Source organism: Carya illinoinensis, chromosome 5, assembly GCF_018687715.1.
Source record: "Carya illinoinensis cultivar Pawnee chromosome 5, C.illinoinensisPawnee_v1, whole genome shotgun sequence".
Classification (NCBI taxonomy): domain Eukaryota; kingdom Viridiplantae; phylum Streptophyta; class Magnoliopsida; order Fagales; family Juglandaceae; genus Carya; species Carya illinoinensis.
This window is the reverse complement of record NC_056756.1, coordinates 38,204,208-38,272,594: the sequence shown is the minus strand read 5'-3', so window position 1 is coordinate 38,272,594 and position 68,387 is coordinate 38,204,208. Positions and strand designations below refer to the sequence as shown.

Below are 68,387 nucleotides of genomic sequence, written 5' to 3'. Positions count from 1 at the left end.
TCTGAATAAAATGCAAAGATATGCCCAACAGTCTGAATAAAATACAAAGATAGTACAACACAAATCTTCCAGTTCAGCGGGTATGCCACTTCAACACAAAATGCTCCAACAGTTAGCTACTCTGCAAAAAAGCAAGCACAAGATGGGTAAAAAAAATTAGTAACAAACTTTAAAAAAAAAATAAGGGTAAAAAAAAAATAAAAAAACCAATAGCAAATAAAATAAACACTAACCTCATCTAATTTTGTTCTTCAATATCAAGCCGTTATGATAGGTTGTCATTTATATTTCCAATATCCCTACAAAAAAATAGAACAAGAACTATACCCGAACGATGGGCAGTTGTTCTTCGTATGACTCTCAATTTTGCAAATGCTACAACGCCTTTTCTTCACTATTTGAGTTTCTTTCGGGTTCTTTGCTCTCAAGGATTTCGGTCTTCCTTTCGTTGGCACGCGTTGAGGATCTTGTATAGTTTGTGAGAAATTTGATATTACTTGTTATCTTAACATAGGGGAATCATTATGTGACATATCCCTGATTTTGAAATTTCTTTCTCCAATATCTTCCATTAAAAGCAACTCATTGTAGACCTTCTCCAAGGCAAGAGAAAGGTGGTTCATTTTAAAACTTGATTGTGAGCCAAGGTCTGTAACATCGTAAAACTGCATCATCAACTTATTTTTTCGCATTATCGGATCTTCTTCTGTCATTACATGCCCCTCAGAAACTGGTAACTCAAGTATAGCTCGACTCTTAGCATTAATTGTCCATCGCTCAACCATATAGTGATATGGCAACACATCTAATTTTGATTTCTTTGTTAGGACACATAGGATATGCCTACAAACAATATCCAGAAACTCAAACATATGACATGTACATATTGCATTCGCTTCTCCACTCTCCAAAGTCACATAATAAATGGGTTTCTCTTTGCCATTAGGTGCCACTGCATACATCTTACTTTCACTCTCTTTCTGAACTTTGGACGCTTTGTCTCGTTGGCTATTAAATAGCTCATCTTGAAAGATTTGGAATGACTTCCTTGTATACACTGACGCCACCTCTTCCTCAATTGACCAACATGTTTTTAAAACCGCCTTAGTTGATTTCGTTCTCACCAGGGGTGTAATCGGTCCGGTTCGGTCCGGTTTTAGACAAAATCTAGGACCGAACCGGTAGGTACCGGTTTTACATTTTTCAAAACCGATTACGCACCGATTATCCTCCTAAACCGGTATTCCGGTTTTACCGGTTTCTGGTCCGATTCGGTCCCGTTTTCCGGTTTTAATAAAATATATATTTATTATAAAAAAATCTGTTTATAAAAAAAAAAAAAAACTGCTATGTCAAAAAATTCTACTTAAAAAAAAAACTACTATATAAAAAGACTGCTATGCAAAAAAAAAAAAGTGCTATGTAAAAAATTTATGCTATTAGTATAGCTTTGGTATGGCTTTATATAAATTATATGTTAATATATATAATTTATATTTATCTACTAATGTCTTATGTACTTATCAAAAAAAATATAAAGAGTTTTAAGTGTATTAGGCCATTAAAATTTAATAATAATATTTGAGTGATTTTCTTTCTTTTTAGGTTCTTACTTCTTATGAATCTATGATAAAATGTTATTAATAAATAATATATATTTATAATATTACATATTTAAAGCATATGATCAATTAAATTTTCATGTTTGAGATTAAACTTTTATTTTATAAATTAAAATAACACTATCTTATATATAATTATAATTTATATTATTATATATTATATATAAAAAATTATATATAATATAAAATATATAACATATAACATTAAATAAATAAAAAAATATACACATATTAAATAGTACCGGGCCAGTCTTGTCTAAAAATGGCCGGAACCGAAACAGGACCGGTTCCGGCCGGTTTTACATTTTATGAAACTGGTTCCGGACCGGACTGGTTCAAAACCGGCACAACCGGTCCGGTTCGGGCCGGTTTTCCGGTTTTTCGGTTAAAATTTACACCCCTAGTTCTCACATCCTTCTCTTTTTCCTTAAAATAACGTGCATCTAAAACTTTCTCATACTGATGAACAAAATCACTCACTATCGTGCTAACGAACATAATCATTGAAAAATTTATTCACGCTCTCACTTCTTTGCGTGGTTGATATACCAGCACAAAACGTGGTTCGCAAGTAAGCCAGAATCCACTTATGTCGTTGGTTGTAAAGATTTTCTAGCTAATCATTGCTAACCAAACCATATTTTGTCATTATTGAACTCCATTCCTCCTCAAATTCATCACATGTTATTGTCTCATGAATACAATGACGGAACTCTTTCGAAAAGTCCGAAAACTTGTTATAAACATATACCAAATGTTTTGAAAATTTTTACAAAATATGCCACAAGCAGAATCGGTGAGTAGTATTTGGAAGTACCTCTGCAATTGCCTTCGCCATGGCTTTATCATCATCAGTAATAATAGTTAAAGGGGCACGCTCAATCATTGCTTCCTGCCATGTTCTCAATAACCATATATATGACTCAACTGTTTCATTAACTAACAACGCATAACCAAACATTATGGTTTGGTGATGGTGATTTACTCTTGAAAATGGCACAAATGGCATCTTATAAATGTTTGTGAGGTACGTTGCATCAAACGTGACAACGTCTCCAAAATATTAATATGCAGACCTTGATCTTGCATCTGCCCAAAAACAGCTTCCCATACACACATTCTCATCAATCTGCATGGAATACACAAACCCAGGTTCTTTACACTGTCGATCAAGAAAGTATGCATACAACCTTTGTGCATCCCCTTCTTCAAACAATTTTCTTCTTTTATTTTTCAAATAATTTTCAACGTCCTTACTAATACAACTTGTATTAAAATCACCACCTGATTCTTTGCTCAAGACTGACATTATCTTCCTTGTCGGTATGCCGGACTCATTCAAAGTGAGAATGAGTTTCTTTTGCACACGCGTTACCCCTCTATGTCCACGGAGCAAGCTCGTACTTCTTGGTGTCAGTAGCACATGGTTGTGTTCATGCACAAACTTGCAAACTATCTACCTTTCACCATCCTTTTTTATACACATGGTAGCTTTACAACCAATCTTTGTTTCAGCAAGTTCGGGATTTTTCTTTCTTTTTGTTTGAGACTTTCACGCCTAAATCCTTCCCGCGTACAAACATAGTGTACTCCAACTAATTTTCTGTCCTCTTTGGATAATTGCGTATGATTAGTTCTCATTGCAAAACCTTTTCGTCTTACATACGCCTTGTAAAATGCTTGGGCATCCTCAATCTCATCAAATTCCTTCCCAATGAACGGTTCAATATTTCCACTACTGGAAGTGGAAATCAAATTGATTCCATCTCCATCACCATCTCCCAAATTAACGTCATCTCCCACATCTAATCCATCTCCCATGCTCACATCACATTGCTCTTCCACAGTTTCATCCTGAATAGTTTCATTTATAAAGTCTTGTAGACAGTTTCTACTCGTCACTATTTCAACGTCATCACTATCTGAACTCCACCCAAAATCCTTCGTCTCAATATAAAATAATGTTATCAATAAAATATCAATTAACATATCCAATAAAATGCTTTTTAATAGACAAATGAATAATATCTCAGCCAATAAAATGCTTTTTAACAAATCCAATAAAATACTTTTTAATAGACAAATAAATAATATCTCAGCCAATAAAATGATTTTTAACATATCTAATAATATTTCACCACATGAGAATCCAATTATTTCAAATTATTTTAATGCACAAATTTTATTCTAGATTATGGAAACCATATTCCTTCAAAAGAAAATTGTAGCATAGCAAACAATAGAAATCCAAGCAAATTTAATACCATCGTATTGACTATGCCGAACGTGCAAATAATGGTAAATCGAAGCCAAGCCAAAACCCTACAAAAAAAAATAAGGCAAAGATCATTACAAATAGGGAAAATCCTCCCACTGAAAATTATGAAAATAATATAAAAAAATAAAACCCTAATCCTCATGAAAATAATAGAGAAAAATCAAATCGGGACCTCAAAAAATCTGAACAGAAATTTCATGGGCTCAACAAATCCGAATAGGAATTTCAAAAAAAAAAAAAAAAAAAAAACTTGTTAGCAGGAATTTCATGGGCTAAGAAAATCCTAATTCAGAAACTCAAAAACTCTAAATAAACATAGTTAAACAAATAATAAAAAAAATGATGAAAAAATAATACTCACTAGTGAAAAATAATATGAAAATACGGCTTCAAAAAGATCTTGATGCTTCGATATAATGCGTGATGCTGCTTCCAATAAGAGAGAAAGAGTGTTCTTCGGTCACCAGAGGGATTTTTGGAGAGAGAGAGAGAGAGAGAGAGAGAGAGAGAGAGTAGGCGGCAGGTGCTAAACATTAATGAGGAGTTATGTTCCTCTACTTTGCACTTTATTTGGATTTTTAAGACATGCATACGTGTCATGTTTTCATTCGTTTCCGTTGATTACACATAAACAAATGTTCTGGTCAGAATCGTTTCTCATAAAGAAAATAATACAAACGTCTAAGGAGGGTATTTTTCACTATCAATATACAGAATATTAGTAGGAATAATTTCAAAATAAATGCTACAAATATAGTATTTGTAGCCGCCCATTGCGCTACTGAGTACGCGAATCAATTTTGGGATCGATCAATTTTTTTGACACTCCAATCTTTGTGAGATTTCAAAGAGTTTGCAATGTCGTATGAAATTGGAGAGATTTGCCCAACAAAATTCTCTCCATAGATAGAAGAGATAACCAACTGGGAGTTTTCAACTAATGAGATAAACGGAAATTTTAGGTGCTCCACCATTTTGAAAGCCAACTTTGCCGCTATAGCTTCTGTAATCACCAGGGTAGTGGTAGGATTTTCCTCAATCTATATTTTAATAACCTCTTCTTTTGTATTTCTACTCACTGTTGAAGCTGTTGAAAATGAATTTCTGACAGCAGCATCGAAAGAAATACAATTTTGATTTTAGAGTGGTTTTTGCCATTGTTTCTCAATCGAAGTGTTGTTCTTTTCTTGCCAAGCATATAGATTTTCTTAATATGAGTAGTTCATCTGTTGCGCTGCTTTGGAGAGAGAGAGAGAGAGAGAGAGAGAGAGAGAGAGAGAGAGAGAGTTCCGTTTGATTATAAACTAGATCATTCCGGAGCCGCCAAATAAAATCCAAAATCAAAATTATAAAAATTTTGAAAGGTTGTTCTTGTTAAGAATTAAGGCCGAGCTTTAGTTTGGGATTTAAAATGAAGTGAAACCAATCATTCATTGTGTTTATTGCCAAAGAAGAAAGATTTAGAAGCCATCTACTTTGACTCCACAAAATTCTAGTAATAGGACACTCAATAAAGAGATGTAGAACGGTTTCTTCTTTTTTCATCACAAAGAGGGCAATTAATGGAGGGAATACTTGGGATAAAATTTTTTAATTACTCTCTTGTTGGACGGATGTCCCAAAAGATTTTCCATAAAAATAGCTTATGTTGGTCATGAATTCTAAGTTTCCATATCTCTTTCCATGGGATATTTCTATGGGATATTATTTATGGCTGTTTGGATGGTGTTTGCAAGATTGGAGGCAAGGTAATGGGCAGATTTGATAGAGAATCTCCCATTTTGAGTTTTTGTCTAGATTCTTATCTTTGTATTGAATGCGGTAAAGGAATTTTTAGAATTTCTTTGATGCTATCTTGTTGGAAAAATGATAGCAATTTTGAAAGAATCCAAAATTTTTTAGCCTGATTAATCAGATCTGAAACCTTGAGAGTTGGTAAGAGATCGGCTAAAAGGTTTAGAGGAAGAGGTTTGAAATTTTCTAGTGTCGATATCCAGGGATCAAGCCAAGCTCTCACAGACAAATTATTTGTAATTTTGAAGCACATACATTTTTCCAACAAGGGTCTTGTTTTTAGAATTCTTTTCCAAAGGCTTGAGTCAATGACCTTTGTGACAACATTTGCAAAGATACTCATTTTCAGATATTTCTTTGTGTAATATCCATTTTTTACGTATATTTTTATTGAATAATTATTTTATTTATTATAGTTTATGGCTCTCTTGTTTTAAATTTAATGTGTTAATCGTTAGATTTATTTTATGACTTTTAAGATGTGAAGTTTATTTTTACTTGCTTACTTGCTATTAATAATTTCTTTGCATTTAAATTACTCTCTAGTTTAGATTATTTTATTGTTGAGTTTTAAATATTTTATTTTATTAATAGTAAGTTGTAGTGTCCTTATTTAGCTTTTATTTATTTTTTATTGTGCCTTTTTATTTTTTAGATCTTTATTTTCGGTTTGTGCTTAGTTTAGTGGGTTTTTCTTCTGTTTTTGGGCCCAAGCCAATTCAATTCCAGGCCCAACCTGTTACACTTGAAACCCAACCCCAATGGCTTCGTTTTTTACCGTGTGCCCTTAGGTCTTCTTCTATTTTCTTCTCTCCTATTTCCTGCATCGTCCACTTCCTTTCTCTTCTTCTTCATTTTTGTTCTTCTCCCTTTCAGCTGACAGCATCTTTCCTTCCTCTTTCATTTTGTTTTCTTTTTCTTCTCTATTTCTTTTGCGTACTTTTTCTCCTGTTACGCCAACTGCTCTTCTTCTTCCGTAGGATTTTTCGTTCGTCTTCAACTATGCGCCAGAGCCTTTCCTCCATTTTTTGTCCGGCAACAGCTTGCATTTTTTTTCTTGTTTCAGTTTTTCCACTTCCTATAAACCGAACCATATTTCCCTTATCTTGCTTTTATTTTATTTCATCTGTTTTCTCTCTATTTTTACATGTAAATCCGAGAGTCATGCTCTGTTTTCTTGGCCATTTTTGTGCTTAGTTTTCCTCTATTTTCCTATAATATTTTCATGGGTTCATGCTTGAGATTTATTCCCTTGCATTTTCACTTTGTTTGGAGCTTTTCTTTACTCTGTTTTGCCTTTGTCGTGCCCCTATTTTTGAACTTTGTCCATGAGCCTCATTTTCTATTTTGGTGATTTGTGTTCCAGTCTTGAGTCTCACATTTTCTAGCCTAATCTAATCTTCTAATTTTATCCTAGTAAATCAGCCTTTTGTTTCCCAAAAATATTACTCAAAATCATCTTAATTTTGAAACCCATTTTAGTCCAAAAAATTGTGAATTTTTAGTGGTTTATTTTTGAACTAGCTTTTGGGAGTTAAATCGGTGCGTGATCTTTCAAAAATATTGCCTTTAAAGCACTGTAAGTATTTTTCAAATAACGTTTAAGATTTAAATAGATTTTTACATTAACAAATATTCTGTGAATTGGTTGATTGTGCCAAACTGAGTCTGAGGAGTCGAGGGTTGGTTGGAATAGAGAACATGATTGTTTGTGTGATTGGATGATGTCGGGATTTGTTGGATATTTTTGTGTCTTTTCGTATACATTGCATGGTGCATGCATGTTCATGTTTGTAAAATGAAAACTAAGTTTTCGCATATTGCATGTATGTTCATGTGTTGGAAATGAAAACTAGATTTTCATGTGTTAAATAGATTTTTGGATGCGTGTGTATAACGACTCTAAGGTGAGATGAGACATTATCTTTGTGGAGTTTCTCTGATCACTTATAAATGGAATATATTGAGTGACGTATCATGCGTTGTCGTTGGGTGACAACGGGATCAGACGGGATGATAACGCTTTCATGCCGACTTCGTGGCCCCTATGCTGGCCGGGGCTAAACGATACTTGGCTACGAATGCGCTGGGTGTAGAATTAGGTATCGCTCGTTATGAAATCACATGTATAGTCGTTACTCATGGTGTGGCAAAGTGAGTCAAGGTGTGCAGATGATCTATAGGGAAGATCGTGGTGCATATGGTTAAAAAAAATGGATAATTGGTCTTTTCTGGAAAAATGACGATATTTGGTTAAAGGATATGAGAAACATTTTCTGAAAAAAATTATGGAATTTAGGTTGGGCCATTTTTTGGAAAAATGACAGGTGTTTTAATAGATTGGATTTTTGGGCCAAATGAGATTTTTGGCATACGTGGAAAATTACTTATTTTTAAAAAATGATAATTTTCGGATCTCATGCATCTGTCATCATGTGCATGCATATTGTTGTTGCTTGAATGTTTTTTTTTTATCTTTTGGGATGTTTGGATTATTACTTACCTGCGGTATTACTTTTTTGTACCATAGATTTTGATGCAGATGATGAGGAGGTTGAGCCTAACTAGGCGGCTCCGCCAGAGGAATGATTGGTGCATTTTACTTGTATATCTTGGGAATTGTTTTCCCGCTTTTGAAATTATGTATTTTGGTTTTTATGATGTTCTTATTAGATAATTGTAATACTTTTTATACACTTGTGTTTAAATGGATTTCTGTTTAAACAATTATTGTACATAGTTGATTGACTTAATTATCCGCTACGTTCTTTTTGTTGTATACTTTTTGCATGTACACGCAGTTGGCACTTGGCGATAGGATGCGTGAACTGTATTGTCATCATCTTAACGCCTCAATTCTCGCATTTCAGTACATAGGAGTTGGGGGCATCACACTTTGTATGCCAGATACTAGAATTTGGTTGACTCATATCCCATCATGTCTTAACTAACAAAGCTACATTCATTTTTGCCATCTATCTTAATCCCAAACTGCCATCTTTTTTTGGTTCACAAATAGTTTTTCATGATTTCAGATAAAACTTGTGTTTTTGATCTTTCGAAATTTCCCATTAGAAATTTTTGAAGCTGGTATTCAGAGACTTATAGATTGATTTTGAAAGCATGTGTGTTGACATTTTGACATGTGGATGGAGTTTGCTACAATTCTAATGAGTATAGTTATACTAGCTTGAGAGAGCATTTTTTTATTTCCAATCTTCTAGTCTTTTATTTATTTTTCCCAGCATCTCTTTGTAGTCCTCTTTTTTGGATTGACTAAAGGTCGTTAGAATCCCCAGATATTTCATTTTCCAAGTCGATTATTTGTATGTCAGATTCTCCAAAATTGCCCTTTATGTTGCATGACTAGTGTTTTGAGTAATGTAGATTGAGAATTTACTCTGGTTTATGTGTTGGCCTGACCAAACTTGATATTTCTCTAAAACATTTTTAATGGCCTTGTTGCCCAGATGACTAACACAAGAAGGGAGGTGAATTGAGTTATATTTAAAAAAATAATAATGATAAATCAAATATATAATATAAAATATAAAAAAAATACGAAACAACAATAAATATAAAGAGTAAGGATAAGAGAGAAGCAAACTCAGTATGTTAACAAGGTTTGGCCCCACTGCCTACGTCCTCACTTCAAGCTACCCCTTGAAAATCTCTAAATTTACTATTCAACCTCATTCAGATGGAGATAGAAACCTATTACACCTTTGAACAACACCGCTACAAAGAATCCGTGTAGAACACCATCTACACTTGCAATTACTTTACACGTGGTGATTTAACTATTCGCTATGTAGAACACTTTCTACACGCACAAGGGTTATACACACCCTTTTACTGATACAAGAGCTGATAGTGGGTAAGTTATCAAAAAACACTCATCAATGAGTGAAATAAGAACAATACAGAACAAACTATATCTCTCAAAATGAATAAGGGTTAAGACTCAATATTTAGAGAAGAGAGAATGAAAACTTTTGAATGAATGTTGTATACTCTTGGTATTGTAAATGTGAAGCTGTCAAATGATCTATTTATAGGCATATGAGACTTCATATTCAAATTTAAAAAAATTCACATGTCAAAGACAACATCATCCACTTTTCAAAAAATTCAAACCTAATCTTTTTATTTTTTGCATATGATAAAAAGAGCATACTTTACTTTTCAAAAATTTCAAACCTAATCTTTTTACTTTTTGCATATGACAAAAAGAGCACACTTTACTTTTCAAAATTTTCAAACAAAAACATATACATTTTGCATAAGTAAAAAAAAAACATCAATCACTTTTGAAAATATTCAAATAAAACATGCACATGTGAAAGTTAACAATCAATCATCTTCAATATTTTCAAAGTTTAAACCTTTAATCATGTAATACACATGTGAAAGATGACAATCAATCATCTTTCAAAATTTTCAAAATATTCATGCACATATGGAAAATGTATTTTAATGGTTTATGATAAAATATTAGTTTTGAGCCTTAATCCTAATTTTGAATTTTTAAGAGATTTACAACATTACTCTATGACTTTAATGTGAACTTGTTCCCTTCTTGCTTATGCTTAGTTCCTTGATGTGCTTGACTCAATTGTGTAGACAATTTGAGTTTGAGATTTCTTTATTCTTTGAATTCATTTGTTATCATCAAAATCCATGTGTTGATATATAATTACACAAAACTTGAAACATTGGGTTCAATAGGCCTTGATCGAATTTTCTTTTGCTTTTTCAAAGATAATTAAATTATATGCAAAAAGAAGATAAGAAACTTGAGGACAATCTCTACTAATTTTGATACATTCCAATTACCTTGAAGCTTCTGATTGAGCTAATAGCCTTGAGAGGACCTCCTTACATAAGATGAAGAGAAATGGCAAAATGGGATCGCCTTGCCAAAGGCCATTTTGAGTTTCGAAAAGCCGTCTTAGGGATCTATTAATGAGAATAGAGAATGAAACCGTCAAAATGCATTTCTTGATTAGATTTATCTAGGTTGAGTTAAAGCTCAAGGCTTTTATAACAGTAAAAAGAAAGTTCCATTCGATGAAATCGAAAGTTTTTTCCATATCGAGTTTTAAAGCCACCTGACCCTTCCTCTCCTTGTGATGCTTTAGATGATGGAACATCTCATAGACGATTATGGAATTTTTTTTAATATTTCGGCATGGCACAAAAACTATTTGAAAAAAGGAAATAATGCATGGAAGGGTTTTCTTTAAGCAGTTTGCGAGGATTTTTGTGATGACTTTGTAAATAATATTGGTCAGACTTATTGGTCGGTAATGTTGAGGGGAAGTTGGGTTTACTATGTTGGAATGATAGCAATGTGGGTATAGTTCATTGGTTTTAGAAGTTTCCCACTTCTAAAAAAAAAATTTTGGATAGCTGCAACCACTTCCCTCTTGATAATGTGCCAATAATGTTTGTAAAAAAGAACTATCATTCCATCCGGACCTGAAACTTTATGGTTTGGGATTTTCTTGAGAACTCCATAAATCTTAATCTCCAAAGGCAAAACAATTAGGAAATCATTTTCATCGCTTGTGATATGATTCTTGAAAAGATCCTCAAGATTCTCTTGGTAAATAGGAGTTGTGGAAGCGTAAATAGATTTAAAATAGTTTATGAAAGTAGATTCAATAATATCCTAATCCATTGTCCAGTTACCTGGACTCAGCTTGACGGAATCTATCCCGTTACTTCTTCGGCAAATTGTTGTTGACAAATAGTAGAACTTTGTATTCATATCTATTGTGGTGAAATAGTTTATTCTTAACTTTTGCCTCCAAAGAATTTCCTCATGCTTCAGCTATTCTTGAAGTTTAAGATGAAGGAATTTCTCTCTTTGTAAACTCTAAGGGTTTGGTGGAAAACTCTGAAGTTGGCTTAGCTTCATCTCAGTTTGCTGGATGTTAGACTGTATTCTCCCAAAATAGATTTTGTTCCAATACTTGAGTGCTTTTTTTGTTTCCTTGATCTTGCTACAGAGGACAAAGGCAAGATTCCCATTGAATTATTGGTGCTATGTATCTTGGATTATAACATTGCTAAGTGATTTACGAGTCTAGAATTCCTCAAATTTAAAGGGATATGCATTCTTCCTTATCTTCATAGTATTGAGTAAGAGAAGATTATGGTATGAGATTGGGGAAATTAAGTGCTGAACAGAGGCATCCGAGAAGAGCATACACCATTGTGCATTTGCTATTCCATGGTCCAAACATTCTCTGATCATCGCTCTTTTATGACAATTATTTATCTAAGTGAAAATAGGTCCTGAGAAGCCAATATCAATAAGGTTGTGAGAACCCATTAGGCATTTTAAGCCACCTATAGATGATGAAGTGACTGGCAGCCCCCCAGCTTTATCTTTTTGACATAATAGGTCATTGAAATTGCCAAAACAAGGCCATGGGCCTAGAAAGGAGCGGTGAGTCAAAACTAGAAGAGTCCAGAAGTTTGCTTTGTGTTGCCATTAAGCTAGGATATAGATAAAGATAGCTAGCCAAGGGTGATTAGGGGGATCAGAGTAGATCAAAATAGAAATAGTATTAGCATTGGTATGAACCAGTTCAACATCCACACCTAGTCGCCATAATAACAAAAGACCTTCATTTTTTTCCAAGGCGGGGACATTTACAAAATAGTAGAAACCTAGTCTATTTACAATAGTAGGAGTGTTTACATTAGACACCATGGTTTTCAACAAAAAAATAATATTTGGATTATACTTGTTTATAAAGATCCTTAAGCTTTTGATTGTTTTAGGGCGGGCTAATCCTCTGCAATTCCATACCAAAGACTTCATGAGAAATTTGGAGGCATGGTTGAGCCCGCCTCGTCAGCTTTCTTGAGTTTTCCGAACAATGATGTCTTTGGTGTTGTCTTGCTATAAGGTTTGGATCTTACAGTTTCTTTGAATTTTTTTACTTTCTTCGGGAGCTTTGAATTGATAGATAAGAGCATGAGAGCTGGCCACCTCTTTCTCTTCATTATAGATTTTTTGAGCAATAGTTGCTGATTGCGGGTTAAGTTCCTCTGATATTTTCTGTAATTTTAGTGTCAGTGGAAGAACATCTTCAACACAAGGAGAAGCGGTCCTTTTCAATGGAACTTCAATTTTTTATAGAAGAATTAGAGTTACCTAACTCTTTGATGGTCTTTGTAATGCATAATGGGCTTGAAATCCTTCTGGGCTAGATGATTTATACTTGGCCACATATTTTATGATGGGACCAGGCTTCTTTGTAGGAAGAGTTTCAGATTAAGTGTGAGGGCCCAAGTTGGGCATGATGAGTTGAACCGCTTGGTATGAAATAATGAGGAGCAAATTTAGGTCCTTTTGTTTTGTTTTGTTTTTGTTTTTTGTTTTTTTTTTTTTGGTTTTTTTTTTTTTTTTTTGTGGGGTTATAAGCATTGAAAGGAGGATCGTATTTCCATTTGCTTTGCTGAGCTTGAGCATTTATCTGGGATTGACCAGCAGGTGGGCCTTGAAATTCATTGGGCTTTCCTAAAGTATCCAGTTTACTATAGTCAAATGATTCGATGGGTCCTGTTGAGATGGCCTTGCCTTTTTCTACTGTATTGCTTTTAAATCCAAAATCGCCACTTGAATCTTCATCCATTGAGAGGACCAAGCCTTTGTATTTAAAGCAGGGGAAAAGTTAAAATTTTACAGTGCTGGATTGAATAGGGTTTCTCTTATAGTTGGTAGGACATTAATCTCTAAAAGAATACAGTAGTCTATAGTGGCTGGGTTCATTGCATCCTTCGAATCACTGGGTATTTGGCTTCCAATTGCTCATCATGTGTGGTTGAGGAGATATTTGGAAGCACCACTTGAGGGCCAACCTTCTTCTCCGAAGACATGCTCCGATAGGTGAGGTTGCTGTTTTCCTTTCTAGTTAATTCTTATTCTTTCTGGGTCTTGAATCGATAATCATGAGGATTTGTGCTTCAGAGAAGATCTTAAGAGGCCTTAACTCTAATCGATTACTATATAGATTTTACAGCTTCAAAATTGACCAGAATATCTTCTTGAGGAAATTGCCAAGATTTTCCCCATCTGCCCCAAATGAAAGGATTTCCTAATACAGAGGGTTTTTCCTTCCAATTGAATAGTTTTTCCTTTTTCATCCAATGCTTATGTAATAGTAGCTTTCCCTTTATCCAACAAAGGAAGAAAAGAACCACTCGATCTATCAAGAGAAATTAGGATTAAAGACATGGGCAACATTAGGGCCAAATTACTAATTAACATACTCCCCTCAATCTTAGAAACTAACTGGGTTCATCCTCAGCAATATTGCCTAAAGGTAGCCTAGGAACAATAGATTAACCTTGCTGTGGTGGTTGAACCATCATGAAAATTGGGGATTCCACACAAAGGCAGGGGCCAAAAGGCAGGTGGTTAGGGATGAAGTTCAGGTAAGTGCAAAGAAATTGGTAGTGACCAATTCCGTTACAATCATAATAGAAATTAGAAAGACGTTCGTATTTAAACGAGACCCAAGTGTCGCTGTAGTCTCTAGGTTCCCAGAATCCTTGTTTCAAAGGTTGGTTAATATCTAACTCAACCTTTATTCGGATGAATTTCTTACAAGCCAGTCCAAACATTGCATCTACATCCACTCCTAAATAATTATTGAGAGCTCTCCCAATTTTAAAGGCATTTTTTTTGTTTTGGTTATATGTTTTCTGGTCAAACCATGTATTTAAACATAAAAGATGGATGTATTGAGACTCATCTCTTGCCATGTGAAACATGCAGGACAACTTTTGAAAATAAGGAGATGCCGCTTGAAATTCCATAGAATTTAGTTCAATATTCTCTGTTTATCACTGAAACATGAAGAGAAAAAGGTTTACATCAAGATCTGCAATGTGAAACTTATGGACAAATTTTCAAGCTACCTTGAAAGAAGCATCTAATGAAATCCTATTGAGAGGTCAAGTTGCAACTATTCTACCAATGAGTATTAACTCTGTGCTTTCATTTGCTAGTTTATTTTTTGGAGAAAGATGTAAATCCTCCTAGGATAGTGCTTCAGCCTGGTTAATCAACTTTTCCATATCTATATAGGAGCGAGAGTTCTGGATAGCGTTTTGTTTATTTTGAAAAGAAATAGGAAGAATGTTAAGAAAAAAGGGGAAGGATGACAGGATAAGGTGTTTAGTTTTTTATGGAAATGTGGTAGTAGGGATGATAGTTGTGTTGAGATGATGTAAACCGAGCTCTCTCCCCCTAGATGAGTTAATCTATGCAGCTTCTAGTAATGAATCCATATATATAGTGAATATTCATTACTTGTAGGGGTGTTCAACCGGATCCGGATATCCGGTCATAACCGGATCCGGATCCGAGTTCTAAAAACCGGGTGGTTATCCGCCCGGATTAATCCGAATTCCAATCTGGGCGGATAACCGGATTCTATCCTGATTATAACCGGATATCCGGTTTTTTGCAATATTTTGCCTTAAAAACCGGATATCCAAATTATAACCGGGTTTAATCTGGGTTTTTTTTTTTATTTTTTTCCTCTCTTTTTTCAAATACTTTAAAACTCCAAAAAAATATATATAGCTCTTTAAAAAAAAAAATATGATATCTTATTTCAATTGCCCAATTTGTTTTAAAAAATAATTTAAAAACTTTTTGTAAGTTTTTAAAAAAAAAAGTAAATTAAAGAACAAAATAAATAAAAATGCAAAATAGATAATATTTTTGTTTACATCTCAATGCAAAACATAAATTTACAAAGAATAAAATAAATAATAATACATCACAACTAATTAAACTAATACAATGCTGCTACTATTTCAAAAAATAAAAAATTCAATGCTACTACTCTTCACATCTTGAAAGTTGAATATGGAATTGAGGAAGCTGCACAAGGGACATTGACTAGCACAAGGGGCATACTAGCATTCTCCAACAACCTGATTGCAGGAAATATAGCCATTAAAAAAACATGACTCAAGATTCTTTATAAATATGCCAATTCAAGCTTTTTTTTTTTTTATATTCCTAAATATGATTCAAGATTCTTTATACTCGTTGAATACAAAGATGAATAAGTATTTTTTACTCATAAAAAAAAAAAAGTATTTAGCATTTGAAATGGAATGAAATATGTCAATGAGACATGAAACTACATACTTACAATGCTGCATTGCATGATTGCTTCATCATAGTGCTTGAGCTTTATTTGACATGCTGCCATGTTAAGGTGACATGGATTCTTAACAGCTAAAGCCATGTCCCTGTGATTCCCAAATAATTGGAACCTAAAGTCATCACCCATATATGCAATGGCCTAAAACAAAGAAAAACCACCAGAACTTGCTTAGAAACAAAGAAAAATCATGAACAAATTTAGATGCCAAAACGAAATTATATCCAAGGAACATTAGTGGGTAACCATTTCATATTGTTGCATAGCCTCATCTAGTTTTTCCTCCTTAAATAAAGCATTTCCATCCATCTTTCTTCGATCTGCTGAACCAATCCTCTCCTCCACAGTCATGTCAGCACAAGCTTTGCCCTGTTTTTTCGTTGTTAAGCTCAAATTTATTAATGATCAAATAAGGTGTTGCCCAAGTTCACAGTGCATATATATGAGAAACATCAATTAAGAAAACAAGAAAAAATTGAAGTCCTGAAATCGAGAAAATGAGATTTCTCCTGTTGAATCCAAGATTTCAAGTTTTGTGTAATTATATATTTATACATGGATTTTGATGATAACAAATTAATTTAAAGAATAAAGAAGTCTCAAGCTCAAGTTGTCTACACAATGGAGTCAAACACATCAAGGAAACAAGCATGAGCAAGAAGGGAACAAGTTCACATTAAAATTATAGAGTAATGTTGTAAATCTCTTCAAAATTCGAAATTAGGATTAATGCTCAAAATTAATATTTTATCATAAAGCATTAAAATACATTTTCCATATGTGCATGAATATTTTTGAAAATTAAATTTGAAAATTTTGAAAAATGATTGATTGTCATCTTTTGCATGTGCATGCCTTGATTAAAGGGTTGAACTTTGAAAATATTAAAGATGATTGATTGTCATATTTCATATGTGCATGTTTTATTTGAATATTTTCAAAAGTGATTGATGCTTTTTTAGACTTATATAAAAGGTAGATGATTTTGTTTGAAAAATTTGAAAAGTAAAGTGTGCTCATTTTGTCATATACAAAAAGTAAAAGATTAGGTTTGAATTTTTTGAAAAGGAAAGTGTGCTCATTTTGTCATATGCCAAAAGTAAAAGATTAGGTTTGATTTTTTTTGAAAAAGTGAATGATGTTGTCTTTGACAATTGAAAAAGAAGAACCTTTTATTTGAATTTTTTGAAAAAGTGAATGATGTTGTCTTTGACATGTGAATCTTTTTAAATTTGAATATGAAGTCTCATATGCCTATAAATAGATCATTTGAGAGCTTCACATTTATAACACCAAGAGCATACAACATTCATTCAAAGCTTTCATTCTCTCTTCTCTAAGCATTGAGCCTTAATCCTTGTTCATTTTGAGAGATATAGTTTGCGCTGTATTGTTCTTATTTCACTCATTGAGGAGTGTTTTCTGATAATCTACCCACTATCAGCTCTTGTATCAGAAAAAGGGTGTGTATAACCCTTGTGTGTGTAGAAAGTATTCTACACGGGGAATAGTTGAATCACCACGTGTAAGGTGATTGCAAGTGTAGATGGTGTTCTACACGGATCCTTTGTAGCGGTGTTGTTCAAAGGTGTAATAGGTTTCTATCTCCACCTGAAGGAGGTTGAATAGTGAATTTGGGAATCCTCAAGGGGTAGCTTGAGGCGAGGACGTAGGCAGTGGGGCCGAACCTCGTTAACATACTGAGTTTGCTTCTCTCTTACCCTTACTCTTTATATTTATTATTATTTCATATTTTGTTTATATTTTATATTATATATTTGATTTATAATTGTTATTTTTTTAATACAACTCAATTCACTCCCCCTCTTGTGTTAGTCATCTGGGCAACATCCCCAATGAAATGTATTACGCATCAGCATAGTACCGAGGTCAAGCCCATAGAATTGAAGATAAACAAGTACTTTGGAAGTCAGTTAAGACCAACTTACTTCTCAAATCCAATGAGCTCAACTTCATATATTATGTCTACCATAGGTGGAACATTTGGGAAAGAAAAACTTCCTTCTTTCCCAAATTTCATGCTGGATAAACCAATAGCCAAGCCAATCATTTCATTCTTCTCTGTGGCAGAATAAATATGTCAACATTCTATAGAATGTCCAACAGAGTATAAAACCATGTAAATACCTGGCTGTCACTTTGAATAAATATGTCAACATTCTAATGCTTTAGAGCATAAAAAAAGAACCAAGCAGCTAGTTAGAGAGGTATGTAGCTAAACTTGAGAAACCAAACAGCCCACGCCAAGGAAGAAGGAACTGCTATATTTTCAAACAGCGAAAACCCCTCCCATGTTTACATTTCCTACCTTATATTGGGCTTAATCGAAGAGACTCCAAAGACTAACAATATAGAATGTATGAATAAGTGATCCACGAAAACCCCTCTCGCAAGCAGGTAGAATAATGCTAACAACACAGACAATGTTGGGGTCACCTTTATCGTGGGAGCACATCACTAATCAGGTACTTAAACCAAAAAAAAAAAAACAACTGAGAGAGAGGCAGAGATAAATCAAACACAAACCTAAACAAAAGCGAAAATCAAACACAAACCCAGAAAAAAAATCTAACTAAACTAAGAGAGAGGCAGAGACAGAGAAACCAAAAGCATGAAAAAGGAAATCCAACCAAACCGAGAAAAAAAATCTCATACAAACCCAAAAAAAAAAAAAATCCAATACAGACCTAAGCGAAAATCCAATACAAACCCAGGAAAAAAAAAACCAACCAAACCGAGAGAGAAATAGAGAGAGAGAGAGAGAGAGAGAGAGAGATTAACATACCGTAGGCTTCGAGAGAGTTGAGAGATGGCAATGAGAGACAGCACGGCTAGGGTTGAGAGAAGACTGAAGTGAGGAGTTTAGCAATCCGTTCGACAGAGTTGAGAGGAAAAGAAATCAAAAGACTAAAACGGTGTCGTTTTCGGCAAAATAATAAAACCAACCGGATGTATAACCCGGTTACGGATTACCGGGTTATAAAACCGGATCCGTAACTGGATCCGTGTTTTATAAAACCGCCTGGTGTAATCCGGGCGGATAACTGCCCGGATCTGGATTTCCAGACTGGACCGAAAAAAAATCCGGTCCGGATGCACACCCATAATTACTTGACATGATAAAAAAAAAATAAAAAAAACGAATTCCCACAGCTACCAATGTTTAGACAAATTCTACTTATCATTCTCATATAATATATTACACATAATTTTTTTATTTTTTTATTTTTCCAAATATATGGTATATAGATAAAAAGTAGAAGAAATCTATTAGTTTGGGAAGAATAAAATCAAACAAATTTAAAAAAATAAAAATAAAAATAATATATAATGAGTGAAAATAATAATTAGCAAATCTCACGTCTAAATCCATGATACGACTAGCTCACTTATAATATTTTTCGTTGTGCAAAGACAAATCTGATTATTTTACGAGTTTTATTACATCTTCTATATATAAAAAGTGTGTATGAAACAAAAAATCTTGTTTTAACGGTTTTTCTTATTTTTCCGTTAAAGTTAACACCGTTTGTTTTAACGGTTTGGCACATAAAATGAAGACATAAATGTTGAGAGAGATAGCATTCAATGTTGTTATATGATTTATTAATCTCAATAATTATAATACTTAATAGTTTATATAATAATAAGTAATTAAAAATTAGTTATTATATTTTTCTCTTTCTCCTTAACATATACATGTGTATTAGGTGCATAAGACGTGAATCCCTAAGTATAATATACGTATATTATACGTTTCATTAACTCAGATTATTGAGTATTCCAAATTTAAAAATCTCATATAATATATAATACAAGTGTGTTTAATCAAAGTGTTTTTTTTTTCCCATGGTAGTAGGACGTAGCTTCCGCTAAGTCATATTCCATACGTGAGCTTGCTATGATAGGCACGTGACAAAGGTCGTGATCCTTGAGCTAATTAAGAAAGAGTAAATTCGGCCAACAATTTCAAAATATATTTTATGATTTATATATATGCTATATATAGAAAATATTATACCACAAATTTTATAAAAAGATTATGTTTTAACTTTATGTTATCCCTGATCGACTCAACCAACAGCAAAATAAGAATTTCAATATTGTCTCTATTGATTGTCTACAGGATGACATAAATTGATGAATTATAATACAAATATCAAACGACACATATTTTGAACTACCGTTTGTGTTAGACTTTTATTAAATTTTTCGTATACATCTTTACTAAAATTATAGATGTTATAAACATGTATTAGATTATATGATATTTTGAATTAATTTTTTTATTTTCTCTAATATGCCTTAAATTATTAAGTGACATCAATAATTTTTATAAAATATATATTATTTTTTACAAATAATCATTTCATAAAATTAGACAAACGTGCTTTGCACGTTACTCTCACCTAGTATAAATAAAATTGTGTATTAATCTGTATACTAATATTAATTCTTTCATATTTAAAATTTAAATTACAACTCTTTTTAATAAAATTTATTTTTTAATTAATTATATTAAATTAGTATACATATTAATACGTAGTTATACTTATAATTAAATTTTTTTTCATTTATATATATACCGTCAGCCTGTACACATTGATTTTTCAAAGTTATTTACTGTCAAATAAATGACAGTAACACATGCAGATGCACTGTAATAAAATTTTTAAAGAAAATTGCACATAAAAATATATCCGAATAATTATTATTGGAAGATCGACGATGAGTATAAACAAACGGTCTGATTCCTGAGATCACGCCAGTGCCGCGCAGCATCGATGATCACGCCAAGTCACCCCAACCCCAAGATCTCACCATCTTCTCAAAAAGTTTCAAACCCACCGAACAGTCAGTCCGCCCAACCCCTTACTCCTATAAGAACACGGCGTGCGCATGGCCTTCCTCCCAACATCTGTCCGCACCCCATCCGTAAGGTTGTTCAACACGCACTCTTCCCCTCTACATTTGCCCCGAGTATCTGCACACAAGTCCGTCGTACCTGTCCACCGCAGTGCTTTCAGACCGAAAGAGCTATCTGTGGTTGGCGAGAAGAAGAATTTGGGTAGTTCTAGAGCGAAGGCCTCAATGGCGGCGGCGACGACAGCTGAGAATAAGAAGAAGGTCGAGGTGTTTGATACGGAGGAGGATCTTGCTGTGTCTCTGGCCAAGTACACGGCCGATCTCTCCGATAAGTTCTCTAAAGAAAGAGGGGCTTTTTCCGTCGTCTTGTCTGGTGGGTCTCTCATCAAGTCCCTCAGGTAACTAAATAAAGGTTTTGTTTTTTGTAATGTTTTGACTTTATTTTCATCGTGCCTTTTTTGGGGGGGAGATACCCAGATGACCTCTTTAGTAGATGGTAAACTTTAAGGAAATGAAAAGAACATGGAGATTTAGATTTATGACTAAAATCATCTATTTCTATCCGTGCTTGATCGCTCGTGTGGACAATCTGATTTTAATTTTGGTTACGTTTTTAATGATCTAGAGAAGGTGGGGAAGGAAGAGAAAATAGAAAACTTAATTATGGGTTTATTCATAATTATGAAACAAACGAAATTGATGCAAGAGTTTCCATACTCTGAGTTCTGTCTAATGTTTTTATTTGGTTAAGGTGAGTTTCTGTTGTTCGATTATATTGAAGTGTTCAATTTACAATCAAAAGGATATCTCCTTTTCCAATGCAGTGTTAACGATCAGTCGTATGGGCTTCTTGATGATATGAAAAGTAGTTTTGGTAATTACTTGACATTTGGATTTCAGGAAATTACTGGAACCTCCATACATTGATAGGATTGAATGGTCGAAATGGCATGTATTTTGGGTTGATGAACGAGTAGTGCCAAAGGATCATGAAGACAGCAACTATAAGCTTGCTTATGATGGGTTTCTTTCTAAGGTATGATTACTGAATATTTCCTGTTTTCATTTTTACTAAAACTTGCCGTAGGAATTGCATATACAGTTTCTACTGTTATGTGTTACACCTTAATGCTCTATTTTGAATGTTACTCTCAAGTGTATTGGAGAATTATCTCACTGGTTTGGAGCTTGTAGAAGTGCGATCTATCAATCCTAATGGCCGCAGCACTTTTTGAAAGAATTGCAAGGACAATTGTAAGGTCAAAAGAGAACATTTGGTTCTGATGGTTAGTGAATATGGATCCCATTCACCATCTTTTTATACTCAGTCAGGGATATTACACTCTATTGAGTTGAATCGCAATTAGTTTAGGTGCTGGAAAAAAAATTGGGTGTTTTTGAATGGCAAGTGATGTTTTACGCCTTTTTTGACAAATTTATAAATTTATAATTCAAGATCGTTGTTTTTTATCTATGTGAAAAGCTTAGTTTGGGTCATATGTACTTAAGAGGCAGTCTTGTGTTCTTTAATTCACTTATTATCATGAATTTTCATTCTTCTGTCAATGGCTATTCCACTTGTGATGCGTTTAAGCCTGTTAAACTTTTCCTTGACAGATACCAATTCTCCCTGGTAATGTCTATGCAATCAACGATGCGCTGTCTGCTGAGGGTGCAGCTGATGATTATGAGACCTGTCTCAAACATTTGATCAATATAAATGTGGTAGATCTATCAGCAGCTAGTGGTTTTCCAAAGTTTGATCTCATGCTGCTGGGCATGGGTCCAGATGGACATGTCGCTTCTTTATTCCCCGGGCATCCTCTCCTCAAAGAAAATGAAAAGTGGGTCACCTTTATTAAGGACTCGCCAAAACCACCGCCAGAGAGAATTACTTTTACCTTCCCTGTGATCAACTCGTCTGCATATATTGCCCTTGTGGTGGCAGGTGCTGGCAAAGCTGGAGCAGTGCAAACAGCATTGAAAGAGGGTCAAAATTCGGATAAGCTTCCTGTCCAAGAGGTTTCACCTGAAGGGGAGTTGACTTGGTTTTTGGACAAGGGTGCAGCTTCAAAGCTGTAGGAGTCCTGATGTCCAAATCCGAATGAGGTCATCCATGTAGTGTGCTGGTCTGTTTATCTTGTACTGTGGTGTATTTGTTGCAATAAAAGAAGGGTTTGAATAATATCCGGTTTTATATATGATTTGCTATTACTTCTTCCGTTCTTCCTTCTTGTCTTCTAGAAGTCTTTTATATTTGCCATTTTATCTTGGGTCAGCTTGGAATACAACATTACAGCAGAGAACATATAACATTCTGCACATATCTTTAAACATGAATCCAATTTTCATACCATGTCTTCAACACTGGAAGTGAGTTGTTTTTCCTAATGCTATTGGTTTAAAATTATTTTCTTTGTCAGAGGATAGTTGCCTAGAGACTATAATTAATTACTGTTTAGTATTTTGTGGTCACCACTTCACTGGGTGAGTGGTCTCTTCGGCATTAGCTTTCGATACACTGGGTGACATAACAATAAATTATCCTCCTCATGGTTTTGATTTAAGGTCTACTGTTGAGAATTAGGCCAATGTTGAGAGGTTTGGAATTTTACTCGGTTTTTAGATTGATCTCTAATATTAGGCGAATGCTTGTCATCCTTGTGATCATTTGGGGGCTTGATCTTTTGATATTGCCAACTTATTACAGTATTTGCATCGGATTTTTTTAAATGAAATTCCCTTCCTCTCATAGATGTTGGTCAGTCAATGACACTTTTATGTTGGCCAAGCATATCTAGGTGTCTCGGGATAAATGAACTTACCTTGATCCCATATCTTTTCCCCATCAACTTCACCGAATGCCGACCGCCAAATGCCAAATATCGAGAGTTCCCTACCACACACAACAGTCAAAGTTACTAATATGCTATGGTTTGCAGCTTCAACAAGCTCTGCACTGTCGTTGTTTTTTGGGTCACTTTTGCCATCTGCAATTTCCTTTACCATGTTAAAAACCCTTAATTGGACAGGTTTAGGCATTTACGATGTATCTTGGTTTGTTGTTTGCAGTAGGAACTACTTCCATCCTCTATTATCTCTGTGCTCTATTAACATAAGATCACTTGTCATTTGTCAAGAAGGAAAACAAAGAACAAAAAAAGATAGCATCTTTCAGATCACTCCACTCTCTCTAGACCTACTTCCCTATGTTGGTGGCTCCCACCCGAAGCTTGTGTTATCAATTTAACACGTTCCTGATGCATTAATAATCAGCTTATTCCTTTAAATTTATTGCGACATGAATGCTTTTTCAGTCTTAAAAACTATCTTAAAATTTAATGTTTTATTTTGATTTTTTAATCAGTGGTAATTATGCCAAACTTTTATTAAGTGGGTAGATTACAGATTTTTTTTGAGTTTGAAGGATGATTACCAAAATGGATAACTTTGAAAGCGATTTAAATTGGGTGGTAGAGTGGTAGTTTGAGAGGAGTTTGTTTATTTCTCTCTCTCTCTCTCTCCCTCAAAATTATTACTAACCACTCTAAAGTTTTAAAATCTCCCTTCAAGCTGAAATGGGGGATATCCTCGCCTTGTCCTGCCCTGTTTGGAAAGCAATTCCTCCTTAACTTATTTCATCTCATTATTACACCTTTTTCAAATCCTCATACACTTTTTCAAATCAGCACTGCTACAGGTACAAGGCCATGCGTACCCGTTGCGGAATCGGCTGATGCCACGTCAGCCGATATATTAAAAAAAAAAAAAAGAAGAAGAAGAAGAAGAAGAAAGCGGAAATCGATTTCGTTTTAGGAAGAAACCAGAAGTTAGGTCCAGAACCCTTAATATTCTTTCGCCCATTTCTTTCTGTTTTCAGAAACCAGAACCTGTCGCTGTCGCCGTCGACTCCGGCCCACACTAACGTCGCCGTCGCTGTCGCCGTCGACTCCGGAAACCCAGAACCTCCGATATATTCCACGAGCGCCGAAACCCATTTTGAGACCACACTAACGTCGCCGTCGACTCCGGCCCACACTAACGTTGCCGTCGACTCCGGAAACCCAGAACCTCTGATATACTCCACGAGCGCCGAACATGTTACACTAAAGTTTGTTTGTTTGCAAGAACAATGTAGGTACCGATTTTCTGTTTTCCCACCGAAGATCCCTCTTGAAATTGGGTGTATCTAGTTCCCTGGGTTTGCTTATTCAAGTGGAGTATTAAACTATTTACCAACAAAAAAAATTCCAGTTTGGTTGGGGCATTCTGGGTGTATCAAAAGCTGTGTAAAGAGACAGTAAGAGAGAGGCAAAGAGATGGGTTAGGTTGAATATAGAGCTGGCCTTAGCCTTCTGGGTCTGGTTTGTTATTTTCTTTTTTCTTTTTCATTTTTTTTCAACTTGGAGGGCTTTCGTTCATGATCTCTATGGTGGCAACGCTTCTGTCGCAGTTGAGCTTCAATCCTGGATATCCATAACCATCGGGTCCTTTCTCTCCCCAGAAAGGAAAACCAATATCGTTGATGTTTCCGCAGTTGAACCGCGAGTCGCGGCAGCTCGAGAACAAATCTTTGTAGCATAGAGATAGAGGAATCATGGCCAAAACCATGAATAAGAAAGATAAAGAAACAAGGGAAGAAGACGACGAGAGAAGCCAGCTGGAATCCATTTTCTGAGAGAAAAAAGTTGGTAGAAAAGTAGGATTGATGAGTAGAGATCGAATACAAAAGCAGAGATATGGTCAGTTGAGAGTGGGAAGCAAAGGGAGAGTAAAGAATCAACAATCCACAAAGAAAAAGTGTGCTGCTCCTTTAATACGACTGAAAAATCGAGGGAAGGTTCCAACCCCGTGCGACGCACCGTTTCATTAAAAATGTCACATGGAACTCGTGTATGCAGCGGGTACCCCAAGCCGTGTGCAAATAGCATTTTTCTTTTCAAATTTCTATATAAAATATAATAAAAAATTTAAAATTTTCAAATCCCAACACACTCATAATATTTAAAACTAATATTCTAATAATATTTTATTCAACTCAACTCAACTCAACATTCAAACCCAACCGAATCATATATGTAATATCCAGTTGCTCAAAATAAAATTGTGGGCTGGTATAAGTTAGGATTGAAAATGCTTGAGCCCACAAACCCAAAACCCAATAAGCCAATCGAGGAAGCCTTATTCTCGGCCCAATAATAGGGCAGCCCGTGGGCTGACACGTTAGATACAAATGAAGGGAAAAATATTTGTTTCAAATTTTTGTCCAAACTTGGTGGCGTGATAACTTCAAAAAGTGGGAGAGGGCGTTAGAACATTTATTACTATTTATGTAGATTTTTCGTATAATATTAAATACTTAATAATTATTTTATGATTCCATTTATTTTTTGTCTTAAAGGATTTATTGTTGCTCGGAGCTACCCACCCATCCCTCACCCTCACCGAATGACGTGCATAGCCACCACGCACCGCCACGCCTCCCTTTCCAAATCAACCGTTCCATCCCTATATTCTCTTCCACATACTCTAAGAGCATCCTTAATGTATTATCTAAACATTAAAAAATATCTTCAAATAACTAATAGGACGTAAAAAACCATCGCATTGGATTAGCCAAATCCTAGCTATAGCAAATCCAAAACTAAAATCAAATTTGATAGATAGTGTAGACATATCAAATGCTTATTTTATTAATTTTTTTATAACACACTCTTTTTTCTCCATCTACATCTATAAACTGCCGTTACTTTTTATAATAATTTCGAATCAATGCACACCATAGTATAAAAATAAAATACAAAAATGAAAGTAGAGTCAATGCACACCAGAGTAAAAATAGCATTAAATATGTTTAAATAGATGTCTATGGTTAGCATTAAATAACTATTGAAAATATGATTTTTTAACCAATAATTTAATTACAATATGATTAATAATTAATAATTAACATAAAATATAATTACAATATGATAAAACAAAATAAATTAATAATTTAAAATAAATAAATATTTTTTTAATTATTAATTACTCATTACAATATAATAAATAGATAATTCAATATAAAAATTTGATGTGAATAGTTAAAAGTTAAATTCATCTTATATTTATCAGAAAAATTCTTTAACTTTAGCTATCCCATTGGGGATGCTTAAGCTCCTTATGAACGGTAGTTTAATATTTGGAAAATGATAGGATTATTAGTATTTTACTACCTATTTACTACTCATTTTGTATTTGATATTTTATTTGAGTTTTGCTACATACAAACACAGTTGCGCACTAATCTGTATACCAACACTGATTTATTCATACTTAAAATTTAAATTAACACTACTTTCAATAAAATCTATTTTTTGACCAATCACATCACATTAGTACACAGATTAATGCATAATTGTGCTTGCAACTATACTTTTCCTTTTTATTTTACTTAATGGTTAAAGAAGCAACTATTAGTAAAATTATATATTTTTAAAATTTTTTCTTAATGGCTAAAGATGTTAAAAAAATACTTAAAAGAAAATAATAATAATAATAAATTCATAATACCTTATAAGTAGTAAATGGGTAGTGATAAAGTAGTAAGCTTATCACTACCCTTAATATTTTGTCACGTAGGTGTTTAGAAGCTTGATGTGCTGTTGTTAAGGGCAGATTTGGTAAATATGTCCCAATTCAAAATTCTCATCTCAACTCAAAATTATCATATAATCATTATAATTTTTTTAAATTTTCACATAAAATATAATATACAATTCCACTTTTTCAAATTCTAAAACAATAATAACACTTAAAAATAATATTTTAAATTTTTATCTCAATTCAAAATTTTTATCTTATTTACCAAATCTATCCAATGAATTCTTTTCCATTTTTTGAAAGCTACTGGTGTTTCCTTTTGTTGGGAAGTAACTTTTGTCCACCTTCCCTGTACAAAAAGAATGCAGAAGGTGTAGGTAGCATCGGAGATTTTTAATAGCTGCCTCAAGGCATTAGGACTCAAAAGGAATCTTTCGATTGCGGGAGTTTTTGGCAGTACATATGAATAATAGATTACTCCAACGACCATTCTCACGACTGCCAACCCTGAAAGTAGTTTGCATTTCATTTCATCTTTTTTTTTTTTTTAAACATTACTCAAATACACTTTTAAATTAATTATTATAATTTTTTAAACTAATTATTGTAACTTTTTCAAACTTTTGAACAAAAAATAATATAATTTTTTTCAAATTTCAAAACACAAATTATATTCAAACAATATTTTAATTTTATAATATTTTTTATTCAATTTTTTCCTCTCATTTTTCAAAATTTCATAAAAAATTAACTCAAACTATCTCACTTCCACACAAACTATCTTACTACTTTTCACAAAATTCTCGTCTCATATCATTTTCTAAGCTTCCTGGATGTTTGGTAATATTTTTCATCTCATCTCATCACATTTCATTTCCTTCCCAAACATCACTTAAATACAAACAATTCAAACTAATCATTACAACTTTCTTAAACTTTCAAACAAAATACAAAAAATAATTCAACTTTTTCAAATCTCAAAACAAATATAATATTAAAAAATATTCTTCTTAAAATATTTTAGCTTTTTAATTTTTTTATTCAAAATTTTTTCTCTATTTTTTCAAAACCCCATAAAACATAATAATTCAAACCATTTTACTGCTATTCATAAACTATTTCACTACTACTCACAGATTTATCATCTCTCGTCAAAGTCGAGCCCCACGCTTGCACTTAATGCGGCCGAATCCATCTCACGCCAAAGCCAAACTCCATGTTTGTACTTCACACGGTCGAGCTCATCTCCCGCCAAAGCCGAACCCCGTGCTTTAACTCATGTAGTCGAGCTTATCACCCGCTAGTGTCTTACTTATCTTGCTAAGCTGAGCCTCACGCTCTCATTTAACGCGGTTGAGCCTATCTCCCTCCAAAGCTAAACTCCATGTTCGCATTTCATGCAGTCGAGCTCATCTCCCACCTAAGCTCACCTTGAAAATCTTTATCACTTAACGCAAGTGAAATGGATAACCAGGAACTCGCTCCCGAAATTTATTTCTCTACGGACTTTGGTAGGTTATCTCAAGGTCTTCTTTTTTGGAGAAAATTGCTTTTAAGAATCGCAAGCAACTAGCATGGATAAAATATACTAGGTTCATAATGTTTTCTAGGCCCAACCGAATGTGGGAGGTCTCATTAAGAGGGAAGAAAGAGAGAGGGAAGAAGGGGACATAGAGCTGAAGGGAGGACAAGGTATCAGGAGGAAAATGGGTGAAGTGACATAAAGGAAAATGGATGAGACATAAAGGAAAGAGAGAGTAGAAGATAAATGGGAGGGAACCAGACGATTTCATGGACTTTTGGCCTTCTTGGACTTCTCATTCGTCTTCGTCAACCTCACAAGAGAGACTCCAACGACGAGTGCTCCATTAGAAAATAGAGCCCTAATTTCTATTACATAGCAAGAATGAGAGACCATGAGAGACTGTAAAACAAGTATATTGTAGTAGAATCTCCCCTCCCAGAACCTCCGTGGACATAGGCCCAATGTCGAACCACATAACTTTGTGTGTCTCCTTCTATTTATTTTCTCTTCATTTATTACTCATTGACATGGATGTACGCACGGATACCATACAGCTATACAGACAAAAGGGGGGCTCCACATCACACCAATCGAGGCTCAAATCTTCATAGTGGGCCATGAATGACTATTTCTCTCCTTCTGGCTTATTGTGTTGTTTTTAGTCATTAACAAATTAAGTAATAATTACATGAAAAAGTTAAAAATTTAAAATTAAAAGATGTTTGTATTTGAATGGTGTTTAGATGTTGAGTTGAGATGAGAAGGGTTGAAACCATCTTTTGGGCCTTAGAGTTAGGAAACTCAACAATAAAATTTCTATACATGGCTGAACTATTGGAACACCTCTCATGCATCCTGACTGGGAGGGAGGCCATTCCCCGTATCGGGTCTAACCACACGGGCCTAGCCCGCAAGGCATTGATGGGTTTTGGGATAGCTTGGCAGTAGGGGATCAGTATGAAAGGATAGGACGGACCGGGCCCTAAAGGGGAGATCGGCCTATGAGCCTAGAAAGGAGTGGTGATATGTCACACACGAAATATGAACCACTCAATCAAAAGAGCTAACATCTCTACTAGCCGACAAGCCATGTACGCAGGGATAGGAATGGGCACTACCCCAGATTACTGACGATTGGGCAGGCATGAAGAGTGGGAGCACCAGATCAAGACCACATTGCATTTAATGAAGGACGAGGTGAACACGCCACGACCTGGGGACAGGTTTGCTGGAGTGGCCACGATCAGGCATGGCAAGCTTGTCATGTTGTAGGAAGCTGGTAGATGACACGACCTGGGTACAGTGTGGCAGAGCCATGATAAACTAGGGACTCTATTGCTACCAGCGGCTGGTTAACTGAATATTCAAAGAACAAATTGGCCAAAGCATAGAAGTATACATGAACGACCTACATATCAAGAGTAAGAGGCCCAAGCAACATTTATCTGATCTCCGGGAGTCTTTCATGGTACTGTGACACTACAAGATGAAACTCAACCCACTAAAGTGTGCATTTGGAGTAGAGTTGGGCATTTTTTTAGGCATCATGGTCTTTGAACAGGGAATTGAAGCCAACCCAGAGAAAGTTGAGGCAATAATTAAGATGCCCCCTTTTGTAACTTTTATGAAGTGCAAAGACTTGCAGGGCGAGTGGCGACCTTGAACCGCTTCATCACCCGATTGATCAACCAATGTCTTCCTTTCTTCAAAGTTCTAAGGAAAACATGAGAGTGAGATGTCAACTACGATTGAGTGTTCAGAGAACGAAAAGAATACCTGGCTCACTCGTTGCTTCTCAACCAGACCAAACTAGGCAAAAACTTGATTGTGTACTTGGCTGTATTGCCACATGTCATGTTCATAGTCCTGATCCACGATGGAGAGGAAGGATAGCGACTCATCTACTATACAACTTGGGCATTTTGTGGAGTCGAAGCAAGATACCCACGAACGGAGATGCTAGCATTCGCATTGGTGGTCGTTGCCATGAGGCTAAGGCCATATTTTTAAGCCCATTCGATTAAAGTGCTCACCGATGCCCTTCTTAAAAAGATGTTGTAGAAGTCCGACGCGCTCGGTCGGTTGATGAATTAGGCAATTGAACTGATCGAGTTAGATAAAGAGTAACTTCCACGCACGACAATTAAGGGTAGGTGCTAGTGGATTTCATGGTCGAATTTACCAATTTCTAGGAGGAAGTACTAGTCGCACCTCGGGGAAAGCCCTTGTAGGTCTACATCAATGGCTCATCCTACTCTTGCATATAATCCCCTTAGCCACTTGAGACCCTTCTTCTAGCCATTTCCCCATGCCTTGTCTTGAACAGCTCTAATGCCTTAATATGAGACACGATCGCTCCCTAGTAGGCACGACTAGCTGCTCGGCTGGATTCCATTGAGTTAGGATGGTGTTGGTTGCAACCAACTTTGTTTCCATAGAGCAGAGCTGGACCTCACGTTGCTGCATAAGGGCTTTCTGGTGTCGGACCTATCGAGTCAACTCGAAATGTTTTTACAGCAGCTATGAGTGTCGCTTGGCCTTTGAGTTGCATTTCTTAAATAGCTCATCCCTTTCTTCCTAGAGCTCCAACGCTAACTCCTCCTCTGGTCTCTGCAAGTCCCGCTGAACCCTGCGCGCTTGTCCATAAGACACTTACACTCTGACTGGACTTGGTAAAGCTCCTCCTTAGTCCTGCCCAATTCGCTCTCCAAAATGGCCTTCTTGTCTCGGACCTCCTTTCCTTTCTCCAGAAAGAGCCTGTTACGCTCCCTCAATGTGTCTGAGTCCTCTACTAGGGCATCGCATTCAAAGGTTACCCACCTCCTCCACTTCCTAGTTTGCCTTGCGAACCTCCATGTGGGCAACAAGTGCCAGAGAGGGAAGTGCCCTTTTCCTCCTCAAGCTCTCCACACTCTTCCACAATCATACCAACTAGTTAGTCTACAACCTACATCACAAGCAATAATAAGAGAAGGGAAGTTTCAGAGCATTGAACAAAGTGCAAACAAAAGATGCTTGGGCAAAGAGGGGCCTTAACCTTTAAGCCTCCCGGTCAATCGCTTAAGCCCGAGCCCTCTCGAAGCCCAGACTTGTCGTTTGGGGCCTCTCTATCCCAACATATGAGGGTGGTCTAATGCCCCCTAACTACCATGAAGGCCTAAACGTGTTCAGGACAGATTAGAAAGAGGGCCCGCGTCACGGTCCTCTATACTTCACCCACGACATTGGCTCCCGTTGGCTCGAGAATTGGCTCCACCAACACCAGCTCCTCAAAGTCAGTAGGCCACGAGGAGGGTTCTGCAGTTGTCATGGGAACCTTAGTTTGCATGGGCTCTTCTTTGATCTTGGAGGTGGCCTCTACTCAAGGAAAGTTCAACTCACCCATGGGGGGAGATAGCAGCACCATTTCATCTGAAGCCAAGTAGGAACCAATGCCTAGCTTTGAAGAGTGGTTGAGGGAAGGTAATGGGATAGACACGTGGTCATCGCTCAACTCCACAACAAAAGAAGAACTTGGACTGGCCTCCTCTCGATCAATCAGTCGAGAATCGGTTAGGGAAGCTGGAGCTTCCGACACAACGGTCAGAGGAATGGGGTCCTCCGATGGGAGTGATTTTTCAAAGGAAGGGAATGACTCGACCTCCAATGTGGGCCCACAGGGTGTGGGTTTGATGAAGGCATTGAAGAAGGCCATCTGAAGGTCGTCGTCACTTTCCTCCTTATCAACAGCATAACTCGAGGTCAACAGAGCCACGAGTAGTACAAATGGAGGGTGTTGCACCTCCTGTGTAGGGGCCATTCGAGAGGAGGGCATTAGGATCCCAGAGTGGTTGGACGACCAGTCAGCCCCTAGGACAAGACGAGACCGAGAACCCCCAGCTTGACTCTTGGAAGCCTTGCCAACTACGTTGCCCCTCAGGACATGGCAGAAATGGGAACCCCGGCCTTGCTCATGGAAGCCACACCAACAATGTCACAACTTGCCCAACGCTACTTCTCCTTATAGCCGGCCACGAGAGGGTTGGAGTGGTGTTTTTGACCCCAGGGTGAATGAGAACTCTTTAAAAAATCCCGACCCAACACATACGAATGGTTAGAGAGGACAGGATCCCCATGATGTTGGCTTCAGTTAACACCACGTCTCTCTCGGTGTTGATGGGGTGGGCTACCACCCAAGCTTGCATAGCCGCCAGCTTGGCCTCCTCCCTATTGTTCAATGTAATGGATAGACTCTTGTTTTTGGGCACATACTACTAGATAGCCTGGACTGGGAATTCCTGGTGAACCTCTTCCCTCTTAAGATACTCCATCCCGAGCCAGAGATGAAAAAGAACCGCCGAGACCAGTCTTTGATATGGGAGTGTCGTTTCTCCAGGCTAGAGATGCGCTTCTTGGAGGAACGCACTTAGAAGCTACACAAGCTCTCGTTGAGGCACAGCACCCGGTACACTGATAGAAACTCTTGGGCTGTCAGATTAGGATACTCCTTAGAACTGGAGCTGAGCACCCTTCAGAAAATCACAAAACTTGCAACCAAAAGCCACCACTCATTCAGGTGGAGTTGCCCCGAAGCCAACCCCAAAAAGTTAAGGACGTCACGAATGGGGCAACAAAAGTCTTAAATCGTTCGCAAACATCAAAGGATAGAGGGCCACCCAAGATGCCATGCCATCTAAATCTACCATAGCATCGCGACGCTCGGGAATCTCCAGGATCGTCGATTTTGGTATGTTGTAATCCATCCTTAGCGCTCGAAGGTCAGCCGTGAAGACTGAGGACTCCCAGCTCTACCAAGCGAAGTATAAGCGTCGAGCATCGGAAGTTTTTAGAACACTAGCGTTGGTTTCTCTATATGCATATTTAAAATTCTATCTTTTAAAGATTGATTTTACATATCAAGAAAATCTTTCACATGGATTATGCATCTTTGAACCAAATAAAAATAAAATATTATTATTTTTTTCTTAAAATTATTATTTTTTTATAGATTTTACAATTAGCATCATGTATTCAAAAATACCAATTTCATACATCTAAATATTACTAATTTCATATATCAAAATGATCAATTTTATCAATAAATATTAATATGTACTAAAAACACTTTGTATCATTAACTTAATATAAATTTCATATATCAAAATTATCTTAATACAAATTTCATAAAGTTGATTTTAATGTGTATGAGAGAGAAAAAACATTAAAAATAATGTTTGGAGAGTGAAAAGTGATTCTTCAAATTTGAAGAATCACTATTTATAGCCGCAAAAATTTAGAGATGCATAAACCAATGTAGATAAATTTAAAAACATAATATTCAAATTTGAAGATGAAGATAAAGATGAATAAGTCAATGCTAGTGCTCATAGTCATTGAAGATAAGGGAAAGGAAATGGCAAAAGAGACAATGGGTAAAGGAAAACCAAGTAAACAGAGATAGGCCCGAAGGAAAATGTAGACGGACTACAGGTAGGAGTAGTAGAAAGTGAAAGAATGAGGGACCTTAAATAGAAAAAGGGCGTGATGGTTGACATTCTATAGAGAATGAAATGACCTCGAGCAGTTTGCAGACAAAGAAATGACCTCGAGAGTCATGCAAAGTGGCGTCATGGAATCCGATCGACGTGAACCCTCGAAAGTGTAAAGGACAAGTGATGGGCATGTGGGAAGCACAGCCCAATACGCCCTACCTCCTGCTCAGAATTGTTAGATAACGAAAATGTGAGAGGAACCTGAGGTGCCTTTAGGCTATCAATGAAGAAACAGAAAAGTCGCAGGATGTTAGATGTGCGCTAGGGGAAACTGATCCGAGAAAGGTGGAAGGAAATATTTTGAATTCTCACCACACGTGTGTGGTGGAAATTTGTAGAGTACTATAAGGGAGGCCATTCCTTGTGTTGGGCCGAACCACATAGGCCCAGCCCATGAGGCAAAGATGGGTTTTGAGATAGCCAGGTAGTAGGGGATCGATATGAAATGTTAGGATGGGCCAGGCTCGAAAGGCGTGATCAACTTAGAAGGCCTAGAAAGGAGCGGTGATGTATCACACATGAAATGTGAAACACTCAGTTAGAAGGCCTGACATCTTTACTAGCCGAGAAGCCATGTACACAGGGACAGGAATGGCCACTAACCCAGGTTATCGAAAGCTGGGCAAGCCTAGGGAATGGGTGCACCAGATTAAGACCACGCCGCATTTAATGAAGGATGGGGTGATCGTGCAATGACCTGGGGACAGGTTCGTCGAAGTGGCCACAGGCATGGTAGGCTTGTAGCGTGGCAGGAAGCTAGTAGATGGCACGACTTGGGTATAGTGTGGTAGAGCCATCGTCGACCTAGCAGGGGACCACCACCACCAGGGATATATACCCCTCAGGAGTTTGTGGCTCTATGATTTTTTCTGTTTTTAAATTCCTAACAAACCGGTATTAACTTAAGTATTGGATGGGTTTCTCACCATCCCAAACCCTCACTTCCCGCATTCTTTTAAGCTCTGAACAAAAGAAAACTGTAGAGTTCCTTGAGCTACAAAACACGACATTAACGCTTACCTACATGCATGGTTTTGTGCGAGAGTTATCTTTCTCTTTTCCGAGCGAAGAAGGTGGACTTGGGTTTCCAAACATGTAGTCAAGTCCTAATAAAAATATACGCCTTAAAGCTAAAGCAATCAATGCTTGCCCCCGAGAAGAAAAGAATATTTTATAAACAGAGACTAGGGTACTTACTTACTCTACTTAACTATCAAATTTTGAAATGGGATCCGCTAATTATCACGAGATGTTCATCGATATTCGAGGTAAAACCCAACAGCAAAACAAGGTGATAATTCACACACAAAAAACATGTGAACAAATTTCAAAGTGGAAAGACCTCAACTACATGTTTTTCTGATTCATTCTGCAGAATTGCTCCTTTCTAATTGTCTGCGTCTGCAAGAACAAAAAAAGAGAGAAACCACTCTGATGATGGTCAATGATCAGCTCTGATAGCATGCATGCTTCCTTTCCGCAAATACAAAGGAAAATCATCCTTCTGATTAGAATAACAGGAAGATCAACTCGATGATTTATCTGCAGCACTCAGCTGGTGCCGTCTTGTCACTGTTGACTGTACATACCATTGAAGAAAGAGCTCACTTTGGACCTCATTTATTCTGTTGAATCCCTTTCATGATTGTGGCAGCCGATGCAAAAAAGGGTCTCTCAAAACTGTAGGCCATGCCATATATGCAAAGGGCCACCATCATCTTGGCCCCCACAGAAGATGGTCTCCTTTTTTTTTTTTTTTTTTTTGGGTTTTGCCTTTCAAAAGATGATATTTATTCTTGGATGTCATAAAAAAGTAACCACCAAGTGATGACCCTTTATTGCTGTGGTTGTTATTTTTGTGTTTATGTGATCATTACATCCTGCAACTTGCAGCAAAATGCACATTTTTGCATGCTTTCCTTTTTGTAGGGTTATTATCTTATTATCTCCATGCTTTATTTGAGAGAGGGAGATGATCATGGCCGACCTTATGAATTCTCTCATGCTTATATGCATGCCTAATGCCTTCCACCACAATCATGAAGAAAATTATAAATGCGTAAACATGATTATGCTTCGAAGATTTTCAGATGTTTGCAATAATTAATTTTAAATAAAATATTATCTAAAATATATTATATCAATAAATAAAATAATAATAATGTTATCAGAGCAGCTGCTGCAGCTTTGTGAAAAGATTTCTCGTTCCTGCCATCACTATGTATACTTTAGCTGCATGTGAATATTTCCCTTCCACTTCTTTTCTTTTCTTGTTTACTTTTCTTTTTCTTCCTTCTAAAGGCTCTGCGCCTCATTTTATTGACTCAGTCTGCTTGTGATGCCATTTCTTTTCCACAAGCGAGTGAAAGATCAATGTTTGTTAAGATCAATTGGAAAGTTTCAAAACAGCACAAAATCAGGACTTAGCATGGGTGCAGATCATCCAATTGAAACTGCATGAAATTATTCAGGAAATTCATGAGATCTGCTGTCTCAACTCTCCAAAATGATTCTAATGTAGAGTTGTTTACCCTTCCTGGGAAGCCCATGGGGCCACAAAAAAAATGAAAGAAATACTTTTGGTCTTTTTTTTTTTAATTATCAATTTGAGCACCTTTTGACCGCAATCAGATATAAGGGCTTTGCTAGATACAGTCGGTAAATGCAGTCGGTATGCAGTCGGCTATATAGAATGAATAAAAAAAAATTATAAAAAAATTATTTTATATTCAGGGGATCTACATGAATAAAAAAAAGTTATAAAAATAATTTTTTTTTTCATGTAGATCCCGTATTAATTCATTTTTTTCTCCACGACTGCACGCCGACTGTATTTCCCGACTGTAAAAAATATTTCTCCAGATATAAATACATGTAGTAGGACAAATCTAAGATGTTTTTAAGACAAAAGGAACGGCAAGGTATATGGGCTCCGGCTTCCTTCCCCATATCTTAAATGAGCAGTGATTAGTTGACTGGACCATTTAACTGCAAATGAACCATATTTGCTCCGAAAGTTCAAATTGGCACTGTTCTAGATAATCATTTGAACGACCTTTATCTGTTATTGTAATTCATGGACGCAATCCAAGCTAAATCTTGAACCTGAAGCCTTTCTTTATTTGATTATTTTGACCAGAAAAATAAGAGATGACTACCAAAATGAATCTACCAATGAAAACATTGAAAAGGGTGAAAATGAAAGGAAGAAACTCTTTTTTTTTTCTTCTCAGAGTTGATAGGGTTAATGATGAAGAAAGGATAACTTGAAGTAGCAGTATCAGTATAATAATGAAGTAGCAGGTTCAAGTAATTACTCATGAAAGGGGTTAAGACCAAGAGTTTGGCAATCAAGAGTCTTCTTAGACATCTAAAAAAATGCATAATTCTCAAGGTTTCCTGCTAATGTTTGGTGTGTGGGACAGCCCCTACCAGATTTCTCAAATCCCAAAGGGAAGAATTAGGTTGAGGTATAATCTAAGAGAACAAAGACTGAAAACAAAAAGAAAAAAGAAGAGGAAACCATTAGCAGGAAGTTTGGTACATATGAAAAATGTTGTCTTGCATTTCTAAAATATCCATGTTCATGTTCAAATTCAGAAGTATCATGTTCCATATGACTTTGTGTTATTTAATTATGTTAGTTAAAGGCAATAATATTAATTTTTGTTAAAAATTTGTCATTTCCCATTGTCGAGATTGGAATATTGATCGTTTAAATGAAAAATTAGTTAAAATACATCACATCAATTAATGAGATCGGATTCAGATCGATAAAATCTTAAGAGAAAATTATAATTTTTTTTTATAATTATATATATTCACACTTGAAATAGGGTTTTATTAATAAATGGTTGCTGTGATCCACATTAGATATTTAAATTCATGAAACCTAACCATTAAAATAAAAAATAAAAAATAAAAGTCCAAACCACAATAATTCAACCCATTGTGCCTGCCTACCTCACATGATTGAATTAACAGATAAACCCACCAAATAAGCCAGTGGCAACGACGTCGTTTCGAGAAGATTCCCATGAAGCCCGAGGCTTTTAGCCCTAATTACAAATGTGCCAGTGGTTAGTGTGGGCTTAAGAGTCTGAGGCTCTTTTATAGGGATCTAGAGAGAGAGGGAGAGAGACAAAAAGAGAAAGGCTTCCATTGGAAGAAAGAAAGAGAAAGCACTTCGGGGGGGATTGGGTCTCACTTTGTGTGCTGTAAATACCTTCCGAATTTCTTCACAAGAAAGAGGAGAACAAGAAGAAGAAGAAGGCATCTTCTGGATTTGCACGTCCACTCCTTCTTCCATGTTCAGCACCAACCACCACCACCACCACCACAACAGTCCCACCTTTTCAGGCGGCGGCGGCTGGCTCTGGTTGATGGCGCGGATGTTCGCGACCGATGCGGTGGTGGTATTCATGGCGCTTGCCGGAGTCGCCGTGCTCGCGGCTGTAGTTTTCACTGTGCGTATTTAAAATAATGCGCAGTCAAAGCAAGATTTTTTTTTTGGTTTTTGTTGTCCACAGAAGGGATACCTCCTATAGCTGCGAAATCCTAGAGGAAAAGGTGCAGAACAAGGAAAAAAAAAAACTTGTAGGAATTTAAGTGTTAAATAGATGAAAGCTCTAAGACGAAGTCACACTTCTTCGGCGGCGTCTTCGAATTCCAACTCTAATTCCTCTCCTTCGTCGTCGTGGATTCATTTGCGTTCGGTTCTATTCATTGTTGCTTCTTCCTCACCAGCTTCTTGTTCTTCCTCTGATCGGTGAGTCCTCTCTCTCTCTTTCTCTCTCTCTAACTCTTAGCTTATGTAATATCTTTAATTGACCTCAGATTTCTGTAGACTTCACTAATTCGGTACAGATCTCGATCCCCGCATACCCCAAATCGTGTTTTCAGTACCAATCTTTAGCTCAATCTACTTTCTAAAGCCGCCGCGGGGGATTTTTTTTTGTTTTGGGGGGGGGGGGGGGGGGGGGGGGGGAAGGGGGGGGTTTGGGGATTTCCCGTTTGAATTGATCTTCTAGGTCACTTAGTTGACCCATATGGTCCTGTTTAACCTTGTTTTTTAATGTTAAATTTGCTTATTTTTTTTGTTCCCATCTTCTTGGCTTGGGATGATATTAATTGGATTGTTGCCAAATGGATTTTTTATGTTACTTTGTTTCTCACAAACAGCGCCTTTTTTTAAAAAAATTATTATAATAATTATCTTTTGCTTCCATATATAAAATATGTAGTGCCTTATAATGTGCATTGGGTTCTTGGGGGGGTCTAAGATGATTAAAAAAGTTCAGGAATCAATGTGATAATTAATCATCATAATCTGTATGAAAATGGGTTCTTTCCTGTCTGGTTGTACCTTGTATCTCGGGCTTTTACGAAATGATCCAACCGAAAACTGATGGATTATATGGTCATCTGGAGTCAGGCATCCCTCCCCCGCCCACCAATAGTATCCATACTGAATATATATGTTTTTATTATTAATTTTATTCATTGGCATGCTAAACTAATATTCTGATTTAGCCATTTCCTTGAATTTGGGATTTGAGGCCCCTGAGGGACGTCTCATTGGAGTTCCAATGAGCTAGTTATTTACCAAAATAGTTGAACTTGAACCTGAAGGATAAGTTAACATTTACATTCTTTGTGCCATAACATGAAAGATTGATTTGAGCAACTTGGATACACTGGGGATTTCGCTCCCAAGTTCATTCCCCTATATTCCCTTATAGACACCTGGAAAAATAAAAATAGAAAATGATATTTCCTTCATGTTTTCATTCATATCCTTTTGACACTTTATATGTAGAACTAGCCTAATTTATTGATTGCTGGAAACCTTTGTCTTCATGGTAATACTTCCTTTTTTTTTTTTTTTTTTTTTTTTTTTAAATTCTTTTCTACAATAACTAATATTTCTCGATCTTTCAATTTCAGGGGTCATCTCAAGTCACCGTGGTCACGAAGGAAAAGAAAACATGCCCTTTCACCTCATCGATGGAGAAGTTTATTTACGCCAGATGGGAAGCTCAGTGATGGCGGAGTTAAGTTTTTGAAAAAAGTTCGCAGTGGAGTGAGTTACCATCCTTATCATTTATTCTATATATTTTTTTGATGCAGTGGAAGCTGTAGGGATAACAGCTTAGTGGCATTAAACCATAAATAGAACTGGGATTCACAGGAAAATAGAGAAAATTATTTTAAAGATTCAAGAATGATCAAAAGGTCTTAGTGCATGTTGGGAATTGCGGTGGAAAATATAGCTTATAACTTTAGGACTTATAACTTATAACTTAAGTAATAAGTTCTACTATTAAAAAGTTATTTATTGTTTGGTAACCATATGTTTAAAACACTTTCAAACATGTTACTTTTGTTTGGAAACAAATTAAAAAAGTACTTTCTGATGTAGAAATGACGATTATTTGAATTTTTAAAGATTATGATCATATTCTTAAAAGTTTGAAAGTTGTAATTATCTTAAAGTTGTATGGATATTTTCGTCCATTGACAGTTTTTTTAAAATTCGAATTACGTTCTGCATTATCCGGAAAAGTACTTTTAAGAAAAGTATCAAAATGATGTTTTTCCTAAAACATACTTTTTAGCTTATTTGAGATTAAAAGTGCTTTAATATGTAACACCAAACGACCTAATTTTTTCATTAAAGAGCTTTTAACAATATTTAAGCACTTTTTAAGACTCCTAACGCAACCCCAAACAGGCCCTTAAACATGCCTTTATATATGTTACATTGAAAAACCTAGCCCTAATAACATGTAATATCTCAAATTATATGTAGATAGGTGGTGAATGAGATCCCACATTGCTTGGGAAGGAAAAGTTCAGGCCCTTTATAAAGACTCAAATGGGTTCCAATTGTAATATTGACAGAGGTCCTTTTGGAGTATGAGCTCAAGTGTGGCTTGGACTTTCCTTGAGTCATTACATAAAAAGCTAAAAGCATGAAAAGAATAAAAAATTTCGTAATTCTGCTGCCCCAGCAGTTGAAGTAGCAGTCAAACGGAAATAGACCACCCATGTTTGTCGGGCACTCTGGTTGATTGATATAGACCAAATATTGACTGCAACAATATGTCTCACTCCAGTCTATTGGGACATTGATTGAACTTTTACAGTGCTCTCTGTCCAACCTTTAAACTGCTATTGGGCCAAGATTTTGTGCTGTTTGACCTCCCTTCTTCTGTAACACTTTTTTCTTCTTCCTTTTTTTTTTTTTTTTTTTTTTTTTTTTTTTTTTTTTAATTTTTAATTTTTATTCAATTTAGAGAGGTACTTATGCTACATCCTTTTCTGCACTCATGAAGTATAATTTTCATATTATCTGCAGGGTGTCAATCCAAGTATTAGGGCAGATGTTTGGCCTTTCCTTCTAGGAGTGTAAGCATGTTCAAACTTTCTCTCTCTCTCTCTCTCTGTTCATGTGCATGTGGAGAAAAATTACTATTTTAGTCTCCTGTGTTGGGTGATAGAACTTGTTATTTTTTTTCTTTTTTTTGCTTATGGAAAACTATATTACTAATATTATTATCTCCTATATTGAGTGACAGACCTTGTTAAAAAATTCTATTATTAAACATCACTAAGTCTATTACTCAGGCTGAAATTTGGTCTTGATTCTTGGCATACTTGACGAGGATTTGGATGGCCTCTTACTCATTGAGTCTAGATGACTAAGGGATTGGCTGATGCATAAATTTCTGACCTGCCAAGTGCATGAGGCTTTGGAATCTGTATGAGCCTATCTGCATTCATCCCTCTCAATCATTAGTTTTCTCCCTTTGTCATCCGCAGCCATCCCTTGTATCTTTTCCTATTTCTAATTAGGTGTTACTCTTGTATATGTCCTATGTATTTCAGCTATGTGTTTTGTATCTTTTTAGTGAAATCTTGGTTTCTCATAAAAAAAATTCCACAGCTATCCTTTTGTCCTTGGTTTTGTTTCCTTGGTGGTGCCTGATTTGAAGCAACTAGGTTGTGAAAGGTTACATTTAGAATGATGCTTAGCAAAACTGTATTTTACATTTCATATAGATAATCGGTTGGATAGGGTTTTTTGGAGATTCCGTGACTATTTTACATATTGATGTAAATTGCATCGCCCATTGGGAATTAGTCTCAATTGGACAATCAAAGTAAATCTGTATTATTGATAACAGAGCTAGCCATGCTACATAAAAAATGAACAAGTTTCTAAAAGTTTGAAGTCCGACAGATGGTCAGATTTTTTTCCTTTAGCCTTAAAAATTCTTTCCAAAACAATTGTTCCAGTGCTGGAAATTATTGCATCATACAGCTCATTTCCTTGATCATGTTAATTTCACTACAGCATGTAATGTCTCATCGTTTGACCACCTTCTTCACTCTGTGGTCAACATATTTAGATGTGCTATGCTGGTTAACCCGACTTTATATTTGCATTTCCTTCCAAATCTGGAGGGTGGTGGCATACCTCTGTATGCTGATTGAATTTCTTTGTTTCAACAGCTATGATTTGAACAGTTCCAAAGAAAAAAGAGATAATATAAGAACTCAGAAAAGGTATGTCCACCAACTTTGTTCTGAAAGTTCAATTTAATAATTGCAACCACTATATTCACCTAGGATGATTTGAGGTTGCGCTTGTGTGCGAGTGTTTATTTTACCTCTCCTAGGTTTCTGACCTTCCCAGTGGGCCAATCTCTGGATGCAGAAAGGAATATGAGAAACTTCGCAGACAATGCCGTCGACTTCTAAAACATAGTAAAGATAGTGTTAATTTGAATGAATTTGGAAGAATAAGCTGTGATGGGTACAGCGGGAGTCTCGCCCAGGACACAGATTCTCCTAGTTCCGAAGATGTGGTTAGTGCGAGGGAGTCCCTTTCTAGTGAGGAAAGGAGCTCAGATGTAGAATTCTCCGACAACCACCCTAGTGCATTATTGGGAGGAGATGATAGTGCAAGACGAAATACAAATGCTGATGCCTCCACACTTGACACTGATTCATTGGACTCGGACTCCTCTGAAGAACCTGAAGTCAGTCAAACTTTCCCCTCCATAGAAGGAACGGAAGAGAATGATCCTGACATGACTTGCAAGGAGGATTCTTCTCCCTCAAGGACAGAGGTCTCGACAAAATATCGCAATGATGAAGATTTTGCCTCTTGGCAGCGGATCATCCGCCTTGATGCTGTACGTGCTAATTCGGAATGGATTCCATACTCCCCATGTCAAGCTGCAATTTCAGAGGTTAGGGCACGCCGTTCTGCTGAGGCAGTGGGGTTGAAGGATTATGATCACCTGGAACCCGGCAGGATCTTCCATGCTGCCCGACTTGTTGCTATTCTTGAAGCATATGCACTCTATGATCCTGAAATTGGTTACTGCCAGGGCATGAGTGATCTTCTTTCTCCAATAATTTCAGTCATTGCGGAGGATCACGAGGCATTTTGGTGTTTTGTGGGATTCATGAGGAAGGCTCGGCATAATTTTAGGCTTGACGAGGTGGGAATCCGGAGGCAACTCAATACCGTTTCAAGGATAATCAAGTCCAAGGACTCTCACCTTTACAGACACTTGGAGAAGCTCCAGGCTGAGGATTGTTTTTTTGTTTATAGAATGGTGGTGGTACTTTTTAGGAGAGAATTAACATTCGAACAGACCATTTGTCTCTGGGAGGTAATGTGGGCAGACCAGGCAGCCATTCGAGCTGGGATTAGCAAGTCTGCGTGGGGCAGGATAAGGCAGCGAGCCCCACCAACAGATGATTTGTTACTTTATGCAATTGCAGCTTCGGTATTGCAACGGAGGAAATTGATTATTGAGAAGTATAGCAGCATGGAGGAGATTTTAAGGGAGTGTAATAGCATGGCCGGGCATCTTGATGTGTGGAAGCTTCTAGATGACGCTCACGCCTTGGTGGTGACCCTCCATGACAAGATAGAGACATCCTTCTGACAGCTGCAGAATTTTTGACTAATTTAAGAGGTTGCAGTTCTTTCCATGGATCTTGGTTCTTTTAAAGGATCTGAAGTAATTTTAGGCACTGCACATGAAACAAGCACCTGAGGTGCTGCTGTATGTGGCCGGTGTTGTGAAGTTATATTGCTTGTTCTGATACTTTCCTCTCTCAATGTCCTTTGCATTAGGTTAAATATAGATTAATCATTTTGATATGTGACATTGCATTCACCACTTTTTCTCTGTAACAACACTACAACAGTCCTAAAAAAGGAAATCACAGCAGGCAGCCAAGGGGTCTGGAAAATCAATCAGAATACCATCTTGGATGAAGAATTATTGAAGGGTCCTATCTTTTATTAATATTAATGTGTTATCATTATTATTACCCATCATCGTTGTCGTCATCATCATCTTCTTAACTAACTTTTATAGTGTGCAATGTTGAATCAATCTTGGGGCCATCTCTCTAGTTGTGCGCTTTCATAGTTGGTCCTAAAATTCAAACTCAAAGCTGGACGTAGAGAAAGATGAGTGTTTTCTGAGAAACAACTTGACTCGAGCCATATGTGGGTCTAGGGAGGGGGAGCTAAAAAAAGGAAGAAACTCTTCCCAGTGAGAGACGTTAGCAATTGAATGGGCATTGAAGCAGATTGAACAAAGCCAATCTGGAATTCTCCCTAGTGTTTGAATAACAAAGGTCGAGAGGCTGCAAGGTACCAAGTAACCATCTCCCTCTGGGCCAAGAGTTGGAGCCGATAATTGTGATCTCTCAAGGCAGAAGAAAAGAAAAAGATCATAATAATTTAGATGCAGCAGCACATGATGGTCCATGGAGATTTCAAAGTTTCCATTCTCCTCTCCCGCTCACCTAGAACCTATTGAAGCATTAGCGCAGCCAGGGAGAGAAAACTTGGTCATACGGTGGAAGCTTGTGGGAAGCATGTGGTAGTAGGTAGATGGTTGGCGCTAGATCGAGCTTCACCCCTGGCAATTTAAAGAAACGAGAGAGAAAGATATGGAAGAGAACTTTTGGGACCCGAAACTAACAAGCTTAGTAAGTAGTTGGGCATAGAGATGGAGGATGAGTACAGAGATAAAGCAGAGAGCTTCTCCCTCTCGTTTTATATGCCATACAAAGACACAAAAACCATGGCATGCAATGCCACAGGCTGTAAAATTAAAGTAGCAGCAAAAACTACAGAATTGAAGGTATGAAAACAGCTATCTTGTTTATCATCCAAGAAAAAACTACAATGGTTCTGAAATCATTGACATAAATAGGATGGAAAGACAAACTACTACAGTTACTGCTGGATAGTGGATTCTGAACTGACTAACATCTCAAAGAAACTATGAATCACGAGAAGAAATTCTCCTTTTTTATTATTATTCAAGAGTGACAAATGACTCGCCCTTCAAAAGGGCATACTGTAAGGTGCAATGGACTATCTACTCTTTCTTGGAGAACTGTCGGACTGCGTAGGCTAAACCCAATAACAGGAGCGGAACAAGAAACTGCAAAATGTTAAGCACAAAATCGGAAGTCTTATCGGGGTTGTAAGGAGCTTGCTTGGGTGGTATGTAAGTACGTTTTTTTGGAACAGTGGATGCATCGATGTCACCAATGGCGTATTTTGCCATCAATTCTTTAGCAGACTCACTGTGACCCACATCTTCATAATCATTTGTTGCATCCTTCCCTGCAATATTGCAGACAAAATTCGTCCTTCATATGGAATTCATTGAGGCTCGTGGTCATTATCTTCCATAAGAAAGTTAACAGAATAGCCTTACCTGTTGCACCCAATAGGACTTCAGAACCTCCAGGATGATCATCCATGAATGCAGATACATCATAAACCTAAAATTGAAATAAACAAAAAAAAAAAAAAAACTTTTTTCAATAAACAAACATCAAAATACAGTAACTGCCTACAAAAAAACCATGCTTTCACTTCTGGTGGATTTTCCTTTGAGACTTCAGTCCCAAACCCATCTCCTGGCTTCAGGTTAAATCATTGCACATCGACGTTTAACTTGCTGAGCATATATATGTAAAATGCTTTCATGCAAGCAGATGGTATCACGTTTAGTTTGAAAATATGTACCACAGACTCAACAAAAAGGAAAGCCATTGCCTGGCTGGTAAAAACTTTTAGAAAGCAGTTCTCATCACAAGGGATGCTCTCTGATCAAGGCCATCCCCACGATGAAAATAAATAAATAAAATTTAAATGCACATTATGCTTGCCTTCCCCCCCCCCCCCCCCCCCCCCCCCCCCCCTCCTTTTTTTTGATAAATATGGTTGCCTTTCCCCCTTATGGTCACTTACCAGCGTTTGCACTATCTATTGATCCAATGTCAGGCATATAGCACAAACTTGACAGATGTTGATCATAGATAGATCAAGATAAAGCTTTGGCCCAGAAACTATAGGTAAGCTTCTTAACCATATATAGCATACCTGAAACAACTAGTACATACAAGGCAGCACACGAAAAAAGATGAACCAGAAGAAAAGGGAAAGGCAAGAGTAGACCTTAGCCCAGAAGAGTGATACAGTCTGGCCTTGCTAATGAGCAAAATAGAACTAGATAAACTGTAGATCAGTTCAAAGGTATTGTACTGCATTATAAGCATTCTATAAAACATGATGGAAAATTCATGGTCACTCGACTTGGCAAAGAAAGGCGTTTGTGTTTCTACCCAGAAATGCAAAGGACAGAAAGCACATGATTCGGGCAAGGAGAAATAGGCTACGGTCATGCAGTAAACTAGAAAACCTTCTATGTCTGCATGGGCACGAAAGTACATCCCGAAAACCATCTATGTCTACATAGGCATCAAAGTCTCATTTATTCATTTTACTGCATTTATCATAGTCTAAGCGATTTTAAAATGACCCAGAAAACAAAAAGGTCCCTTTCTTTTCATACTGTACATACCTCCTATAACATTTCACAAGTATTGCAGAAAATACCTTTTTGTTTGATAAAAAAAAAAAAATATTGCAAAAATATTAGTCAAGGTAATAATAAATGAGTTTTACTATATATAAGTCGATATCTTAACACATTTTTTTTTTAATATAAGTATTAATACATCACTTATAATGGGATTCATTATAATTTAAAAAAAAAAAAACTAAAATACCAATAATTTTTTAGCATAGCTGATGTGAAAAGGGCGTGTGTTAGCTATGTAAAAAATAAGGCTTATAAATAAATTTTCTCATAATAAATTTGTTAGATTTCCTATAACATATGAACAACAACTTTGTTAGATTTGGAACTTGAACTGTCTAATTTTAAGATAAGTCTAACATCCAAATATCAAACTCTCAAATCATTGAACTCATCTCAACTCAAAACTTCTTTACATATAGAACCACAACTTTTTTCAACTTAACACCTCTTTACATATTGGATCCACAAACTTTTTCAACTTTCCATAAATACATTTAAATTTATCTTAACATCCAAACACGTCTATACTCATCTTAGGTGGGCCCTACAAACTCACTCCACAATCTCAACTCACTATTATTCAGAAATAACTCAACTCAACTCAACATCCAAACCAGTAAAACAAATTCCATTCATGGAACCACACATAATATACCTGTTCGTACAGTCCTTTAAAAAATTCCAACAACAAAAAGCAATCAATATTCTGTTTTCGTTCAATCTCCTCAGTTTTCTCAACAACCAAACAGAAGCTAGTGAATGAATAAAAAAATAGATTGTGGGGGGAAACAAATTAGAAAGAAGTAAACCAAGAAAGATCTGACCTTCCCAGATATAATGAGCCAACAATCTTTGGTCTCGTTGTGCGTCACCACTTCATCAAAATGGTAAACTTTTGGTTTCGAAGCCATTTTTCACTGATACCTGCCACACAAACACCAAATCTTAAAAATGCATACATATTCACAAACCAAAGCTATAAATCATCCATGACAGAGGTACCAAAAAACCCATCAAAATTTAAGCAGAAAAAACTGATGATTTATCAACGACAGTGAAGAAGGAAGTGGCAAAGATTTGAACTGGGATAAAGGAAAGTAGAGTATCGTTCTTACCGACCGGAGAGGCTGCTTTCAGAGAAAAATGTAGCCGCAGTCCTCACTAGATTGTAGTCAAGGTCTGCCACCATTCCGGGTAACATTAAATTTATAATCAAAGATCTCGAAGGACACAATAATGCCATTTATGTTTGAATTAGATACAGACTTCTCTAACGAAGGACGGGTAGGACCGATAGGTGGTAAGAATCTGTTGAGATATGGTAGGTAGAAAATTCGTGGGTAGTTGTATCAACGGGGAAAACGATTCAACTTGGTTTGACCGGTGGTTTATTCAAGCGAGTTTCAAGTTTTGTCACTATTAAGTTGCATTTGATGTTTATCAACAATCATCCATTTTGTACTTTGTGTTTAGTACTCTTAAATACAGTTATATAGTCTGTAAATGTAATATAATTATTTAAAAAAATAAAATTAATTATTAAAAAATTATTATTTTTATATGAATATCATATTTATTTATTTTTTTTAAAATGATTATATAATATCTATACACTTCACGACTGTAAATATCATTTATTTTTATATTTACTAACAATTCATTTTTTATCGAATGGGTTTGAGTTTGCTCACAAATTACTTCAATTTGATAAAATAGTTTATTTATATTCTATATACGTATATTAATGATCATGCTCGTAAGGACTCAAGTAATAATTCTCTTCTCTCTTTATTTTTTTAATTTTCTACTATAAATCGATCATATTTCTCAATTTTAATTCGTTATTTTTGTATCCATTTGTGGATTGAGATTAAAAAAAAATTATCAATATTAAATATTGCATGTTGAATAAAATTAGATTTCGATAATATATAAATTAATCTGATCTAACTCATTTAATTAAACGAATTAAATCCTCAACCAAAATTGTAAGATCTACTTAAGTATTAGGATATAATCACCTTTGGTTGGGGTGCTATATTTTTTGAGTAGTGTTACATGTATTTATATTTTTACTTATAAGACTTATTTTATTAATTTTCTTTTAAATTATATTAATAATATGCATGTGGAGAAGTAAATTTTTTGTAAATTTTTCTTAAATACATTTAACATTTTCCATATATTTTATAATATTTCTTGTCCTTTTGTTGAGTCTCATACTTTAGGGTTTGAAAGAACTTTGATGTATGCGTGTAAGACTTCCTTTTGTTTTCTAAACAATGTGTAAAGTTACTATCAAATAATGGGGACTTGTGTTTTGTGTGTATGGTTCAGCTTGTTGATTTTGACCGATTATTTTTCCTTTTGCCAAGTATTTTGATGGAGTAATTTATCAAATTAGGGCTTTTCTTAATTTTATAGCTTTAGACAATGGCTACAATTCGGAAAAAGATAAACATAATATATTAATTTCACTGCATTTTAAGTTAGGATCTATAATACCCACGTAAAATATTTAATTAATAGAAGCAACATATTGTATTTATCTCTTTTCGAATTATAAAAAATATTCATATCAAAACATTATAAAAAATATTAATCCGATTGATCAAAAGTAAGCATGTTTCACGGTTGTTGTGGGTCCTGTATTTATTAAAAAATTAATTTTTTTCATGTGTATTCCGTATTTATAATTTTTTTTCAAAATGATTATATAGCATTTGTGTACTCTAACTGTAATTATCATATATCTTCTAGTAAAATCATCCACTTGAACACCTTTCTTCCAAGCACAATGCTAAAGACCACTGCACATGAGTCTTTTGTTGGTTGAGGGTGGTGGTTGGTTTGGTGAGAGAGCCCACGAGAAAGGCCAACAAGACAACTTTCAAGCAAGGGATCACCCAAAACTCACTGATTTTGAGGAAAAAGAAAAAGTAAGCGACTTGGTTTGGCTGCTTTGGAAGTTGAGATAAACATGAAAAGTAAGCATTAGTGTGTGCCCTGCTGAACCAAAATTTATGTGCTTATCGGCTACTTGGTTGCATCTTTTTATGCATGAGCAAGTATGGGCTGCAAATGAACTCAACAACTCATGAATAGTTCAAACCTGGTTAGTATATACTTGGTTTGAACTTGATTCATTTAATAAATAAAATATTCATAAACACTAATATTAGTTTAAATATTAAACGAATAAAAGCCATATAAACTTGGTTTGACTTGATTTAGGTTCATAAATAAAACTCGTATAAGCTTAATTTGGCTTATTTCATCTTGTTTTGAAGCTCGTATCATGTGATATATATTTATATATACATGTGTTATATTTATTACATATTAGTTGTATTCTATATATTTAATTATATATTAGTAATGTTTTTTATAAGTTATCTTATTTAATATCTTTATTGTTCCCAAAATATTTATATGATAACAAATTATTCGCTTTTATTTAGGATGTTGCAATCATGTTCAAAAGAATTACAATATTATAAAAAAAGAAATTTTAGCTATCGTATTATGTATTTCAAAATTTTAAGATCATTTGTTAAATTAAGACATTTTACTTAGAATTGATTGCAAATCAATTAGGGAAGTTCCCCAAAGTTGTATACAAAGTTGGAAACATTACCTTCATCAATTAGGCCATCTTACAACCAATTTTCAACATTATGTTCATCAAAATTACCCACCTATTCAAATTATTTTATATATTTAGTTAATTATGTATTATATAATATAACATTAGTGTTATGTATCAATCTTTTTTTTTTTTTATATACATTATAGCCTATTAGGGGTTACAGTATGTGATACAATCCATGAATCTAACATGAAAACAACAAGAAATTAGTGGGTCTAGATTTGATATAAATGGATTCATGTAAAAATGGATTAGTACATTAAGTCGCGATTAATAAATAGGTCAATAACGAGTCAACCCACTTAACATGAAATCAACTTATAATAACCTGTTATTTAAATAAGTCTTATTAAGATCTGAAGGTCTAACCTGTTTGACTTAACGGGTTGTATTCAAGTTAATCTATATAATCGAATGTTCATAACTTGACATAGCCTTCGAACACGAATGGCCATCCCGATGAAGTCTATTGATATAGTTAGTGGGTGTAATTAGCTCGGTCTGGTTCAAGGAAGTCATGGACCGAAAATTTCGGTCCACTCTTTTTGCCGGATTGGACCGAACCGATTACATCTATAAACCAGAACAAACTGTTAGGTATCAGTCTGTGAACATTTTTTTCCTCTTTTCTCTATTTTGGAAAATAAATTCATACAAAAAATTAATTAAATTAGTAAAATTAATTTTTTTTTGGATTCATTTGAAGATGGAGGTTTTGAACTCCAGACTTCCATTTGAAGGCTGAGGGTAATGCAATCAAGCCACAAGCCTTTGGCTAATAAAATTAAAATTAAATAAGTTCTTATAGAGGTGTAACGGGTCTGGTTCAGTCCGGTTTTGGATAAAATCTAGGACCGAACCGTTATGTACCGGTTTTTTATTTTCAAAAACCGATTATGCATTGGTTACCCCCCTAAACTGATACGTCCGGTTTTACCAATTTCGGTTCAGTTGGGTCGGATTTTTCAATTTTAATATATTAAATATATTAGTATTACTAATGTATTTATCAAAAAAAATATATTAAAAATTTATTAGGCAATAAAATATATTTAATATATATATTTTATGTTTAAAACATATAATCAAATAAATATTCATGTTTAAGATTAAAATATTATGTTATAAATTATAATATATAATTTTATACATAATTATATATTATATATTATATATATTATATATAATATTAAAAATTAATAAAATATATATATAATATGTGAACCGGTCTGGTTCGGTATTGAAAAACATTAAATCGATTCCGGACTGAATTTGATTGGTTTTTAAAATGAAAGAACCGATTCTAAACTGAACCAGTCGAAAATCGGACCGAACCAACCGGTCAGGGCCGGGCTGGTTTTCCAGTTTTTTGGTTTATTCTTACATCCCTAAGTTCTTTAATGTAGCTTTTTAATATAGATTATGTAACTAACTCATTACAAAAAATTAATTATAATTATATTTGTAATGTTAACAGTTATTAACTTAGTACTTTAGTATTCATAATGACCTATATTAAAATTTTAATATTTTATACATAGTTAATGAATATTAAATAATCTCATTGTCCATGGATTTTTCATGCATACTTGCAACTTATCTATCTTTAAAAAAATCACCTAATTACTTTAATTAGATCTTAGTAGTAGAGTATGTATCTACGTGTAAGAATATATATATTATCATATGATATATTAGTTAATTAATAACATATATTATTTTACATTTTATATGGTCAATGGGGATAGTTTGATAGATTAGATTAAAATTACGTAATTAATTTATACAACTACTATATAAAATAATATATTATATGTTGAACCTAAGGTTTCAAGTTTCATGTGATTATAAATCTACACATGGATTTTTATGATAACAAATGAATTCAAAGAATAAAGGAGTTTCAAATTCAGGTTGTTCACACAATGGAATCAAGCACATCAAAGAACCAATCATGAGCAAGAAGGAAACAAATTCACATTAAAATCATAGAGTAATGTTGTAAATCTCTTAAAATTTGAAATTAGGATTAATGCTCAAAATTAATATTTTATCATAAAGCATTAAAATACATTTTCCACATGTGCATGAATATTTTTAAAAATTAACTTTGAAAATATTAAAGATAATTGATTGTCATCTTTCACATGTGCATGTTTTATTTGAATTTTTTCAAAAGTGATTGATACTTTTTTAAACTTATACAAAAGGTAGATGATTTTGTTTAAAAATTTTGAAAAGTAAAGTGTGCTCATTTTGTCATATACAAAAAGTAAAAGATTAGGTTTGAATTTTTTGAAAAGGAAAGTGTGCTCATTTTGTCATATGCCAAAAGTAAAAGATTAGGTTTGATTTTTTTGAAAAAGTGAATGATGTTGTCTTTGACATGTGAATCTTTTTAAATTTGACTATGAAGTCTCATATGCCTATAAATAGATCATTTGAGAGCTTCACATATACAACACCAAGAGCATACAACATTCATTCAAAACTTTCATTCTCTCTTCTCTAAGCATTGAGCCTTAATCTTTGTTCATTTTGAGAGATATAGTTTGCGCTGTATTGTTCTTATTTCACTCATTGAGGAGTGTTTTCTGATAACCTACTCACAATCAGCTTTTGTATCAGAAAAATGGTGTGTATAACCCTTGTGCGTGTAGAAAGTATTCTACACGGGAAATAGTTGAATCACCACGTATAAGATGATTGCAAGTGTAGAGGGTGTTCTACATGGATCCTTTGTAGCAGTGTTGTTCAAAGGTGTAATAGGTTTCTATCTCCACCTGAAGGAGGTTGAATAGTAAATTTGGGAATCCTGAAGGGGTAGCTTGAGACGAGGACGTAGGCAGTAGGGCCGAACCTCGTTAACATACTGAGTTTGCTTCTCTCTTACCCTTACTCTTTATATTTATTGTTATTTCATATTTTGTTTATATTTTATATTATATATTTGATTTATAATTGTTATTTTTTTAATATAACTCAATTCACCCCTCCTCTTGTGTTAGTCATCTGGCAACAATTGGTATCAGAGTTAAGAGCTCTATTATAAGATTAACTATCTTTTGAGTTAAGATCTTATGGCTAACATTGCAGTTTCATTTGGTGAAGGTCAATCTAGCAGTCGGCCTCCACTCTTTTATGGAGATAATTACTTATTCTGGAAAGTTAGAATGAATCTATGTCTAGTATGCACACTCGTTTTACTAACATCATAAACAGCTTGACAGCTCTTGGCAATGTTTATTTCAAGGTGGAGATAGTAAGAAAAATTCTCAACTCTTTACCAAAACGTTGGAAATCAAAAGTTACAGCGATTCTTGAAGCTAAAGACCTCAAGAAGCTCGAAGTCAATGAACTCATCGGGTCACTTATCACCCATGAGTACACATTAAAAAGATGAGAAGAAGAAGGAAAGCCAAAGAAGAGCTTAGCACTTAAAGCTGTTCCTCATGAAAGTGAAAGTGATGAAGATGAGGAAAATGACGATAAAGATGAAGAAGTTGCGATGATAACAAGAAGAATTCAGATGTTCTTGAAGAAAAATAGAACTCCTCTGAGAAAATCCTTTAAAAAGTTTTCCAAGAAAGATTCAGGTAAAAATGACACTTTAATTTGTTATAAATGCAATAAACCTGGTCATATCAAGCCAGATTGTCCTCTGCTAAAAAAGATCGAAACAAGGGCAAGAAAGCAATGAAAGCTACATGGGATGATGATTCAAGTAGCTCAGATAGTGAAGCAAGCAATGAAGAATCAGCAAATCTTTGCTTATGGCTAAAGATGACATTGAGGTAACAAATCTTGATAATATTGAAAATCCTTCATATGAAGAATTGCAAAATGTTTTAGAAGAGGTTTTGAGGAATTTGAAAAATTGGGTATCAAATATACTGATTTGAAAAAGAAAAATTTTTCTTTAACAAATGAAATTGATATTTTAAGAAAAGAAAATATCATTTTAAAAGATGAAAATCTTGAATTGAATAAGAAGAAAACCGATTTAGAAAATATTATTGAAAACTTTACGAATGGAAAAAGAAATTTTGAAAAACTTCTTGATAGTCAAATATGTGTTTTTGACAAGGCAGGCTTGTGATATATGCCAAAACAAAAATACAAACCTTATAAAAATTTCTTTGATAATCCTTCTATATCAAAGACCAATAATCAAAATTCTTTTCATAAAAATAATTTTATCAAAAAAAGATATTATTATAATCATTCAAGTTTTTCATATATGTCACATACTATTTGCAATTTCTGTAATAGAAATGGTCATAATTATCATACTTGTCCTATTAGAAGAAATCATACAATGACTGTTAGGGCCATATGGGTACCTAAAAATCTTATTTCTTCTAATACTAATAAATAAAGGACCCAAAGAACTTAGATACCAAGAAAAATCATTTTAGTTGTTTTTATAGGTATGCATGAAGTCTTCCACAAGCAAAAACAAATGGTTTTTAGATAGTGGATGTTCAAGACACATGACGGGAGACAAGACTAAATTCTTTGATCTTAGATTTAAAGAAGAAGGACACGTGACATTTGGAGACAACTCGAAAGGGAAGATCGTGGGAATAGGTAAAATTGGTAATGAATCTTCTCTCATAATTGAAGATGTTCTACTTGTTGAAGGTGTAAAACATAATCTTTTGAGCATAAGTCAATTATGTGATAAAAGATTTACAGTTACTTTCAAAATGGATAAATGCATTATTTTGAATGATCATGATTGTAATATTTGTTTTATTGCTTTTAGAAGTAACAATGTTTATACAATCAATTTTGAAGAAATTACCCCACAAGATACAATTTGTTTTTCAGCTCAAAATGAAACTAGTTGGTTATGGCATAGAAGACTAGGTCATGCCAACATGAAACTTATTTCCAAACTTTCAAAAAATGATCTTGTGAGAGGTTTACCAAAAACATATTTTCTTAAAGACAAAATTTGTGATGCATGTCAATTTGATAAACAAACAAAAACTTCTTTTAAAACTAAGAAACATATTTTCACTACTAGTGTAACAGCCTGCTAGAAATTCAATTAAGGAATTTCTATTGATTTTAGGAACCTCGTAAAAACTCTGTAAGTTAGCTTATTGTAATATCCGCTCCTTCTTTCTTCTTCTCCTTTATGAGCCTCGATCCACGTGTCAAACTTCGGTGTAGGTGCTGAGCCTCGTTCTACGTGTCGAGAGTCAGTCTATCTGACGAGTCTCGATCTACGTGTTAAAATTTATTCTACGTACTGTATCTCGATGGCGTGTTCTGAAAGTTATCTTACGGATTTCAAAGTAAGATAAATATTTTAATGCTTATGAATATTTTAAATATCTATAGAAAATATCTATAGAAGATATTTTCAGTATTATTTGATAAGCTTGTTTTAATGTAGCACAATTATAATATTTTAATGAGCTTTGAAAATATTATAATTGTGGATAATATCTTATATTAAATATTTTAGTTGTTTTAAAATATTAAGAGGTTTAACTTTACGTTGAAAACTCTTATTTAAATTAAATGGTTTTATCCTCTTTGAGTAATTAACGATACTTCACATTTTAAATAATGATGAAGAAATATTATTTTATAAACTTTAGTTTATAAAATAATATTCTATCTTAATTTCTCTCAGTGTTTTATTTAAGTGTTTTATTTTAAATAAAACACTTACGCATTTTCAATCAGTGTTTAAACCCATCGTTAGATCCTTTTGAGGATCCCAAAACGTAGGACTGAGATTAAATACCCAAGCCTCTTTCTTTTCTTCCTCACTTTTTCTCTTTTTCTTTTCTTTCTTTCTCTCTTTTCTCTCTCCTCCCTTTCCTCTTCATGGCCGACGTACGTGTGTTGGTTTGCTCCTCCATGTCCGTTCGGTTGAAGCTTCAGCCGGCGTCACCTCCAGCCGCCGTGCCTCACCTCCCTTACCGGCGTGTTCCTCCCTCACCGGCGAACACAACCGCACTGGTGGTGAGCTACACCGGTCACCGATTCTCTCTCCTCCTCCCTTCAAAGAAATGGGTCTTAATGCTTTTTCCTCCTCTTTGGACCACCATACACGGCCGAAACGGCCACCAAGCACCACCATTGGAACCACCATGTCAAGGGCTTCCTCCCCATGTCCTTCTTTCTCCCTAACTCTCCCTCTTTCTCCGATGGGTCTCCATGGCCTTAGTTTCGGTTGCACCGCCGTGCACCACCGTATATGGCCACCCATGGTGTTTCACCACCACCACTTTGTTCCTCTCATCACCACGAACTTCTCCAAGAAATTCTATGGCCAACGGAGCTATGTAGAGCTCTCACTCTCCCTCACTCTCCAAGGCCGAAACTAGCTTCAAACGGCCGATCCGCCGCCGTGAGCCACTGTATGGCCACCACCTCGCCACCACAGCTCTACCACATGTTCATCTACCTTTCCCTAGCTTTCCATAAAGTTCTATGGCTTTCATCCACCTCAAGCAAACACCCACCATTCGGATTCACTGTTCACGGCATGATGCCGCCGTGCTCCGCCACGTTTGACCACCACGAGGCCACCATGATCCTTTCCAAGGCCACGCCTAGCTATTCTCAAGCCTGAACCACCACTTTACATGGTGGACAGCCACCGTACGCGGTGTTACCGCCACATACGCTCTTCCGACGCTTAATCATGACGAGCAGCGAATGACGCACGGGTTAGCCCGTCGATGGTATAACCCTCTATCTCTAGTTATTTATGTTTAAAGTAGTTGATTGGTTTCATTTTTGAAATTCTTGGAGATGTTTTAATTTAAGGTAAAAATTTGTGATATAAGTGTTTGGATCTTTTTACAAAAAAGTTTGGTGTTGATTATTAGTTTTTTTTCTAAATGGATGTTTTAAGTATGGTTTTGAACTTAGGATTGGAAGATGTTTGTTGCAAAATTTTGGTTTAAGCGTGAGTTTTGAAGTTGGAAGGAATTGCAACAAAAATCAAGAGAAATGACCTATGGATGTTTCGGCCATAGTGTGTTTTTCATAGTTGTGTTTTGTTTTAAATTTTTCTGAATTGATATTTAAGTTTAGGACAAAATTTACATGAGGAATGTAAATTGTGGAAACTTTTAGAATTAGTATGCAAAATCCTTAAGTTATGGGTAAAACGGTCATTTTCCCACATGTAGAGAGTAAAATGAAAATTTTATTCTTTAGGTTAGTATTTTCCATATTTCAAATTATTAGTGATTTAGTTCTAACTTTTAGAATCACTAATTACAGTTCCTCGTGATCGCACTTGAAGTTTTATAAGAAACGCGGAGATCGAGGTAAGTTAGCTTTTAACTTACTAGCAGTCTATTGTGTATATGTGCTAAGTAAAGGAACTACAGTATATGTATGTGTGTTATCATATATGTCATGCCATGCCAAGTTATCACGTAATTGTCTATTGTACAGAATTTATTCTGTCATCAATTTTTATCTGTTATATAATATATTCTGTTATGTATTACTGTACATTACAAGTACGTCATGTTAAGTATGCCATCTATTACATGTATGTCAAGTCATGTAATATTCACTGTTGCAAGTATGTCATGTTAAATATGTTGTCTATTATATGTTATGCAATGTTACGAAATGTTTCTATCTCAAGTTGGTCATGTATTTCAAGTTATGTTCAAGTTACGTTATGTTACGTCAGGGTTTCAGTCTTTTCGTATTTCAGTCACGTTTCATCTTGATTACTTATGTATAGGGTCACAACAATTATGACGCATACACTACGTGAGACACAACAATTGTGACACGTAGAATATACATGGGGCCACAACAACTGTGGAGTATGTATTTAAGCAGTTTATGATTATGCATTTATACTTTTACTGTCATCCATGCATTATTAGCTTGTGTGGAAGTTTTTTGTTAACTTACTGAGATTTGTAATCAAATCTCCGTTTGGTAGTCTCAACTACCATTTCCCCCGAATGGTAGATCTTGTTACAGGACCTGAAGGAGAATCAGGAGCTGATCAACTAGACACAGTTGACTAAGCGACGGTGCGACATAAATGTTAATATAGTAATTAACGTAAATTACTACTTGTACGATTGAGTTGTATCACTAGTACTTTTTGGATCATAACCATTTTGGACTAGTGTTGTGATCTTAGTTGTTCAATAGATTTTTATGTACGAAGTATGTTTTAAGCATTTGGGATATTTTCAATTTGGTGCATAGTATTGCTAAAGAAAAAAATTATCCGCTGCGAATATTGCATATTGTTAGATGCATGTTAGAAATATTGCATCTTATATGTCATGAACGGGGGCAGGTAACCTTGTGTTGCATGTCTCGACGCTTCAAATGTCCGTCCGATCCCAAACGGAATTTGGGGGCATCACAACTAGACTATTGCAACTGATACACATGGATCTTTTTGGACCAAATAGAGTTGGAAGTCTAGGAGGAAAATATTATGCATTTGTTATTGTTGATGATTTCTCTAGATATACTTGGGTCATCTTTCTTGCTCATAAAGATGAGGCACATAATGCCTTTACCAAGTTATACAAGAGAATTCAAAATGAAAATGGTTATACTATTTTAAGTATCCGAAGTGATAGGGGAAAAGAGTTTGTTAATAAAAATATTGAAACATTTTGTGATGAAAATGGTTTTGTGCATAATTTTTCTGCTCCTCGAACTCCTCAACAAAATGGGGTAGTAGAGAGGAAAAATAGATCTCTTCAAGAGATGGCAAGAACAATGCTCAATGAGAACAACTTGCCTAGTTATTTTTGGGTCGAAGCGGTAAGTACTGCATGTTATGTTATAAATAGAGTTATGCTAAGGTCTAAATTAGATAAAACCCCCTATGAGTTTTGGAATGAGAAAAAGTCCAACATCAGTTACTTTCATATATTTGGATGCAAATGTTTTATTTTGAATGACATGGATAATTTAGGCAAGTTTGATGCAAAATCTGATGAATGTATCTTTCTCGGGTATTCTACTAATAGTAAAACTTATAGAGTATTCAATAAAAAGACTTTGACTGTACAAGAATCTATGCGTGTAGTATTTGATGAATCTAATTCTCCACTCTCCAATAAATCTACTGATGAAGAAACAGGAGGTATAAATAACACGGAAAGTCTCAATCTCAACAAAGAGAAAATAATAGAGGAAGTTCAACATGGAGCCATAAGGAAAGATCATCAAAATTTAATACAAGATGCAACCAAACAGTGGAAATTTGTGAAAGATCATCTAGTAGAACAAATTTTGGGAAAACCTCCACAAGGTGTAAGTACTCGATCATCTCTTAGAAATATTTGCAATCATACTGCTTTTCTATCTCAAATTGAACCCAAAAATATTGATGACGCACTTCTTGATAAATCTTAGATTCTGGCTATGCAAGAAGAGTTGAATCAATTTGAAAGAAATGATGTTTGGACACTTGTTCCTACACCCAAAAATCATACTATTATTAGAACAAAATGGATTTTTAGAAACAAGAAAGATGAGTCCGGAGTTATTACTAGAAATAAGGCTTGACTTGTAGCCCAAGATTTTAATCAAGAAGAAGGAATCGATTATGATGAGACATATGCACCTATCGCAAGATTAGAAACTATTCGAATGTTACTTGCATATGCTTGTTATAAAGATTTCAAACTTTTTCAAATGGATGTTAAAAGTGCTTTCTTAAATGGTTTTATAAATGAAGAGGTATATGTTGAGCAACTTCCAGGTTTTGAAAATCATATTTCGCTAAATCATGTTTTCAAACTCACGAAAGTACTATATGGACTTAAACAAGCTCCTAGAGCTTAGTACAAGAGACTCAGTGGTTTCTTGATTGAAAAAGGTTTTTCAAGAGGAAAAATTGACACAACCCTTTTCATTAAATATGAAAATGATGATATTCTTTTGATTCAGATTTATGTTGATGATATAATATTCGGTGCTACTAATGAAAATATGTGTCAAGTTTTTGCTAAGACTATGCAGGAAGAGTTTGAGATGAGCATGATGGGAGAACTTACATTCTTTCTCGGATTACAAATTAAGCAAGCAAAAAGTTGGACATTCATCAATCAATCAAAATATATTAAGGAATTACTGAAGAAGTTTGGGATGGAAAATACTAAGGAAATTAGAACACCAATGAGCCCATCAACTAAACTTGATAAAGATGAATCCGATAAGCCAGTTGACTCGAAGATATATCGAGATATGATTAGTAGCTTATTATATTTAACAGCCAGTAGACCAGATATTATGTTTAGTGTATGCTTATGTACACGCTTTCAATCATCTCCAAAAGAATCACATTTAATTGCAGTTAAGCGCATTCTTACATATCTTAGTGGTATAATTAACCTAGGGTTATGGTACCCTAAGCACACATCTTTCGATCTAATCAGTTACACAGATGCAGATTATGCTGGCTGTAAAATAGATCGAAAAAGCACTAGTGGAGCATGTCATTTCTTAGGTCATGCACTAGTTTCCTGGTTTAATAAAAAATAAAATTCTGTTGCACTATCTACTGATGAGGCAGAATATGTTGCTGCGAGTAGTTGTTGTGCTCAAGTTCTCTACATGAAGTAACAACTTGAAGATTTTAAACTCATGTATAATCACATTCCAATCAAATGTGATAATACAAGTGCTATAAATCTTTCAAAGAACCCAATACAACATTCTAGAACTAAGCATATTGAAATAAGGTATCATTTTCTTCGAGATCATGTGCAAAAAGGCGATATAATATTAGAGTTCACAAACACACACGATCAGTTAGCAGTTATTTTCACAAAACCTTTACCAGAAGATAGATTATGTATGATCAAAAGAGAAATAGGTATGATGCATGTTATGAATATCTCTTAAAAGATAGACCAGAGTCAATAAAAATAGAAATAGATTTTTTAAATACTTTTACATAAACTTGAGATTCTTAGCCTCATGTTTGAGACACTCATTCTCTTCATACAATATCATGTCATTCTTATCCATGGGAACCAGCAAGCGGAATGAAGAATCTAATAAAGATTTCAACTGTTTATTCTTCTGCCGAATGATTACTTCCCTTGTGTGAGACTCTTGAACAATTCGTTGAAGTATAACAATTTGTTCTTTGAGCTTTTCAACTTCGTGATTTTTGGCTTGTAGCCGCTGAGAAAAAGCAACAATAGAGGAAGAATAGCGAGTTCCAAGACTCACCAAGTCATAAATAGTATCAGAATCTGACTTATTATTAGTCAGATTATTATTGTCTTGTCACAACATGACACCAATGGCAGCTGCAGAAAGAACAGGAGGTTGAGATGCAAAATGCCTCATGGATGGATCTAGAGAAATGTTAGAAGAATGAGCCATTGAGAAAAGAATAGAAGGCTTAAAACGAGAATGTTGAAGGAATGCAGATGAGTTATAGAGATGAGATGAAAACTTGATGCGAATTGGATGAATTTCAGGATTGATTTTATAGAGATAGCATAAAGAATAAGACAAACTATTGTCTCTTCAAATCTTATTTAGTCAAAAGAAATACAAGATATGCTGGACACACATTATCAAAAGTTTTCTTACTAAGTCAGCGAGATTAACAGTAGATTGTCCCTATTTTTCTAGTAAACGATAAACCTCTGCTGTTATCTGCCGATATTGACCTTGTATCTGAACCCTTTCTCGTTCCAGCTCCTCTATTCGTGGTTGCAAATCATGAGCATACCAATCTGTAAATTTTTTCAACTCTTGGTTTTCTTGCTTTAGTCTTTTATTCTCACTATCCTTATTAGCAAGCTTCTGTCGTAACTCAAATATTTGCATGTTAAGATGATCAATCTCACTCACCCTCGCCATTAACCTCCGAGACATGATCGTAACAGAGGCAGCATATTGACTACTGAGCATTCTTGATTCTGTAATAATCTTAGAATCAGCCTTACTAGAAAAACGGTTCTCTACTCCTACCATGGTATTGACGGCCTCAGGAGAGAAGATTGATAATTGCTGCATTAAGGGTTCCTGATTCAAGTCTGGAACATTAGTGGAAGAGAATTGCTCAGCCATTCTATCGTTGTGGAAAAACAGAACTCAAGTCAAGAAGCGATTATTTTTTTTGGCATTCGATAGATGAAAATGATCATTTTTTTATAGCAACTCAGAGCCTTCAATCACATTTGTCAACAACATCAAGCGATTGTTTAAATCTCCAGCCGCACTAAATTCATAGAGTTAGGCCTCGAGACTTTGCAGCATTTATCGGGTCACGAACGGCTCCTTTTTCAACTATCTACAGTGACTATTAAACGCATCGTTTTCTTCAGTCCATTTACTTGCTGCCGATCCTTTTTAATGATGCCAAAAGGGGGAGAAGTTTTAGACTAGAACATTAACATTGTTTAAATTGCTAAACTTGTTATATATGCTTGGAATTATATTTATACTTTTGCTTGAAAAACTAACGCATATTTTCAGGGGGAGCTTAAGTATTAATACAGGTTTCAAGTTCTATCAAGTATTTGTCATCATCAAAAAGGGGGAGATTGTTGAACCTAAGGTTTCAAGTTTCATATGATTATAAATCTACACATGGATTTTGATGATAACAAATGAATTCAAAGAATAAAGGAGTTTCAAGTTCAAGTTGTTCACACAATGGAATCAAGCACATCAAATAACCAAGCATGAGCAAGAAGGAAATAAGTTCACATTAAAGTCATATAGTAATGTTGTAAATCTCTTAAAATTCAAAATTAGGATTAATGCTCAAAATTAATATTTTATCATAAAGCATTAAAATACATTTTCCACATGTGCATGAATATTTTTGAAAATTAACTTTGAAAATATTAAAGATGATTGATTGTCATCTTTCACATTTGCATGTTTTATTTGAATTTTTTCAAAAGTGATTGATGCTTTTTTAGACTTATACAAAAGGTAGATGATTTTGTTTGAAAAATTTGAAAAGTAAAGTGTGCTCATTTTGTCATATACAAAAGTAAAATATTAGGTTTGAATTTTTTGAAAAGGAAAGTGTGCTCATTTTGTCATATGCCAAAAGTAAAAGATTAGGTTTGATTTTTTTGAAAAAAGTGAATGATGTTGTCTTTGACAATTGAAAAAGAAGAACCTTTTATTTGAATTTTTTGAAAAAGTAAATGATGTTGTCTTTGACATGTGAATCTTTTTAAATTTGAATATGAAGTCTCATATGCTTATAAATAGATCATTTGAGAGCTTCACATATACAACACCAAGAGCATACAACATTCATTCAAAGCTTTCATTCTCTCTTCTCTAAGCATTGAGCCTTATCCTTGTTCATTTTGAGAGATATAGTTTGTGCTGTATTGTTCTTATTTCACTCATTGAGGAGTGTTTTCTGATAACCTACCCACTATCAGCTTTTGTATCAGAAAAAGGGTGTGTATAACCCTTGTGCGTGTAGAAAGTATTCTACATGGGGAATAGTTGAATCACCATGGAATGAATTCAAAGAATAAAGGAGTTTCAAATTCAAGTTGTTCACACAATGGAATCAAGCACATCAAAGAACCAAGCATGAGCAAGAAGGAAACAAGTTCACATTAAAATCATAGAGTAATGTTGTAAATCTCTTAAAATTCAAAATTAGGATTAATGCTCAAAATTAATATTTTATCATAAAGCATTAAAATACATTTTCCACATGTGTATGAATATTTTTGAAAATTAACTTTAAAAATATTAAAGATGATTGATTGTCATCTTTCACATGTGCATGTTTTATTTGAATTTTTTCAAAAGTGATTGATGCTTTTTTAGACTTATACAAAAGGTAGATGATTTTGTTTGAAAAATTTGAAAAGTAAAGTGTGCTCATTTTGTCATATACAAAAAGTAAAAGATTAGGTTTGAATTTTTTGAAAAGGAAAGTGTGCTCATTTTGTCATATGCCAAAAGTAAAAGATTAGGTTTGATTTTTTTGAAAAAAGTGAATGATGTTGTCTTTGAGAATTGAAAAAAAAGAACCTTTTATTTGAATTTTTTGAAAAAGTGAATGATGTTGTCTTTGACATGTGAATCTTTTTAAATTTGAATATGAAGTCTCATATGCCTATAAATAGATCATTTGAGAGCTTCACATATGCAACACCAAGAGCATACAACATTCATTCAAAACTTTCATTCTCTCTTCTCTAAGCATTGAGCCTTAATCCTTATTCATTTTGAGAGATATAGTTTGCGTTGTATTGTTCTTATTTCACTCATTGAGGAGTGTTTTCTGATAACCTACCCACTATCAGCTTTTGTATCAGAAAAAAGGTGTGTATAACCCTTGTGCGTGTAGAAAGTATTCTACACTGGGAATAGTTGAATCACCATGTGTAAGGTGATTGCAAGTGGAGAGGGTGTTCTACACGGATCCTTTGTAGCAGTGTTATTCAAAGGTGTAATAGGTTTTAATCTCCACCTGAAGGAGGTTGAATAGTGAATTTGGAAATTTTCAAGGGGTAGCTTGAGGCGAGGACGTAGGCAGTGGGGCCGAACCTCATTAACATACTGAGTTTGCTTCTCTCTTATCCTTACTCTTTATATTTATTGTTATTTCATATTTTATTTATATTTTATATTATATATTTGATTTATAATTATTATTTTTTTAACACAACTCAATTCACCCCCCTCTTGTGTTAGTCATCTGGGCAACATTATATATTAAAAATATTTAAAAATTTTACATGTAAATATTTCGATATAATTCGATCAAAAAAAAAAAAAAAATACACCTCGAGACCAGACTAAAAATCGAATTTCTCATACACCATGGATCAAGACCGACTAACTTGATTTTTAGTCCGGTCATTTTTTTCGATCCCAACCAAAAATCTTTCACCCCTAATAGTTACAAATGAAGGAGTGAATGTATATTTACTTCAAACGGTCACCAAATTAACTTTAATTGGTTTACTGTAGATCATATAATTAATAAATACCATAATGTAAGTTGATGGTATTTCTTTTTAATCAAGGAATTAATTCATTAACCTTATCACAATATAGTTTTCATTATAGTAAATAAATGATAACGCATATTGTAATTTATAACTATTATTTATTAATTATAGTTACATATTATTATTATATAGTATAATATATGTACAATAATTTATATATTATAAGTATATATGCTCATATCATATGCTTGTAATGCACATAATATCGCAACGTATGCTATGATATATTCATAATTTATATTTAATGATAATATAGTATACAACTAGAATTTTTGACTTATTATGCTATCTATCTATATATATTAAATGGTTCGACTTATTATGATTATCTTATGTATTACTCTTTTAATTTATAACTATAAGTTGATTTATTTTATAAAAATTTATATCATAAGAAATTTTTAATCAAAACTATTTGGTTAAATAGTTAAATGGTTAGAATTTTATGTAAACTTAAGATTTCTCATATTAATCAAAAGATAAAACACCTTATTTCTTTTTTTTATTATTAAAAATCAAGTTTGAGCTAGTGCTACTTAAGCTCAATTAGCTCATTTATATTTAGTTGAGCTCGAGCCGAGTCCAAACAACATTAATTGTAACTGAGCTAAATTCGAACAAGAATATTTAAATTTAAATTAAGTTTGAGTGAGTAAATATGCTAATCGAGCTTAAGCACGCTTGTTATAATTTGGTTACCATGAAAGAGAAACTCTTTCATCCAATAGATTTGCAAATACCAATGATAGTCGAGAATTAGATGTAAACCAATTGATAATGGTCATAGGGTGTATTTCAACAACGAGGTTCGGTGTATTAGGTTGATAACAACTTCTTGTGTAAGTCTACCTCTCAAATCTCGGCTCAACATCTACACCTCTATTGTTTCCCATGTTAGATTGAAACAAGCAGCACCTTACATTTGGATTTCGATTTCCTACAATTTTATGATAAAGATAGACATAACATGTGGACCTCACTACATTTAACGCTCGAGTTCAAACTTCACATTGCCCACGGCAACATTTAATGCTCTGAACAGAAAATGGTAAGAAATCTCAATCATTAACTACAGAAATCTCAGATTTTAGTAGGCACTCTTCACATTGTTTACCTTTGGATGTTATTGTTGATACGTTAACTATTTCTTGGGCTAGATATTGGAATAAAGAGTTAATTCGTAATATCTTTCCAGCCTATGTAGCATATCGGATTTTACAGATTCTTTTACACTGTTGGGTAGTTGATCACATTGTATGGGGAGGAAACAAATCAGGTATGTACTTCGTTAAATCTGGCTATAATTTTTCTATGAAAATGGTATATAGAAGGGATCCTGTAGGGTCTTCTCATTCTCATAAGGGTTTGTAGAAGAAATTGTAGAATTTGTCTCTCCCTAATAAAGTAAAAACTTTACATGGAGGGCCTGCACTAATAGTTTGCCTGCTAAGGCTAATTTGCTGAAAATGGGTGTAGTAGAAAATGGAGTGTGTGATTTTTGTCACGTGAAGGTTGAGGATGTCACTCATATATTGTGTTTGTGTTCTAATTTTTCTTAAATGTGGAGATCAAGATGCCAAGTTATTTTGCCTTTCTTGAGTACTGGACATTGGCTTGAAATGTTAGTATGGAAGAATATGGAAACTTATTTGTTTTTGATTTCTTTGTTTTTAACAATCTGCTGGGGTGTGTGGAGATATAGAAACTTGTGTTTGTTTGATAAAGCTAACAGTTTAGTCTTAGATGTTGTGGATCAGTGTTGTGAGTATGTAAACAGTTTCAATGCTATCAAAGCATCTTCTCAAATTGTGAAAATGGAAAAAGTGCTTAAGTGGGTTCCACCTCCTATTGGTAAGGTAAAATTGAATTTTGATGGAGTTTTGTTTAGGGATGAAGGTAAGGCTGGGGTGGGAATCATACTTAGAAACCACATGGGACATGTGCTTTTTGCTTTAAGCCGAAAGGAAGAGGGTGTTTTTGAAGTGGATGAAATTGAATCTTTGGCAGTCTTGAGAGGCTTGCAAATGGTTTTTGGTATGGGTTTCTATGGTATTATTATAGAAGGGGATTCCTTGACAGTTGTTGAAGATATCAAGAAAGGGAACGCCTCTTTAGCATCACATGGGCCTATTATTTTGGAAATTGTTCAACTACTACACTTGTTATTAGATTATGAAATCTCACATGTGGGAAGACAAGGCAATGAAGCTGCACATATGTTGGCAAGATTTGCTCGGAACATTGATGATTCTCTGCAGTGGTGGAATAGCTGTCCAGATTTTATTCTTAATCAAGTAGTTCTTGATGCTGAAAATTAATTGCTGTTTGGATTACTAGTATTTCAGTTTTATGGGTTGTAAATGGTTTTACTGCTTTG

General features: G+C 34.9%; 3 protein-coding genes across 3 annotated transcripts; 2 read left to right on the top strand and 1 right to left on the bottom strand.

The window, feature by feature from the left end:
- Nucleotides 1-20,683: 20,683 nt before the first annotated feature.
- LOC122311540 (probable 6-phosphogluconolactonase 4, chloroplastic) lies at nucleotides 20,684-22,968 on the top strand. The gene is made up of 3 exons (XM_043126127.1): nucleotides 20,684-21,181; nucleotides 21,684-21,819; nucleotides 22,401-22,968. Exons 1-3 carry the CDS (start codon nucleotides 20,817-20,819, stop codon nucleotides 22,863-22,865), a joined length of 966 nt encoding a protein of 321 aa, XP_042982061.1. The 5' UTR covers nucleotides 20,684-20,816; the 3' UTR covers nucleotides 22,866-22,968.
- Nucleotides 22,969-38,539: 15,571 nt separating this feature from the next.
- Nucleotides 38,540-44,784, top strand: LOC122311388 (rab GTPase-activating protein 22). Its single transcript, XM_043125937.1, has 5 exons — nucleotides 38,540-39,189; nucleotides 40,368-40,503; nucleotides 41,782-41,831; nucleotides 42,939-42,992; nucleotides 43,144-44,784. The coding sequence occupies exons 1-5, from the start codon at nucleotides 39,041-39,043 to the stop codon at nucleotides 44,387-44,389; spliced, it is 1,635 nt and encodes a 544-aa protein (XP_042981871.1). The 5' UTR covers nucleotides 38,540-39,040; the 3' UTR covers nucleotides 44,390-44,784.
- An 814-nt stretch (nucleotides 44,785-45,598) lies between these two features.
- Nucleotides 45,599-48,627, bottom strand: LOC122311389 (cytochrome b5-like). Its single transcript, XM_043125938.1, has 4 exons — nucleotides 48,478-48,627; nucleotides 48,187-48,286; nucleotides 46,190-46,256; nucleotides 45,599-46,095 (listed from the first exon to the last, which is right to left on the bottom strand). Exons 2-4 carry the CDS (start codon nucleotides 48,271-48,273, stop codon nucleotides 45,845-45,847), a joined length of 405 nt encoding a protein of 134 aa, XP_042981872.1. The 5' UTR covers nucleotides 48,274-48,286; nucleotides 48,478-48,627; the 3' UTR covers nucleotides 45,599-45,844.
- Nucleotides 48,628-68,387: the final 19,760 nt, after the last annotated feature.

What these genes read in the sequence shown, in the direction of transcription:
- LOC122311540 (XM_043126127.1), top strand. Translation starts at nt 20,817, where the DNA reads ATGGCCTTCCTCCCAACATCTGTCCGCACCCCATCCGTAAGGTTGTTC. An exon ending in TCTCTCATCAAGTCCCTCAG is followed by an intron (nt 21,182 to 21,683) that starts GTAACTAAATAA and finishes TTTGGATTTCAG; the next exon opens with GAAATTACTGGAACCTCCAT. An exon ending in ATGATGGGTTTCTTTCTAAG is followed by an intron (nt 21,820 to 22,400) that starts GTATGATTACTG and finishes TTTCCTTGACAG; the next exon opens with ATACCAATTCTCCCTGGTAA.
- LOC122311388 (XM_043125937.1), top strand. Translation starts at nt 39,041, where the DNA reads ATGAAAGCTCTAAGACGAAGTCACACTTCTTCGGCGGCGTCTTCGAAT. An exon ending in TGAAAAAAGTTCGCAGTGGA is followed by an intron (nt 40,504 to 41,781) that starts GTGAGTTACCAT and finishes TATTATCTGCAG; the next exon opens with GGTGTCAATCCAAGTATTAG. An exon ending in TGGCCTTTCCTTCTAGGAGT is followed by an intron (nt 41,832 to 42,938) that starts GTAAGCATGTTC and finishes TTGTTTCAACAG; the next exon opens with CTATGATTTGAACAGTTCCA.
- LOC122311389 (XM_043125938.1), bottom strand. Translation starts at nt 48,273, where the DNA reads ATGGCTTCGAAACCAAAAGTTTACCATTTTGATGAAGTGGTGACGCAC. An exon ending in GGCTCATTATATCTGGGAAG is followed by an intron (nt 46,257 to 48,186) that starts GTCAGATCTTTC and finishes TTTCAATTTTAG; the next exon opens with GTTTATGATGTATCTGCATT. An exon ending in AGTCCTATTGGGTGCAACAG is followed by an intron (nt 46,096 to 46,189) that starts GTAAGGCTATTC and finishes GCAATATTGCAG; the next exon opens with GGAAGGATGCAACAAATGAT.